We start from the raw sequence: 70,697 nt of genomic DNA, 5'->3' as shown, positions 1-70,697 counted from the left end.
GGCCGCAAAGTCAGGGTCCCTCTCACATACCTAGAGCTGAGAGAAGCCTCCTCTTGAGGTGCTTGTGGTAAGGTGGTATTCCTCTGGAGTCGAAGCCTGGGACTAACCTCTCATCTCGAGTTGATTTTTGGTCCACGGAGCTCTTTCGTGTTGCTACAGTGACCTCAGGATCCCTCTAGCCTTGAAACAGTGTTCTTGGGGTTTCTCTGGAGTGCCATCAAGGAAATCAAGGCTCCTTTCATGTTTGATGTGCAACACGGAATTGCTCTGCACGCAGTGCAGGGGAATCGGGCCTCATCTCGCGGCGAGGGGGAAGTCTCATGGTTTTTCTCGAGTTGCGGCGGGAACCTGGGGTATATTCTCGAGTTACGACGGGGATGGCCCTTCCACCCACGTGTTTGTTCAGAGACGTCAGGACTCCGGCCTAGTTGCGAGGGACAACTCGGGATTCTCCTCGAGGCTTGGCAGGGCAATTTGGATGCCTCTCCAGCTGAGGTGGGAGACCAAGGGTCCCTTTCCACGTGCCACAGTAATCCGGGGACTCCTATCAAGTTTCACGAGGAGTCAGGCATCGTCTCCTTTGGAGGCACTGATCTCCGCGTACCTCTGGAGTTTTCAAAGGATGTGAGGCCTCCGGTCGCGATGATGTGGGGAACTAGGTCTTTTTCTGTGGTCTCCACAGGGGATTCAGACATCCTTTCGTCTTGGGAGATGCAAGACGAGCCTGCATTCAAGTCACTGCAGGGATATCCGGCCTTATTTCGAGTCAGGGCATCGCGGTGTCCATTCCACTTGAGGCCGCAAACTCAGGGTCCCTCTCACATACCTAGAGCTGAGAGAAGCCTCCTCTTGAGGTGCTTGTGGTAAGGTGGTATTCCTCTGGAGTCGAAGCCAGGGGCTAACCTCTAATCTCGAGTTGATTTCTTGTCCATGGAGCTCTTTCGTGTTGCTACAGTGACCTCAGGATCCCTCTAGCCTTAAAACAGTGTTCTTGAGGTTTCTCTGGAGTGCCATCAAGGAAATCAAGGCTCCTTTCATGTGTGATGTGCAACACGGAATTGCTCTGCACGCAGTGCAGTGGAATCGGGCCTCATCTCGCGGCGAGGGGGAAGTCTCATGGTTTTTCTCGAGTTGCGGCGGGAACCTGGGGTATATTCTCGAGTTACGACGGGGATGGCCCTTCCACCCACGTGTTTTTTCAGCGACGTCAGGACTTCTGCCTAGTTGCGAGGGACAATTCCGGATTCTCCTCGAGGCTTGGCAGGGCAATTGGGACGCCTCTCCAGCTGAAGCGGGAGACCAAGGGTCCCTTTCCACGTGCCACAGGAATCCTGGGACTCCTATCAAGTTTCACGAGGAGTCAGGCATCGTCTCCTTTGGAGGCACTGATCTCCGCGTACCTCTGGAGTTTTCAAAGGATGTGAGGCCTCCGGTCGCAATGATGTGGGGAACTAGGTCTTTCTCTGTTGTCTCCACAGGGGATTCAGACATCCTTTCGTCTTGGGAGCTGCAAGACGAGCCTGCATTCAAGTCAATGCAGGGATATCCGGCCTTATTGCGTGTCAGGGCATCGCAGTGTCCATTCCACTTGAGGCCGCAAACTCAGGGTCCCTCTCACATACCTAGAGCTGAGAGAAGCCTCCTCTTGAGGTGCTTGTGGTAAGGTGGTATTCCTCTGGAGTCGAAGTTAGGGACTAACCTCTCATCTCGAGTTGATTTTTGGTCGACGGACCTCTTTCGTGTTGCCACAGTGACCTCAGGATCCCTCTAGCCTTGAAACAGTGTTCTTGGGGTTTCTCTGGAGTGCCATCAAGGAAAGCAAGGCTCCTTTCATGTGTGATGTGCAACACGGAATTGCTCTGCACGCAGTGCAGGGGAATCAGGCCTCATCTCGCGGCGAGGGGGAAGTCTCATGGTTTATCTCGAGTTGCGGCGGGAACCTGGGGTATATTCTCGAGTTACAACGGGCATTGCCCTTCTACACACGTGTTTGTTCAGCGATGGCAGGACTCCTGCCTAGTTGTGAGGGACAACTCGGGATTCTCCTCGAGGCTTGGCAGGGCAATTGGGACGCCTCTCCAGCTGAGGCGGGAGACCAAGGGTCCCTTTCCACGTGCCACAGGAATCCTGGGACTCCTATCAAGTTTCACGAGGACTCAGGCATCGTCTCCTTTGGAGGCACTGATCTCCGCGTACCTCTGGAGTTTTCAAAGGATGTGAGGCCTCCGGTCGCGATGAGGTGGGGAACTAGGTCTTTCTCTGTGGTCTCCACATGGGATTCAGACATCCTTTCGTCTTGGGAGATGCAAGACGAGCCTGCATTCAAGTCACTGCAGGGATATCCGGACTTATTTCGTGTCAGGGCAGCGTAGTGTCCATTCCACTTGAGGCCGCAAACTCAGGGTCCCTCTCACATACCTAGAGCTGAGAGAAGCCTTCTCTTGAGGTGCTTGTGGTAAGGTGGTATTCCTCTGGAGTCGAAGCCAGGGACTAACCTCTCATCTCGAGTTGATTCTTTGTCCACGGAGCTCTTTCGTGTTGCTACAGTGACCTCAGGATCCCTCTAGCCTTGAAACACTGTTTTTGGGGTTTCTCTGGAGTGCCATCAAGGAAATCAAGGCTCCTTTCATGTGGGATGTGCAACACGGAATTGCTCTGCACGCAGTGCAGGGGAATCGGGCCTCATCTCGCGGCGAGGGAGAAGTCTCATGGTTTTTCTCGAGTTGCGGCGGGAACCTGGGGTATATTCTCGAGTTACCACGGGGATGGCCCTGCCACACACGTGTTTGTTCAGCGACGTCAGGACTCCTGCCTAGTTTCGAGGGACAGCTCGGGATTCTCCTCGAGGCTTGGCAGGGCAATTGGGACGCCTCTCCAGCTGAGGCGGGAGACCAAGGGTCCCTTTCCACGTGCCACAGGAATCCTGGGACTCCTATCAAGTTTCACGAGGAGTCAGGCATCGTCTCCTTTGGAGGCACTGATCTCCGCGTACCTCTGGAGTTTTCAAAGGATATGAGGCTTCCGGTCGCAATGAGGTGGGGAACTAGGTCTTTCTCTGTGGTCTCCACAGGGGATTCAGACATCCTTTCGTCTTGGGAGATGCAAGATGAGCCTGCATTCAAGTCACTGCAGGGATATCCGGCCTTATTTTGCGTCAGGGCATCGCAGTGTCCATTCCACTTGAGGCCGCAAAGTCAGGGTCCCTCTCACATACCTAGAGCTGAGAGAAGCCTCCTCTTGAGGTGCTTGTGGTAAGGTGGTATTCCTCTGGAGTCGAAGCCAGGGACTAACCTCTCATCTCGAGTTGATTTTTGGTCCACGGAGCTCTTTCATGTTGCTACAGTGACCTCAGGATCCCTCTAGCCTTGAAACAGTTTTCTTGGGGTTTCTCTGGAGTGCCATCAAGGAAATCAAGGCTCCTTTCATGTGTGATGTGCAACACGCAATTGCTCTGCATGCAGGGCAGGGGAATCAGGCCTCATCTCGCGGCGAGGGGGAAGTCTCATGGTTTTTCTCGAGTTGCGGCGGGAACCTGGGGTGTATTCTCGAGTTACGATGGGGATGGCCCTTCTACACACGTTTTTGTTCAGCGACGGCAGGACTCCTGCCTAGTTGCGAGGGACAACTCGGGATTCTCCTCGAGGCTTGGCAGGGCAATTGGGACGCCTCTCCAGCTGAGGCGGGAGACCAAGGGTCCCTTTCCACGTGCCACAGGAATCCTGGGACTCCTATCAAGTTTCCCGAGGAGTCAGGCATCCTCTCCTTTGGAGGCACTGATCTCCGCGTTCCTCTGGAGTTTTCAAAGGATGTGAGGCCTCCCGTCGCGATGAGGTGGGGAACTAGGTCTTTCTCTGTGGTCTCCACAGGAGATTCAGACATCCTTTCGTCTTGGGAGATGCAAGACGAGCTTGCATTCAAGTCACTGCAGGGATATCCGGCCTTATTTCGAGTCAGGGCATCGCGGTGTCCAGTCCACTTGAGGCCGCAAACTCAGGGTCCCTCTCACATACCTAGAGCTGAGAGAAGCCTCCTCTTGAGGTGCTTGTGGTAAGGTGGTATTCCTCTGGAGTCGAAGCCAGGGACTACCCTCTCATCTCGAGTTGATATTTGGTCCACGGAGCTCTTTCCTGTTGCTACAGTGACCTCAGGATCCCTCTAGCCTTGAAACAGTGTTCTTGGGGTTTCTCTGGAGTGCCACCAAGGAAATCAAGGCTCCTTTCATGTGTGATGTGCAACACGGAATTGCTCTCCTCGCAGTGCAGGGGAATCGGGCCTCATCTCGTGGCGAGGGGGAAGTCTCATGGTTTTTCTCGAGTTGCGGTGGGAACCTGGGGTATATTCTCGAGTTACGACGGGGATGGCGCTTCCACCCACGTGTTTTTTCAGCGACGTCAGGACTTCTGCCTAGTTGCGAGGGACAATTCCGGATTCTCCTCGAGGCTTGGCAGGGCAATTGGGACGCCTCTCCAGCTGAAGCGGGAGACCAAGGGTCCCTTTCCACGTGCCACAGGAATCCTGGGACTCCTATCAAGTTTCACGAGGAGTCAGGCATCGTCTCCTTTGGAGGCACTGATCTCCGCGTACCTCTGGAGTTTTCAAAGGATGTGAGGCCTCCGGTCGCAATGATGTGGGGAACTAGGTCTTTCTCTGTTGTCTCCACAGGGGATTCAGACATCCTTTCGTCTTGGGAGCTGCAAGACGAGCCTGCATTCAAGTCAATGCAGGGATATCCGGCCTTATTGCGTGTCAGGGCATCGCAGTGTCCATTCCACTTGAGGCCGCAAACTCAGGGTCCCTCTGACATACCTAGAGCTGAGAGAAGCCTCCTCTTGAGGTGCTTGTGGTAAGGTGGTATTCCTCTGGAGTCGAAGTTAGGGACTAACCTCTCATCTCGAGTTGATTTTTGGTCGACGGACCTCTTTCGTGTTGCCACAGTGACCTCAGGATCCCTCTAGCCTTGAAACAGTGTTCTTGGGGTTTCTCTGGAGTGCCATCAAGGAAAGCAAGGCTCCTTTCATGTGTGATGTGCAACACGGAATTGCTCTGCACGCAGTGCAGGGGAATCAGGCCTCATCTCGCGGCGAGGGGGAAGTCTCATGGTTTATCTCGAGTTGCGGCGGGAACCTGGGGTATATTCTCGAGTTACAACGGGCATTGCCCTTCTACACACGTGTTTGTTCAGCGATGGCAGGACTCCTGCCTAGTTGTGAGGAACAATTCGGGATTCTCCTCGAGGCTTGGCAGGGCAATTGGGACGCCTCTCCAGCTGAGGCGGGAGACCAAGGGTCCCTTTCCACGTGCCACAGGAATCCTGGGACTCCTATCAAGTTTCACAAGGATTCAGGCATCGTCTCCTTTGGAGGCACTGATCTCCGCGTACCTCTGGAGTTTTCAAAGGATGTGAGGCCTCCGGTCGCGATGAGGTGGGGAACTAGGTCTTTCTCTGTGGTCTCCACATGGGATTCAGACATCCTTTCGTCTTGGGAGATGCAAGACGAGCCTGCATTCAAGTCACTGCAGGGATATCCGGACTTATTTCGTGTCAGGGCAGCGTAGTGTCCATTCCACTTGAGGCCGCAAACTCAGGGTCCCTCTCACATACCTAGAGCTGAGAGAAGCCTTCTCTTGAGGTGCTTGTGGTAAGGCGGTATTCCTCTGGAGTCGAAGCCAGGGACTAACCTCTCATCTCGAGTTGATTCTTTGTCCACGGAGCTCTTTCGTGTTGCTACAGTGACCTCAGGATCCCTCTAGCCTTGAAACACTGTTTTTGGGGTTTCTCTGGAGTGCCATCAAGGAAATCAAGGCTCCTTTCATGTGGGATGTGCAACACGGAATTGCTCTGCACGCAGTGCAGGGGAATCGGGCCTCATCTCGCGGCGAGGGGGAAGTCTCATGGTTTTCCTCGAGTTGCGGCGGGAACCTGGGGTATATTCTCGAGGTACTACGGGGATGGCCCTTCCACCCACGTGTTTGTTCAGCGACGTCAGGACTCCTGCCTAGTTGCGAGGGACAACTCGGGATTCTCCTCGAGGCTTGGCAGGGCAATTGGGACGCCTCTCCAGCTGAGGCGGGAGACCAAGGGTCCCTTTCCACGTGCCACAGCAATCCCGGGACTCCTATCAAGTTTCACGAGGAGTCAGGCATCGTCTCCTTTTGAGGCACTGATCTCCGCGTACCTCTGGAGTTTTCAAAGGATGTGAGGCCTCCGGTCGCGATGAGGTGATGAACTAGGTCTTTCTCTGTGGTCTCCACAGGGGATTCAGACATCCTTTTGTCTTGGGAGATGCAAGACGAGCCTGCATTCAAGTCACTGCAGGGATATCCGGCCTTATTTCGAGTCAGGGCATCGCGGTGTCCATTCCACTTAAGGCCGCAAACTCAGGGTCCCTCTCACATACATAGAGCTGAGAGAAGCCTCCTCTTGAGGTGCTTGTGGTAAGGTGCTATTCCTCTGGAGTCGAAGCCAGGGACTAACCTCTCATCTCGACTTGATTTTTGGTCCACGGAGCTCTTTCGTGTTGCTACAGTGACCTCAGGATCCCTCTAGCCTTGAAACAGTGTTCTTGGGGGTTCTCTGGAGTGTCATCAAGGAAATCAATTCTCCTTTCATGTGTGATGTGCAACACGGAATTGCTCTGCACGCAGTGCAGGGGAATCGGGCCTCATCTCGCGGCGAGGGGGAAGTCTCATGGTTTTCCTCGAGTTGCGGCGGGAACCTGGGGTATATTCTCGAGTTACGACGGGGATGGCCCTTCCACCCACGTGTTTGTTCAGCGACGTCAGGACTCCTGCCTAGTTGCGAGGGACAACTCGGGATTCTCCTCGAGGCTTGGCAGGGCAATTGGGACGCCTCTCCAGCTGAGGCGGGAGACCAAGTGTCCCTTTCCACGTGCCACAGGAATCCTGGGACTCCTATCAAGTTTCACGAGGAGTCAGGCATCTTCTCCTTTGGAGGCACTGATCTCCACGTACCTCTGGAGTTTTCAAAGGATGTGAGGCCTCCGGTCGCGATGAGGTGGGGAACTAGGTCTTTCTCTGTGGTCTCCACAGGGGATTCAGACATCCTTTCGTCTTGGGAGATGCAAGACGAGCCTGCATTCAAGTCACTGCAGGGATATCCGGCCTTATTTCGAGTCAGGGCATCGCGGTGTCCATTCCACTTGAGGCCGCAAACTCAGGGTCCCTCTCACATAGCTAGAGCTGAGAGAAGCCTCCTCTTGAGGTGCTTGTGGTAAGGTGGTATTCCTCTGGAGTCGAAGCCAGGGACTAACCTCTCATCTCGAGTTGATTTTTGGTCCACGGAGCTCTTTCGTGTGGCTACAGTGACGTCAGGATCCCTCTAGCCTTGAAACAGTGTTCTTGGGGTTTCTCTGGAGTGCCATCAAGGAAATCAAGGCTCCATTCATGTGTGATGTGCAACACGGAATTGCTCTGCACGAAGTGCAGGGGAATCGGGCCTCATCTCGGGGTGAGGGGGAAGTCTCATGGTTTTCCGCGAGTTGCAGCGGAAACCTGGGGTATATTCTCGAGTTACGACGGGGATGGCCCTTCCAGCCACGTGTTTGTTCAGCGACGTCAGGACTCCTGCCTAGTTGCGAGGGACAACTCGGGATTCTCCTCGAGGCTTGGCAGGGCAATTGGGACGCCTCTACAGCTGAGGCGGGAGACCAAGGGTCCCTTTCCACGTGCCACAGGAATCCTGGGACTCCTATCAAGTTTCACGAGGAGTCGGGCATCGTCTCCTTTGGAGGCACTGATCTCCGCGTACCTCTGGAGTTTTCAAAGGATGTGAGGCCTCCGGTCGCCATGAGGTGGGGAACTAGGTCTTTCTCTGTGGTCTCCACAGGGGATTCAGACATCCTTTCGTTTTGGGAGATGCAAGACGAGCCTGCATTCAAGTCACTGCAGGGATATCCGGCCTTATTTCGAGTCAGGGCACCGCGGTATCCATTCCACTTGAGGCCGCAAACTCAACAAATAGCTAGAGCTGAGAGAAGCCTCCTCTTGAGGTGCTTGTGGTAAGGTGGTATTCCTCTGGAGTCGAAGCCAGGGACTAACCTCTCATCTCGAGTTGATTTTTGGTCCACGGAGCTCTTTCGTGTTGCTACAGTGACCTCAGGATCCCTCTAGCCTTGAAACAGTGTTCTTGGGGTTTCTCTGGAGTGCCATCAAGGAAATCAAGGCTCCTTTCATGTGTGCTGTGCAACACGGAATTGCTCTGCACGCAGTGCAGGGGAATCAGGCCTCATCTCGCGGCGAGGGGGAAGTCTCATGGTGTTTCTCGACTTGCGGCGGGAACCTGGGGTATATTCTCAAGTTACGACGGGGATGGCCGTTACACACACGTGTTTGTTCAGCGACGTAAGGACTCCTGCCTAGTTGCGAGGGACAACTCGGGATTCTCCTCGAGGCTTGGCAGGGCAATTGGGACACCTCTCCATCTGAGGCGGGAGAACAAGGGTCCCTTTCCACGTGCCACAGGAATCCTGGGACTAATATCAAATTTCACGAGGAGTCAGGCATCGTCTCCTTTGAAGGCACAGATCTCCGCGTACCTCTGGAGTTTTCAAAGGATGTGAGGCCTCCGGTCGCGATGAGGTGGGGAACTAGGTCTTTCTCTGTGGTCTCCACAGGGGATTCAGACAATCTTTCATCTTGGGAGATGCAAGATGAGCCTGCATTCAAGTCACTGCAGGGATATCCGGCCTTATTTTCCGTCAGGGCATCGCGGTGTCCATTCCACTTGAGTCCGCAAAATCAGGGTCCCTCTCACATACCTAGAGCTGAGAGAAGCCTCCTCTTGAGGTGCTTGTGGTAAGGTGCTTTTCCTCTGGAGTCGAAGCCAGTGACTAACCTCTCATCTCGAGTTGATTGTTGGTCCACGGAGCTCTTTCGTGTTGCTACAGTGACCTCAGGATCCCGCTAGCCTTGAAACAGTGTTCTTGGGGTTTCTCTGGACTGCCATCAAGGAAATCAAGGCTCCTTTCATGTGTGATGTGCAACACAGTATTGCTCTGCACGCAGTGCAGGGGAATCGGGCCTCATCTCGCGGCGAGGGGGAAGTCTCATGGTTTTTCTCCAGTTGCGGCGGGAACCTGGGGTATATTCTCGAGGTACTACGGGGATGGCCCTTCCACCCACGTGTTTGTTCAGCGACGTCAGGACTCCTGCCTAGTTGCGAGGGACAACTCGGGATTCTCCTCGAGGCTTGGCAGGGCAATTGGGACGCCTCTCCAGCTGAGGCGGGAGACCAAGGGTCCCTTTCCACGTGCCACAGCAATCCCGGGACTCCTATCAAGTTTCACGAGGAGTCAGGCATCGTCTCCTTTTGAGGCACTGATCTCCGCGTACCTCTGGAGTTTTCAAAGGATGTGAGGCCTCCGGTCGCGATGAGGTGATGAACTAGGTCTTTCTCTGTGGTCTCCACAGGGGATTCAGACATCCTTTCGTCTTGGGAGATGCAAGACGAGCCTGCATTCAAGTCACTGCAGGGATATCCGGCCTTATTTCGAGTCAGGGCATCGCGGTGTCCATTCCACTTAAAGCCGCAAACTCAGGGTCCCTCTCACATACCTAGAGCTGAGAGAAGCCTCCTCTTGAGGTGCTTGTGGTAAGGTGCTGTTCCTCTGGAGTCGAAGCCAGGGACTAACCTCTCATCTCGACTTGATTTTTGGTCCACGGAGCTCTTTCGTGTTGCTACAGTGACCTCAGGATCCCTCTAGCCTTGAAACAGTGTTCTTGGGGGTTCTCTGGAGTGTCATCAAGGAAATCAATTCTCCTTTCATGTGTGATGTGCAACACGGAATTGCTCTGCACGCAGTGCAGGGGAATCGGGCCTCATCTCGCGGCGAGGGGGAAGTCTCATGGTTTTCCTCGAGTTGCGGCGGGAACCTGGGGTATATTCTCGAGTTACGACGGGGATGGCCCTTCGACCCACGTGTTTGTTCAGCGACGTCAGGACTCCTGCCTAGTTGCGAGGGACAACTCGGGATTCTCCTCGAGGCTTGGCAGGGCAATTGGGACGCCTCTCCAGCTGAGGCGGGAGACCAAGTGTCCCTTTCCACGTGCCACAGGAATCCTGGGACTCCTATCAAGTTTCACGAGGAGTCAGGCATCGTCTCCTTTGGAGGCACTGATCTCCACGTACCTCTGGAGTTTTCAAAGGATGTGAGGCCTCCGGTCGCGATGAGGTGGGGAACTAGGTCTTTCTCTGTGGTCTCCACAGGGGATTCAGACATCCTTTCGTCTTGGGAGATGCAAGATGAGCCTGCATTCAAGTCACTGCAGGGATATCCGGCCTTATTTTGCGTCAGGGCATCGCAGTGTCCATTCCACTTGAGGCCGCAAAGTCAGGGTCCCTCTCACATACCTAGAGCTGAGAGAAGCCTCCTCTTGAGGTGCTTGTGGTAAGGTGGTATTCCTCTGGAGTCGAAGCCTGGGACTAACCTCTCATCTCGAGTTGATTTTTGGTCCACGGAGCTCTTTCGTGTTGCTACAGTGACCTCAGGATCCCTCTAGCCTTGAAACAGTGTTCTTGGGGTTTCTCTGGAGTGCCATCAAGGAAATCAAGGCTCCTTTCATGTTTGATGTGCAACACGGAATTGCTCTGCACGCAGTGCAGGGGAATCGGGCCTCATCTCGCGGCGAGGGGGAAGTCTCATGGTTTTTCTCGAGTTGCGGCGGGAACCTGGGGTATATTCTCGAGTTACGACGGGGATGGCCCTTCCACCCACGTGTTTGTTCAGAGACGTCAGGACTCCGGCCTAGTTGCGAGGGACAACTCGGGATTCTCCTCGAGGCTTGGCAGGGCAATTTGGATGCCTCTCCAGCTGAGGTGGGAGACCAAGGGTCCCTTTCCACGTGCCACAGTAATCCGGGGACTCCTATCAAGTTTCACGAGGAGTCAGGCATCGTCTCCTTTGGAGGCACTGATCTCCGCGTACCTCTGGAGTTTTCAAAGGATGTGAGGCCTCCGGTCGCGATGATGTGGGGAACTAGGTCTTTTTCTGTGGTCTCCACAGGGGATTCAGACATCCTTTCGTCTTGGGAGATGCAAGACGAGCCTGCATTCAAGTCACTGCAGGGATATCCGGCCTTATTTCGAGTCAGGGCATCGCGGTGTCCATTCCACTTGAGGCCGCAAACTCAGGGTCCCTCTCACATACCTAGAGCTGAGAGAAGCCTCCTCTTGAGGTGCTTGTGGTAAGGTGGTATTCCTCTGGAGTCGAAGCCAGGGGCTAACCTCTAATCTCGAGTTGATTTCTTGTCCATGGAGCTCTTTCGTGTTGCTACAGTGACCTCAGGATCCCTCTAGCCTTAAAACAGTGTTCTTGAGGTTTCTCTGGAGTGCCATCAAGGAAAATCAAGGCTCCTTTCATGTGTGATGTGCAACACGGAATTGCTCTGCACGCAGTGCAGTGGAATCGGGCCTCATCTCGCGGCGAGGGGGAAGTCTCATGGTTTTTCTCGAGTTGCGGCGGAACCTGGGGTATATTCTCGAGTTACGACGGGGATGGCCCTTCCACCCACGTGTTTTTTCAGCGACGTCAGGACTTCTGCCTAGTTGCGAGGGACAATTCCGGATTCTCCTCGAGGCTTGGCAGGGCAATTGGGACGCCTCTCCAGCTGAAGCGGGAGACCAAGGGTCCCTTTCCACGTGCCACAGGAATCCTGGGACTCCTATCAAGTTTCACGAGGAGTCAGGCATCGTCTCCTTTGGAGGCACTGATCTCCGCGTACCTCTGGAGTTTTCAAAGGATGTGAGGCCTCCGGTCGCAATGATGTGGGGAACTAGGTCTTTCTCTGTTGTCTCCACAGGGGATTCAGACATCCTTTCGTCTTGGGAGCTGCAAGACGAGCCTGCATTCAAGTCAATGCAGGGATATCCGGCCTTATTGCGTGTCAGGGCATCGCAGTGTCCATTCCACTTGAGGCCGCAAACTCAGGGTCCCTCTCACATACCTAGAGCTGAGAGAAGCCTCCTCTTGAGGTGCTTTTGGTAAGGTGGTATTCCTCTGGAGTCGAAGTTAGGGACTAACCTCTCATCTCGAGTTGATTTTTGGTCGACGGACCTCTTTCGTGTTGCCACAGTGACCTCAGGATCCCTCTAGCCTTGAAACAGTGTTCTTGGGGTTTCTCTGGAGTGCCATCAAGGAAAGCAAGGCTCCTTTCATGTGTGATGTGCAACACGGAATTGCTCTGCACGCAGTGCAGGGGAATCAGGCCTCATCTCGCGGCGAGGGGGGAGTCTCATGGTTTATCTCGAGTTGCGGCGGGAACCTGGGGTATATTCTCGAGTTACAACGGGCATTGCCCTTCTACACACGTGTTTGTTCAGCGATGGCAGGACTCCTGCCTAGTTGTGAGGGACAACTCGGGATTCTCCTCGAGGCTTGGCAGGGCAATTGGGACGCCTCTCCAGCTGAGGCGGGAGACCAAGGGTCCCTTTCCACGTGCCACAGGAATCCTGGGACTCCTATCAAGTTTCACGAGGACTCAGGCATCGTCTCCTTTGGAGGCACTGATCTCCGCGTACCTCTGGAGTTTTCAAAGGATGTGAGGCCTCCGGTCGCGATGAGGTGGGGAACTAGGTCTTTCTCTGTGGTCTCCACATGGGATTCAGACATCCTTTCGTCTTGGGAGATGCAAGACGAGCCTGCATTCAAGTCACTGCAGGGATATCCGGACTTATTTCGTGTCAGGGCAGCGTAGTGTCCATTCCACTTGAGGCCGCAAACTCAGGGTCCCTCTCACATACCTAGAGCTGAGAGAAGCCTTCTCTTGAGGTGCTTGTGGTAAGGTGGTATTCCTCTGGAGTCGAAGCCAGGGACTAACCTCTCATCTCGAGTTGATTCTTTGTCCACGGAGCTCTTTCGTGTTGCTACAGTGACCTCAGGATCCCTCTAGCCTTGAAACACTGTTTTTGGGGTTTCTCTGGAGTGCCATCAAGGAAATCAAGGCTCCTTTCATGTGGGATGTGCAACACGGAATTGCTCTGCACGCAGTGCAGGGGAATCGGGCCTCATCTCGCGGCGAGGGAGAAGTCTCATGGTTTTTCTCGAGTTGCGGCGGGAACCTGGGGTATATTCTCGAGTTACCACGGGGATGGCCCTGCCACACACGTGTTTGTTCAGCGACGTCAGGACTCCTGCCTAGTTTCGAGGGACAGCTCGGGATTCTCCTCGAGGCTTGGCAGGGCAATTGGGCCGCCTCTCCAGCTGAGGCGGGAGACCAAGGGTCCCTTTCCACGTGCCACAGGAATCCTGGGACTCCTATCAAGTTTCACGAGGAGTCAGGCATCGTCTCCTTTGGAGGCACTGATCTCCGCGTACCTCTGGAGTTTTCAAAGGATATGAGGCTTCCGGTCGCAATGAGGTGGGGAACTAGGTCTTTCTCTGTGGTCTCCACAGGGGATTCAGACATCCTTTCGTCTTGGGAGATGCAAGATGAGCCTGCATTCAAGTCACTGCAGGGATATCCGGCCTTATTTTGCGTCAGGGCATCGCAGTGTCCATTCCACTTGAGGCCGCAAAGTCAGGGTCCCTCTCACATACCTAGAGCTGAGAGAAGCCTCCTCTTGAGGTGCTTGTGGTAAGGTGCTATTCCTCTGGAGTCGAAGCCAGGGACTAACCTCTCATCTCGAGTTGATTTTTGGTCCACGGAGCTCTTTCATGTTGCTACAGTGACCTCAGGATCCCTCTAGCCTTGAAACAGTTTTCTTGGGGTTTCTCTGGAGTGCCATCAAGGAAATCAAGGCTCCTTTCATGTGTGATGTGCAACACGCAATTGCTCTGCATGCAGGGCAGGGGAATCAGGCCTCATCTCGCGGCGAGGGGGAAGTCTCATGGTTTTTCTCGAGTTGCGGCGGGAACCTGGGGTGTATTCTCGAGTTACGATGGGGATGGCCCTTCTACACACGTTTTTGTTCAGCGACGGCAGGACTCCTGCCTAGTTGCGAGGGACAACTCGGGATTCTCCTCGAGGCTTGGCAGGGCAATTGGGACGCCTCTCCAGCTGAGGCGGGAGACCAAGGGTCCCTTTCCACGTGCCACAGGAATCCTGGGACTCCTATCAAGTTTCCCGAGGAGTCAGGCATCCTCTCCTTTGGAGGCACTGATCTCCGCGTTCCTCTGGAGTTTTCAAAGGATGTGAGGCCTCCCGTCGCGATGAGGTGGGGAACTAGGTCTTTCTCTGTGGTCTCCACAGGAGATTCAGACATCCTTTCGTCTTGGGAGATGCAAGACGAGCTTGCATTCAAGTCACTGCAGGGATATCCGGCCTTATTTCGAGTCAGGGCATCGCGGTGTCCAGTCCACTTGAGGCCGCAAACTCAGGGTCCCTCTCACATACCTAGAGCTGAGAGAAGCCTCCTCTTGAGGTGCTTGTGGTAAGGTGGTATTCCTCTGGAGTCGAAGCCAGGGACTACCCTCTCATCTCGAGTTGATATTTGGTCCACGGAGCTCTTTCCTGTTGCTACAGTGACCTCAGGATCCCTCTAGCCTTGAAACAGTGTTCTTGGGGTTTCTCTGGAGTGCCACCAAGGAAATCAAGGCTCCTTTCATGTGTGATGTGCAACACGGAATTGCTCTCCTCGCAGTGCAGGGGAATCGGGCCTCATCTCGTGGCGAGGGGGAAGTCTCATGGTTTTTCTCGAGTTGCGGTGGGAACCTGGGGTATATTCTCGAGTTACGACGGGGATGGCGCTTCCACCCACGTGTTTTTTCAGCGACGTCAGGACTTCTGCCTAGTTGCGAGGGACAATTCCGGATTCTCCTCGAGGCTTGGCAGGGCAATTGGGACGCCTCTCCAGCTGAAGCGGGAGACCAAGGGTCCCTTTCCACGTGCCACAGGAATCCTGGGACTCCTATCAAGTTTCACGAGGAGTCAGGCATCGTCTCCTTTGGAGGCACTGATCTCCGCGTACCTCTGGAGTTTTCAAAGGATGTGAGGCCTCCGGTCGCAATGATGTGGGGAACTAGGTCTTTCTCTGTGGTCTCCACAGGGGATTCAGACATCCTTTCGTCTTGGGAGCTGCAAGACGAGCCTGCATTCAAGTCAATGCAGGGATATCCGGCCTTATTGCGTGTCAGGGCATCGCAGTGTCCATTCCACTTGAGGCCGCAAACTCAGGGTCCCTCTGACATACCTAGAGCTGAGAGAAGCCTCCTCTTGAGGTGCTTGTGGTAAGGTGGTATTCCTCTGGAGTCGAAGTTAGGGACTAACCTCTCATCTCGAGTTGATTTTTGGTCGACGGACCTCTTTCGTGTTGCCACAGTGACCTCAGGATCCCTCTAGCCTTGAAACAGTGTTCTTGGGGTTTCTCTGGAGTGCCATCAAGGAAAGCAAGGCTCCTTTCATGTGTGATGTGCAACACGGAATTGCTCTGCACGCAGTGCAGGGGAATCAGGCCTCATCTCGCGGCGAGGGGGAAGTCTCATGGTTTATCTCGAGTTGCGGCGGGAACCTGGGGTATATTCTCGAGTTACAACGGGCATTGCCCTTCTACACACGTGTTTGTTCAGCGATGGCAGGACTCCTGCCTAGTTGTGAGGGACAACTCGGGATTCTCCTCGAGGCTTGGCAGGGCAATTGGGACGCCTCTCCAGCTGAGGCGGGAGACCAAGGGTCCCTTTCCACGTGCCACAGGAATCCTGGGACTCCTATCAAGTTTCACAAGGATTCAGGCATCGTCTCCTTTGGAGGCACTGATCTCCGCGTACCTCTGGAGTTTTCAAAGGATGTGAGGCCTCCGGTCGCGATGAGGTGGGGAACTAGGTCTTTCTCTGTGGTCTCCACATGGGATTCAGACATCCTTTCGTCTTGGGAGATGCAAGACGAGCCTGCATTCAAGTCACTGCAGGGATATCCGGACTTATTTCGTGTCAGGGCAGCGTAGTGTCCATTCCACTTGAGGCCGCAAACTCAGGGTCCCTCTCACATACCTAGAGCTGAGAGAAGCCTTCTCTTGAGGTGCTTGTGGTAAGGCGGTATTCCTCTGGAGTCGAAGCCAGGGACTAACCTCTCATCTCGAGTTGATTCTTTGTCCACGGAGCTCTTTCGTGTTGCTACAGTGACCTCAGGATCCCTCTAGCCTTGAAACACTGTTTTTGGGGTTTCTCTGGAGTGCCATCAAGGAAATCAAGGCTCCTTTCATGTGGGATGTGCAACACGGAATTGCTCTGCACGCAGTGCAGGGGAATCGGGCCTCATCTCGCGGCGAGGGGGAAGTCTCATGGTTTTTCTCGAGTTGCGGCGGGAACCTGGGGTATATTCTCGAGTTACCACGGGGATGGCCCTGCCACACACGTGTTTGTTCAGCGACGTCAGGACTCCTGCCTAGTTTCGAGGGACAGCTCGGGATTCTCCTCAAGGCTTGGCAGGGCAATTGGGACGCCTCTCCAGCTGAGGCGGGAGACCAAGGGTCCCTTTCCACGTGCCACAGGAATCCTGGGACTCCTATCAAGTTTCACGAGGAGTCAGGCATCGTCTCCTTTGGAGGCACTGATCTCCGCGTACCTCTGGAGTTTTCAAATAATATGAGGCTTCCGGTCGCAATGAGGTGGGGAACTAGGTCTTTCTCTGTGGTCTCCACAGGAGATTCAGACATCCTTTCGTCTTGGGAGATGCAAGACGAGCCTGCATTCAAGTCACTGCAGGGATATCCGGCCTTATTTCGGGTCAGGGCATCGCGGTGTCCATTCCACTTGAGGCCGCAAAATCAGGGTCCCTCTCACATACCTAGTGCTGAGAGAACCCTCCTCTTGAGGTGCTTGTGGTAAGGTGGTATTCCTCTGGAGTCGAAGCCAGGGACTAACCTCTCATCTCGAGTTGATTTTTGGTCCATGGAGCTCTTTCGTGTTGCTACAGTGACCTCAGGATCCCTCTAGCCTTGAAACAGTGTTCTTGGGGTTTCTCTGGAGTGCCATCAAGAAAATCAAGGCTCCTTTCATGTGTGATGTGCGACACGGAATTGCTCTGCACGCAGTACAGGGGAATCGGGCCTCATCTCGCGGCGAGGGGGAAGTCTCATGGTTTATCTCGAGTTGCGGCGGGAACCTGGGGTATATTCTCGAGTTACGACTGGGATGGCCTTTCCAGCCACGTGTTTTTTCAGCGACGTCAGGACTTCTGCCTAGTTGCGACGGACAACTCCGGATTCTCCTCGAGGCTTGGCAGGGCAATTGGGACGCCTCTCCAGCTGAGGCGGGAGACCAAGTGTCCCTTTCCACGTACCACAGGAATCCTGGGACTCCTATCAAGTTTCACGAGGAGTCAGGCATCGTCTCCTTTGGAGGCACTGATCTCCGCGTACCTCTGGAGTTTTCAAAGGATGTGAGGCCTCCGGTCGCAATGAGGTGGGGAACTATGTCTTTCTCTGTGGTCTCCACAGGGGATTCAGACATCCTTTCGTCTTGGGAGCTGCAAGACGAGCCTGCATTCAAGTCACTGCAGGGATATCCGGCTTTATTGCGCGTCAGGGCATCGCAGTGTCCATTCCACTTGACGCCGCAAACTCAGGGTCCCTCTCACATACCTAGAGCTGAGAGAAGCCTCCTCTTGAGGTGCTTGTGGTAAGGTGGTATTCCTCTGGAGTCGAAGCCAGGGACTACCCTCTCATCTCGAGTTGATTTTTGGTCCACGGAGCTCTTTCCTGTTGCTACAGTGACCTCAGGATCCCTCTAGCCTTGAAACAGTGTTCTTGGGGTTTGTCTGGAGTGCCACCAAGGAAATCAAGGCTCCTTTCATGTGTGATGTGCAACACGGAATTGCTCTCCTCGCAGTGCAGGGGAATCGGGCCTCATCTCGCGGCGAGGGGGAAGTCTCATGGTTTTTCTCGAGTTGCGGTGGGAACCTGGGGTATATTCTCGAGTTACGACGGGGATGGCCCTTCCACCCACGTGTTTGTTCAGCGACGGCAGGACTCCTGCCTAGTTGCGAGGGACAACTCGGGATTCTCCTCGAGGCTTGGCAGGGCAATTGGGACGCCTCTCCAGCTGAGGCGGGAGACCAAGGGTCCCGTTCCACCTGCCACAGGAATCCTGGGACTCCTATCAAGTTTCACGAGTAGTCAGGCATCGTCTCCTTTGGAGGCACTGATCTCCGCGTACCTCTGGAGTTTTCAAAGGATGTGAGGCCTCCGGTCGCGATGAGGTGGGGAACTACGTCTTTCTCTGTCGCCTCCACAGGGGATTCAGACATCCTTTCGTCTTGGGAGCTGCAAGACGAGCCTGCATTCAAGTCACTGCAGGGATATCCGGCCTTATTTCGAGCCAGGGCATCTTGGTGTCCATTCCACTTGAGGCCGCAAACTCAGGGTCCCTCTCACATACCTAGAGCTGAGAGAAGCCTCCTCTTGAGGTGCTTGTGGTAAGGTGGTATTCCTCTGGAGTCGAAGCCAGGGACTAACCTCTCATCTCGAGATGATTTTTGGTCCACGTAGGTCTTTCATGTTGCTACAGTGACCTCAGGATCCCTCTAGCCTTTAAACAGTGTTCTTGGGGTTTCTCTGGAGTGCCATCAAGTAAATCAAGTCTCCTTTCATGTGTGATGTGCAACACGGAATTGCTCTGCACGCAGTGCAGGGGAATCGGGCCTCATCTCGCGGCGAGGGGGAAGTCTCATGGTTTATCTCGAGTTGCGGCGGGAACCTGGGGTATATTCTCGAGTTACGACGGTGATGGCCCTTCCAGCCACCTGTTTTTTCAGCGACGTCAGGACTTCTGCCTAGTTGCGAGGGACAACTCCGGATTCTCCTCGAGGCTTGGCAGGGCAATTGGGACGCCTCTCCAGCTGAGGCGGGAGACCAAGGGTCCCTTTCCACGTGCCACAGGAATCCTGGGACTCCTATCAAGTTTCACGAGGAGTCAGGCATCGTCTCCTTTGGAGGCACTGATCTCCGCGTACCTCTGGAGTTTTCAAAGGATGTGAGGCCTCCGGTCGCAATGAGGTGGGGAACTAGTTCTTTCTCTGTGATCTCCACAGGGGATTCAGACATCCTTTCGTCTTGGGAGCTGCAAGACGAGCCTGCATTCAAGTCACTGCAGGGATATCCGGCTTTATTGCGCGTCAGGGCATCGCAGTGTCCATTCCACTTGACGCCGCAAACTCAGTGTCCCTCTCACATACCTAGAGCTGAGAGAAGCCTCCTCTTGAGGTGCTTGTGGTAAGGTGGTATTCCTCTGGAATCGAAGTTAGGGACTAACCTCTCATCTCGAGTTGATTTTTAGTCCACGGAGCTCTTTCGTGTTGCCACAGTGACCTCAGGATCCCTCTAGCCTTGAAACAGTGTTCTTGGGGTTTCTCTGGAGTGCCATCAAGGAAAGCAAGGCTCCTTTCATGTGTGATGTGCAACACGGAATTGCTCTGCACGCAGTGCAGGGGAATCAGGCCTCATCTCGTGACGAGGGGGAAGTCTCATGGTTTATCTCGAGTTACGGCGGGAACCTGGGGTATATTCTCGAGTTACAACGGGGATTGCCCTTCTACACACGTGTTTGTTCAGCGATGGCAGGACTCCTGCCTGGTTGTGAGGGACAACTCGGGATTCTCCTCGAGGCTTGGCAGGGCAATTGGGACGCCTCTACAGCTGAGGCGGGAGACCAAGGGTCCCTTTCCACGTGCCACAGTAATCCTGGGACTCCTATCAAGTTTCACGAGGAGTCAAGCATCGTCTCCTTTGGAGGCACTGATCTCCGCGTACCTCTGGAGTTTTCAAAGGATGTGAGGCCTCCGGTCGCGATGAGGTGGGGAACTACGTCTTTCTCTGTGGTCTACACAGGGGATTCAGACATCCTTCCGTCTTGGGAGATGCAAGACGAGCCTGCATTCAAGTCACTGCAGGGATATCCGGCCTTATTTCGAGTCAGGGCATCGCGGTGAACATTCCACTTGAGGCCGCAAACTCAGGGTCCCTCTCACATACCTAGAGCTGAGAGAAGCCTCCTCTTGAGGTGCTTGTGGTAAGGTGGTATTCCTCTGGAGTCGAAGCCAGGGACTAACCTCTCATCTCGAGTTGATTTGTGGTCCACGGAGTTCTTTCGTGTTGCTACAGTGACCTCAGGATCCCTCTAGCCTTGAAGCAGTGTTCTTGGGGTTTCTCTGGAGTGCCACCAAGGAAATCAAGGCTCCTTTCATGGGTAATGTGCAACACGGAATTGCTCTGCATGCAGTGCAGGGGAATCGGGCCTCATCTCACGGCGAGTGGGAAGTCTCATGGTTTTTCTCGAGTTGCTGCGGGAACCTGGGGTATATTCTCGAGTTACAACGGGGATTGCCCTTCTACACACGTGTTTGTTCAGCGATGGCAGGACTCCTGCCTGGTTGTGAGGGACAACTCGGGATTCTCCTCGAGGCTTGGCAGGGCAATTGGGACGCCTCTACAGCTGAGGCGGGAGACCAAGGGTCCCTTTCCACGTGCCACAGGAATCCTGGGACTCCTATCAAGTTTCACGAGGAGTCAAGCATCGTCTCCTTTGGAGGCACTGATCTCCGCGTACCTCTGGAGTTTTCAAAGGATGTGAGGCCTCCGGTCGCGATGAGGTGGGGAACTACGTCTTTCTCTGTGGTCTACACAGGGGATTCAGACATCCTTCCGTCTTGGGAGATGCAAGACGAGCCTGCATTCAAGTCACTGCAGGGATATCCGGCCTTATTTCGAGTCAGGGCATCGCGGTGAACATTCCACTTGAGGCCGCAAACTCAGGGTCCCTCTCACATACCTAGAGCTGAGAGAAGCCTCCTCTTGAGGTGCTTGTGGTAAGGTGGTATTCCTCTGGAGTCGAAGCCAGTGACTAACCTCTCATCTCGAGTTGATTTGTGGTCCACGGAGTTCTTTCGTGTTGCTACAGTGACCTCAGGATCCCTCTAGCCTTGAAGCAGTGTTCTTGGGGTTTCTCTGGAGTGCCACCAAGGAAATCAAGGCTCCTTTCATGGGTAATGTGCAACACGGAATTGCTCTGCATGCAGTGCAGGGGAATCGGGCCTCATCTCACGGCGAGTGGGAAGTCTCATGGTTTTTCTCGAGTTGCTGCGGGAACCTGGGGTATATTCTCGAGTTACGACGGGGATAGCCCTTCCACACACGTGTTTGTTCAGCGACGTCAGGACTCCTGCCTAGTTGCGAGAGACAACTCGGGATTCTCCTCGAGGCTTGGCAGGGCAATTGGGACGCCTCTCCAGCTGAGGCGGGAGACCAAGTGTCCCTTTCCACGTGCCACAGGAATCCTGGGACTCCTATCAAGTTTCCCGAGGAGTCAGGCATCCTCTCCTTTGGAGGCACTGATCTCCGTGTTCCTCTGGAGTTTTCAAAGGATGTGAGGCCTCCCGTCGCGATGAGGTGGGGAACTAGGTCTTTCTCTGTGGTCTCCACAGGGGATTCAGACATCCTTTCGTCTTGGGAGATGCAAGACGAGCTTGCATTCAAGTCACTGCAGGGATATCCGGCCTTATTTCGAGTCAGGGCATCGCGGTGTCCATTCCACTTGAGGCCGCAAACTCAGGGTCCCTCTCACATACCTAGAGCTGAGAGAAGCCTCCTCTTGAGGTGCTTGTGGTAAGGTGGTATTCCTCTGGAGTCGAAGCCAGGGACTAACCTCTCATCTCGAGTTGATTTTTGGTCCACGGAGCTCTTTCGTGTTGCTACAGTGACCTCAGGATCCCTCTAGCCTTGAAACAGTGTTCTTGGGGTTTCTCTGGAGTGCCATCAAGGAAATCAAGGCTCCTTTCATGTGTGATGTGCAACACGGAATTGCTCTGCACGCAGTGCAGGGGAATCAGGCCTCATCTCGGGGCGAGGGGGAAGTCTCATGGTGTTTCTCGACTTGCGGCGGGAACCTGGGGTATATTCTCAAGTTACGACGGGGATGGCCGTTACACACACGTGTTTGTTCAGCGACGTAAGGACTCCTGCCTAGTTGCGAGGGACAACTCGGGATTCTCCTCGAGGCTTGGCAGGGCAATTGGGTCGCCTCTCCAGCTGAGGCGGGAGAACAAGGGTCCCTTTCCACGTGCCACAGGAATCCTGGGACTAATATCAAATTTCACGAGGAGTCAGGCATCGTCTCCTTTGAAGGCACAGATCTCCGCGTACCTCTGGAGTTTTCAAAGGATGTGAGGCCTCCGGTCGCGATGAGGTGGGGAACTAGGTCTTTCTCTGTGGTCTCCACAGGGGATTCAGACAATCTTTCATCTTGGGAGATGCAAGATGAGCCTGCATTCAAGTCACTGCAGGGATATCTGGCCTTATTTTCCGTCAGGGCATCGCGGTGTCCATTCCACTTGAGTCCGCAAAATCAGGGTCCCTCTCACATACCTAGAGCTGAGAGAAGCCTCCTCTTGAGGTGCTTGTGGTAAGGTGCTTTTCCTCTGGAGTCGAAGCCAGTGACTAACCTCTCATCTCGAGTTGATTGTTGGTCCACGAAGCTCTTTCGTGTTGCTACAGTGACCTCAGGATCCCGCTAGCCTTGAAACAGTGTTCTTGGGGTTTCTCTGGACTGCCATCAAGGAAATCAAGGCTCCTTTCATGTGTGATGTGCAACACAGTATTGCTCTGCACGCAGTGCAGGGGAATCGGGCCTCATCTCGCGGCGAGGGGGAAGTCTCATGGTTTTTCTCGAGTTGCGGCGGGAACCTGGGGTATATTCTCGAGGTACTACGGGGATGGCCCTTCCACCCACGTGTTTGTTCAGCGACGTCAGGACTCCTGCCTAGTTGCGAGGGACAACTCGGGATTCTCCTCGAGGCTTCGCAGGGCAATTGGGACGCCTCTCCAGCTGAGGCGGGAGACCAAGGGTCCCTTTCCACGTGCCAAAGCAATCCTGGGACTCCTATCAAGTTTCACGAGGAGTCAGGCATCGTCTCCTTTGGAGGCACTGATCTCCGCGTACCTCTGGAGTTTTCAAATAATATGAGGCTTCCGGTCGCAATGAGGTGGGGAACTAGGTCTTTCTCTGTGGTCTCCACAGGAGATTCAGACATCCTTTCGTCTTGGGAGATGCAAGACGAGCCTGCATTCAAGTCCCTGCAGGGATATCCGGCCTTATTTCGCGTCAGGGCATCGCGGTGTCCATTCCACTTGAGGCCGCAAAATCAGGGTCCCTCTCACATACCTAGTGCTGAGAGAAGCCTCCTCTTGAGGTGCTTGTGGTAAGGTGGTATTCCTCTGGAGTCGAAGCCAGGGACTAACCTCTCATCTCGAGTTGATTTTTGGTCCATGGAGCTCTTTCGTGTTGCTACAGTGACCTCAGGATCCCTCTAGCCTTGAAACAGTGTTCTTGGGGTTTCTCTGGAGTGCCATCAAGAAAATCAAGGCTCCTTTCATGTGTGATGTGCGACACGGAATTGCTCTGCACGCAGTACAGGGGAATCGGGCCTCATCTCGCGGCGAGGGGGAAGTCTCATGGTTTTTCTTGAGTTGCGGCGGGAACCTGGGGTATATTCTCGAGTTACGACGGGGATGGCCTTTCCAGCCACGTGTTTTTTCAGCGACGTCAGGACTTCTGCCTAGTTGCGAGGGACAACTCCGGATTCTCCTCGAGGCTTGGCAGGGCAATTGGGACGCCTCTCCAGCTGAGGCGGGAGACCAAGGGTCCCTTTCCACGTACCACAGGAATCCTGGGACTCCTATCAAGTTTCACGAGGAGTCAGGCATCGTCTCCTTTGGAGGCACTGATCTCCGCGTACCTCTGGAGTTTTCAAAGGATGTGAGGCCTCCGGTCGCAATGAGGTGGGGAACTATGTCTTTCTCTGTGGTCTCCACAGGGGATTCAGACATCCTTTCGTCTTGGGAGCTGCAAGACGAGCCTGCATTCAAGTCAATGCAGGGATATCCGGCCTTATTTCGAGTCAGGGCATCGTCGTGTCCATTCGACTTGAGGCTGCAAACTCAGGGTCCCTCTCACATACCTAGAGCTGAGAGAAGCCTCCTCTTGAGGTGCTTGTGGTAAGGTGGTATTCCTCTGGAGTCGAAGCCAGGGACTAACCCCTCATCTCGAGTTGATTTTTGGTCCACGGAGCTCTTTCATGTTGCTACAGTGACCTCAGGATCCCTCTAGCCTTGAAACAGTGTTCTTGGGGTTTCTCTGGAGTGCCATCAAGGAAATCAAGGCTCCTTTCATGTGTGATGTGCAACACACAATTGCTCTGCACGCAGTGCAGGGGAATCGGGCCTCATCTCGCGGCGAGGGGGAAGTCTCATGGTTTTTCTCGAGTTGCGGCGGGAACCTGGGGTATATTCTCGAGTTACGATGGGGATGGCCCTTCCACCCACGTGTTTGTTCAGCGACGGCAGGACTCCTGCCTAGTTGCGAGGGACAACTCGGGATTCTCCTCGAGGCTTGGCAGGGCAATTGGGACGCCTCTCCAGCTGAGGCGGGAGACCAAGGGTCCCGTTCCACCTGCCACAGGAGTCCTGGGACTCCTATCAAGTTTCACGAGGAGTCAGGCATCGTCTCCTTTGGAGGCACTGATCTCCACGTACCTCTGGAGTTTTCAAAGGATGTGAGGCCTCCCGTCGCAATGAGGTGGGGAACTAGGTCTTTCTCTGTGGTCTCCAAAGGGGATTCAGACATCCTTTCGTCTTGGGAGCTGCAAGACGAGCCTGCATTCAAGTCACTGCAGGGATATCCGGCTTTATTGCGCGTCAGGGCATCGCAGTGTCCATTCCACTTGACGCCGCAAACTCAGGGTCCCTCTCACATACCTAGAGCTGAGAGAAGCCTCCTCTTGAGGTGCTTGTGGTAAGGTGGTATTCCTCTGGAGTCGAAGTTAGGGACTAACCTCTCATCTCGAGTTGATTTTTAGTCCACGGAGCTCTTTCGTGTTGCCACAGTGACCTCAGGATCCCTCTAGCCTTGAAGCAGTGTTCTTGGGGTTTCTCTGGAGTGCCATCAAGGAAATCAAGGCTCGTTTCATGTGTGATGTGCAACACGGAATTTCTCTGCCCGCAGTGTAGGGGAATCGGGCCTCATCTCGCGGCGAGGGGGAAGTTTCATGGTTTATCTCGAGTTGCGGCGGGAACCTGGGCTATATTATCGAGTTACGATGGGAATGGCCCATCCACACACGTGTTTGTTCAGTGACGTCAGGACTCCTGCCTAGTTGCGAGGGACAACTCGGGATTCTCCTCGAGGCTTGGCAGGGCAATTGGGACGCCTCTCCAGCTGAGGCGGGAGACCAAGTGTCCCTTTCCACGTGCCACAGGAATTCTGGGACTCCTATCAACTTTCACGAGGAGTCAGGCATCGTCTCCTTTGGAGGCACTGATCTCCGCGTTCCTCTGGAGTTTTCAAAGGATGTGAGGCCTCCCGTCGCGATGAGGTGGGGAACTAGGTCTTTCTCTGTGGTCTCCGCAGGGGATTCAGACATCCTTTCGTCTTGGGAGATGCAAGACGAGCTTGCATTCAAGTCACTGCAGGGATATCCGGCCTCATTTCGAGTCAGGGCATCGCGGTGTGCATTCCACTTGAGGCCGCAAACTCAGCGTCCCTCTCACATACCTAGAGCTGAGAGAAGCCTCCTCTTGAGGTGCTTGTGGTAAGGTGGTATTCCTCTGGAGTCGAAGCCAGGGACTACCCTCTCATCTCGAGTTGATTTTTGGTCCACGGAGCTCTTTCCTGTTGCTACAGTGACCTCAGGATCCCTCTAGCCTTGAAACAGTGTTCTTGGGGTTTGTCTGGAGTGCCACCAAGGAAATCAAGGCTCCTTTCATGTGTGATGTGCAACACGGAATTGCTCTCCTCGCAGTGCAGGGGAATCGGGCCTCATCTCGCGGCGAGGGGGAAGTCTCATGGTTTTTCTCGAGTTGCGGTGGGAACCTGGGGTATATTCTCGAGTTACGACGGGGATGGCCCTTCCACCCACGTGTTTGTTCAGCGACGGCAGGACTCCTGCCTAGTTGCTAGGGACAACTCGGGATTCTCCTCGAGGCTTGGCAGGGCAATTGGGACGCCTCTCCAGCTGAGGCGGGAGACCAAGGGTCCCGTTCCACCTGCCGCAGGAATCCTGGGACTCCTATCAAGTTTCACGAGTAGTCAGGCATCGTCTCCTTTGGAGGCACTGATCTCCGCGTACCTCTGGAGTTTTCAAAGGATGTGAGGCCTCCGGTCGCGATGAGGTGGGGAACTACGTCTTTCTCTGTCGCCTCCACAGGGGATTCAGACATCCTTTTGTCTTGGGAGCTGCAAGACGAGCCTGCATTCAAGTCACTGCAGGGATATCCGGCCTTATTTCGAGCCAGGGCATCTTGGTGTCCATTCCACTTGAGGCCGCAAACTCAGGGTCCCTCTCACATACCTAGAGCTGAGAGAAGCCTCTTCTTGAGGTGCTTGTGGTAAGGTGGTATTCCTCTGGAGTCGAAGCCAGGGACTAACCTCTCATCTCGAGATGATTTTTGGTCCACGTAGGTCTTTCGTGTTGCTACAGTGACCTCAGGATCCCTCTAGCCTTTAAACAGTGTTCTTGGGGTTTCTCTGGAGTGCCATCAAGGAAATCAAGTCTCCTTTCATGTGTGATGTGCAACACGGAATTGCTCTGCACGCAGTGCAGGGGAATCGGGCCTCATCTCGCGGCGAGGGGGAAGTGTCATGGTTTATCTCGAGTTGCGGCGGGAACCTGGGGTATATTCTCGAGTTACGACGGTGATGGCCCTTCCAGCCACCTGTTTTTTCAGCGACGTCAGGACTTCTGCCTAGTTGCGAGGGACAACTCCGGATTCTCCTCGAGGCTTCGCAGGGCAATTGGGACGCCTCTCCAGCTGAGGCGGGAGACCAAGGGTCCCTTTCCACGTGCCACAGGAATCCTGGGACTCCTATCAAGTTTCACGAGGAGTCAGGCATCGTCTCCTTTGGAGGCACTGATCTCCACGTACCTCTGGAGTTTTCAAAGGATGTGAGGCCTCCGGTCGCAATGAGGTGGGGAACTAGGTCTTTCTCTGTGATCTCCACAGGGGATTCAGACATCCTTTCGTCTTGGGAGCTGCAAGACGAGCCTGCATTCAAGTCACTGCAGGGATATCCGGATTTATTGCGCGTTAGGGCATCGCAGTGTCCATTCCACTTGACGCCGCAAACTCAGGGTCCCTCTCACATACCTAGAGCTGAGAGAAGCCTCCTCTTGAGGTGCTTGTGGTAAGGTGGTATTCCTCTGGAATCGAAGTTAGGGACTAACCTCTCATCTCGAGTTGATTTTTAGTCCACGGAGCTCTTTCGTGTTGCCACAGTGACCTCAGGATCCCTCTAGCCTTGAAACAGTGTTCTTGGGGTTTCTCTGGAGTGCCATCAAGGAAAGCAAGGCTCCTTTCATGTGTGATGTGCAACACGGAATTGCTCTGCATGCAGTGCAGGGGAATCAGGCCTCATCTCGTGACGAGGGGAAGTCTCATGGTTTATCTCGAGTTGCGGCGGGAACCTTGGGTATATTCTCGAGTTACAACGGGGATTGCCCTTCTACACACGTGTTTGTTCAGCGATGGCAGGACTCCTGCCTGGTTGTGAGGGACAACTCGGGATTCTCCTCGAGGCTTGGCAGGGCAATTGGGACGCCTCTACAGCTGAGGCGGGAGACCAAGGGTCCCTTTCCACGTGCCACAGGAATCCTGGGACTCCTATCAAGTTTCACGAGGAGTCAAGCATCGTCTCCTTTGGAGGCACTGATCTCCGCGTACCTCTGGAGTTTTCAAAGGATGTGAGGCCTCCGGTCGCGATGAGGTGGGGAACTACGTATTTCTCTGTGGTCTACACAGGGGATTCAGACATCCTTCCGTCTTGGGAGATGCAAGACGAGCCTGCATTCAAGTCACTGCAGGGATATCCGGCCTTATTTCGAGTCAGGGCATCGCGGTGAACATTCCACTTGAGGCCGCAAACTCAGGGTCCCTCTCACATACCTAGAGCTGAGAGAAGCCTCCTCTTGAGGTGCTTGTGGTAAGGTGGTATTCCTCTGGAGTCGAAGCCAGGGACTAACCTCTCATCTCGAGTTGATTTGTGGTCCACGGAGTTCTTTCGTGTTGCTACAGTGACCTCAGGATCCCTCTAGCCTTGAAGCAGTGTTCTTGGGGTTTCTCTGGAGTGCCACCAAGGAAATCAAGGCTCCTTTCATGGGTAATGTGCAACACGGAATTGCTCTGCATGCAGTGCAGGGGAATCGGGCCTCATCTCACGGCGAGTGGGAAGTCTCATGGTTTTTCTCGAGTTGCTGCGGGAACCTGGGGTATATTCTCGAGTTACGACGGGGATAGCCCTTCCACACACGTGTTTGTTCAGCGACGTCAGGACTCCTGCCTAGTTGCGAGAGACAACTCGGGATTCTCCTCGAGGCTTGGCAGGGCAATTGGGACGCCTCTCCAGCTGAGGCGGGAGACCAAGTGTCCCTTTCCACGTGCCACAGGAATCCTGGGACTCCTATCAAGTTTCCCGAGGAGTCAGGCATCCTCTCCTTTGGAGGCACTGATCTCCGTGTTCCTCTGGAGTTTTCAAAGGATGTGAGGCCTCCCGTCGCGATGAGGTGGGGAACTAGGTCTTTCTCTGTGGTCTCCACAGGGGATTCAGACATCATTTCGTCTTGGGAGATGCAAGACGAGCCTGCATTCAAGTCCCTGCAGGGATATCCGGCCTTATTTCGAGTCAGGGCATCGCGGTGTCCATTCCACTTGAGGCCGCAAACTCAGGGTCCCTCTCACATACCTAGAGCTGAGAGAAGCCTCCTCTTGAGGTGCTTGTGGTAAGGTGGTATTCCTCTGGAGTCGAAGCCAGGGACTAACCTCTCATCTCGAGTTGATTTTTGGTCCACGGAGCTCTTTCGTGTTGCTACAGTGACCTCAGGATCCCTCTAGCCTTGAAACAGTGTTCTTGGGGTTTCTCTGGAGTGCCATCAAGGAAATCAAGGCTCCTTTCATGTGTGATGTGCAACACGGAATTGCTCTGCACGCAGTGCAGGGGAATCAGGCCTCATCTCGCGGCGAGGGGGAAGTCTCATGGTGTTTCTCGACTTGCGGCGGGAACCTGGGGTATATTCTCAAGTTACGACGGGGATGGCCGTTACACACACGTGTTTGTTCAGCGACGTAAGGACTCCTGCCTAGTTGCGAGGGACAACTCGGGATTCTCCTCGAGGCTTGGCAGGGCAATTGGGACGCCTCTCCAGCTGAGGCGGGAGAACAAGGGTCCCTTTCCACGTGCCACAGGAATCCTGGGACTAATATCAAATTTCACGAGGAGTCAGGCATCGTCTCCTTTGAAGGCACAGATCTCCGCGTACCTCTGGAGTTTTCAAAGGATGTGAGGCCTCCGGTCGCGATGAGGTGGGGAACTACGTCTTTCTCTGTGGTCTCCACAGGGGATTCAGACAATCTTTCATCTTGGGAGATGCAAGATGAGCCTGCATTCAAGTCACTGCAGGGATATCCGGCCTTATTTTCCGTCAGGGCATCGCGGTGTCCATTCCACTTGAGTCCGCAAAATCAGGGTCCCTCTCACATACCTAGAGCTGAGAGAAGCCTCCTCTTGAGGTGCTTGTGGTAAGGTGCTTTTCCTCTGGAGTCGAAGCCAGTGACTAACCTCTCATCTCGAGTTGATTGTTGGTCCACGGAGCTCTTTCGTGTTGCTACAGTGACCTCAGGATCCCGCTAGCCTTGAAACAGTGTTCTTGGGGTTTCTCTGGACTGCCATCAAGGAAATCAAGGCTCCTTTCATGTGTGATGTGCAACACAGTATTGCTCTGCACGCAGTGCAGGGGAATCGGGCCTCATCTCGCGGCGAGGGGGAAGTCTCATGGTTTTTCTCCAGTTGCGGCGGGAACCTGGGGTATATTCTCGAGGTACTACGGGGATGGCCCTTCCACCCACGTGTTTGTTCAGCGACGTCAGGACTCCTGCCTAGTTGCGAGGGACAACTCGGGATTCTCCTCGAGGCTTGGTAGGGCAATTGGGACGCCTCTCCAGCTGAGGCGGGAGACCAAGGGTCCCTTTCCACGTGCCACAGCAATCCCGGGACTCCTATCAAGTTTCACGAGGAGTCAGGCATCGTCTCCTTTTGAGGCACTGATCTCCGCGTACCTCTGGAGTTTTCAAAGGATGTGAGGCCTCCGGTCGCGATGAGGTGATGAACTAGGTCTTTCTCTGTGGTCTCCACAGGGGATTCAGACATCCTTTCGTCTTGGGAGATGCAAGACGAGCCTGCATTCAAGTCACTGCAGGGATATCCGGCCTTATTTCGAGTCAGGGCATCGCGGTGTCCATTCCACTTAAGGCCGCAAACTCAGGGTCCCTCTCACATACCTAGAGCTGAGAGAAGCCTCCTCTTGAGGTGCTTGTGGTAAGGTGGTATTCCTCTGGAGTCGAAGCCAGGGACTAACCTCTCATCTCGAGTTGATTTTTGGTCCACGGAGCTCTTTCGTGCTGCTACAGTGACCTCAGGATCCCTCTAGCCTTGAAACAGTGTTCTTGGGGGTTCTCTGGAGTGTCATCAAGGAAATCAATTCTCCTTTCATGTGTGATGTGCCACAAGGAATTGCTCTGCACGCAGTGCTGGGGAATCGGACCTCATCTCGCGGCGAGGGGGAAGTCTCATGGTTTTTCTCGAGTTGCGGCGGGAACCTGGGGTATATTCTCGAGTTACGACTGGGATGGCCCTTCCAGCCACGTGTTTGTTCAGCGACGTCAGGACTCCTGCCTAGTTGCGAGGGACAACTCGGGATTCTCCTCGAGGCTTGGCAGGGCAATTGGGACACCTCTCCAGCTGAGGCGGGAGACCAAGGGTCCCTTTCCACGTGCCACAGGAATCCTGGGACTCCTATCAAGTTTCACGAGGAGTCAGGCATCGTCTCCGTTGGAGGCACTGATCTCCGCGTACCTCTGGAATTTTCAAAGGATGTGAGGCCTACGGTCGCGATGAGGTGGGGAACTAGGTCTTTCTCTGTGGTCTCCACAGGGGATTCAGACATCCTTTCATCGTGGGAGATGCAAGACGTGCCTGCATTCAATTCACTGCAGGGATATCCGGCCTTATTTCGAGTCAGGGCATCGCAGTGTCCATTCCACTTGAGTGCTCAAAATCAGAGTCCCTCTCACATACCTAGAGCTGAGAGAAGCCTCCTCTTGAGGTGCTTGTGGTAAGGTGGTATTCCTCTGGAGTCGAAGCCAGGGACTAACCTCTCATCTCGAGTTGATTTTTGGTCCACGGAGCTATTTCGTGCTGCTACAGTAACCTCAGGATCCCTCTAGCCTTGAAACAGTGTTCTTGGGGTTTCTCTGGAATGCCATCAAGGAAATCAAGGCTCCTTCCATGTTTGATGTGCAACACGGAATTGCTCTGCATGCAGTGCAGGAGAATCGAGCCTCATCTCGCGGCGAGGGGGAAGTATCATGGTTTTTCTCGAGTTGCGGCGGGACCCTGCGGTATATTCTCGAGTTATGACGGGGATGGCCCTTCCAGCCACGTGTTTGTTCAGCGACGTCAGGACTCCTGCCTAGTTGCGAGGGACAACTCGGGATTCTCCTCGAGGCTTGGCAGGGCAATTGGGACGCCTCTCCAGCTGAGGCGGGAGACCAAGGGTCCGTTTCCACGTGCCTCAGGAATCCTGGGACTCCTATCAAGTTTCACGAGGAGTCAGGCATCGTCTCCTTTGGAGGCACTGATCTCCGCGTACCTCTGGAGTTTTCAAAGGATGTGAGGCCTCCGGTCGCGATGAGGTGGGGAACTAGATCTTTCTCTGAGGTCTCCACAGGGGTTCAGACATCCTTTCGTCTTTGGAGATGCAAGACGAGCCTGCATTCAAGTCACTGCAGGGATATCCGGCCTTATTTCTAGTCAGGGCATCGCGGTGTCCATTCCACTTGAGGCCGCAAACTCAGGGTCCCTCTCACATAGCTAGAGCTGAGAGAAGCCTCCTCTTGAGGTGCTTGTGGTAAGGTGGTATTCCTCTGGAGTCGAAGCCAGGGACTAACCTCTCATCTCGAGTTGATTTTTGGTCCACGGAGCTCTTTCGTGTGGCTACAGTGACGTCAGGATCCCTCTAGCCTTTAAACAGTGTTCTTGGGGTTTCTCTGGAGTGCCATCAAGGAAATCAAGGCTCCATTCATGTGTGATGTGCAACACGGAATTGCTCTGCACGAAGTGCAGGGGAATCGGGCCTCATCTCGGGGTGAGGGGGAAGTCTCATGGGTTTCCGCGAGTTGCAGCGGAAACCTGGGGTATATTCTCGAGTTACGACGGGGATGGCCCTTCCAGCCACGTGTTTGTTCAGCGAAGTCAGGACTCCTGCCTAGTTGCGAGGGACAACTCGGGATTCTCCTCGAGGCTTGGCAGGGCAATTGGGACGCCTCTCCAGCTGAGGCGGGAGACCAAGGGTCCGTTTCCACGTGCCACAGGAATCCTGGGACTCCTATCAAGTTTCACGAGGAGTCGGGCATCGTCTCCTTTGGAGGCACTGATCTCCGCGTACCTCTGGAGTTTTCAAAGGATGTGAGGCCTCCGGTCGCCATGAGGTGGGGAACTAGGTCTTTCTCTGTGGTCTCCACAGGGGATTCAGACATCCTTTCGTTTTGGGAGATGCAAGACGAGCCTGCATTCAAGTCACTGCAGGGATATCCGGCCTTATTTCGAGTCAGGGCACCGCGGTATCCATTCCACTTGAGGCCGCAAACTCAGCAAATAGCTAGAGCTGAGAGAAGCCTCCTCTTGAGGTGCTTGTGGTAAGGTGGTATTCCTCTGGAGTCGAAGCCAGGGACTAACCTCTCATCTCGAGTTGATTTTTGGTCCAAGGAGCTCTTTCCTGTGGCTACAGTGACCTCAGGATCCCTCTAGCCTTGAAACAGTGTTCTTGGGGTTTCTCTGGAGTGCCATCAAGGAAATCAAGGCTCCTTTCATGGGTAATGTGCAACACGGAATTGCTCTGCATGCAGTGCAGGGGAATCGGGCCTCATCTCACGGCGAGTGGGAAGTCTCATGGTTTTTCTCGAGTTGCTGCGGGAACCTGGGGTATATTCTCGAGTTACGACGGGGATAGCCCTTCCACACACGTGTTTGTTCAGCGACGTCAGGACTCCTGCCTAGTTGCGAGAGACAACTCGGGATTCTCCTCGAGGCTTGGCAGGGCAATTGGGACGCCTCTCCAGCTGAGGCGGGAGACCAAGGGTCCCTTTCCACGTGCCACAGCAATCCCGGGACTCCTATCAAGTTTCCCGAGGAGTCAGGCATCCTCTCCTTTGGAGGCACTGATCTCCGTGTTCCTCTGGAGTTTTCAAAGGATGTGAGGCCTCCCGTCGCGATGAGGTGGGGAACTAGGTCTTTCTCTGTGGTCTCCACAGGGGATTCAGACATCCTTTCGTCTTGGGAGATGCAAGACGAGCTTGCATTCAAGTCACTGCAGGGATATCCGGCCTTATTTCGAGTCAGGGCATCGCGGTGTCCATTCCACTTGAGGCCGCAAACTCAGGGTCCCTCTCACATACCTAGAGCTGAGAGAAGCCTCCTCTTGAGGTGCTTGTGGTAAGGTGGTATTCCTCTGGAGTCGAAGCCAGGGACTAACCTCTCATCTCGAGTTGATTTTTGGTCCACGGAGCTCTTTCGTGTTGCTACAGTGACCTCAGGATCCCTCTAGCCTTGAAACAGTGTTCTTGGGGTTTCTCTGGAGTGCCATCAAGGAAATCAAGGCTCCTTTCATGTGTGATGTGCAACACGGAATTGCTCTGCACGCAGTGCAGGGGAATCAGGCCTCATCTCGCGGCGAGGGGGAAGTCTCATGGTGTTTCTCGACTTGCGGCGGGAACCTGGGGTATATTCTCAAGTTACGACGGGGATGGCCGTTACACACACGTGTTTGTTCAGCGACGTAAGGACTCCTGCCTAGTTGCGAGGGACAACTCGGGATTCTCCTCGAGGCTTGGCAGGGCAATTGGGACGCCTCTCCAGCTGAGGCGGGAGAACAAGGGTCCCTTTCCACGTGCCACAGGAATCCTGGGACTAATATCAAATTTCACGAGGAGTCAGGCATCGTCTCCTTTGAAGGCACAGATCTCCGCGTACCTCTGGAGTTTTCAAAGGATGTGAGGCCTCCGGTCGCGATGAGGTGGGGAACTAGGTCTTTCTCTGTGGTCTCCACAGGGGATTCAGACAATCTTTCATCTTGGGAGATGCAAGATGAGCCTGCATTCAAGTCACTGCAGGGATATCCGGCCTTATTTTCCGTCAGGGCATCGCGGTGTCCATTCCACTTGAGTCCGCAAAATCAGGGTCCCTCTCACATACCTAGAACTGAGAGAAGCCTCCTCTTGAGGTGCTTGTGGTAAGGTGCTTTTCCTCTGGAGTCGAAGCCAGTGACTAACCTCTCATCTCGAGTTGATTGTTGGTCCACGGAGCTCTTTCGTGTTGCTACAGTGACCTCAGGATCCCGCTAGCCTTGAAACAGTGTTCTTGGGGTTTCTCTGGACTGCCATCAAGGAAATCAAGGCTCCTTTCATGTGTGATGTGCAACACAGTATTGCTCTGCACGCAGTGCAGGGGAATCGGGCCTCATCTCGCGGCGAGGGGGAAGTCTCATGGTTTTTCTCCAGTTGCGGCGGGAACCTGGGGTATATTCTCGAGGTACTACGGGGATGGCCCTTCCACCCACGTGTTTGTTCAGCGACGTCAGGACTCCTGCCTAGTTGCGAGGGACAACTCGGGATTCTCCTCGAGGCTTGGGAGGGCAATTGGGACGCCTCTCCAGCTGAGGCGGGAGACCAAGGGTCCCTTTCCACGTGCCACAGCAATCCCGGGACTCCTATCAAGTTTCACGAGGAGTCAGGCATCGTCTCCTTTTGAGGCACTGATCTCCGCGTACCTCTGGAGTTTTCAAAGGATGTGAGGCCTCCGGTCGCGATGAGGTGATGAACTAGGTCTTTCTCTGTGGTCTCCAGAGGGGATTCAGACATCCTTTCGTCTTGGGAGATGCAAGACGAGCCTGCATTCAAGTCACTGCAGGGATATCCGGCCTTATTTCGAGTCAGGGCATCGCGGTGTCCATTCCACTTAAGGCCGCAAACTCAGGGTCCCTCTCACATACCTAGAGCTGAGAGAAGCCTCCTCTTGAGGTGCTTGTGGTAAGGTGGTATTCCTCTGGAGTCGAAGCCAGGGACTAACCTCTCATCTCGAGTTGATTTTTGGTCCACGGAGCTCTTTCGTGCTGCTACAGTGACCTCAGGATCCCTCTAGCCTTGAAACAGTGTTCTTGGGGGTTCTCTGGAGTGTCATCAAGGAAATCAATTCTCCTTTCATGTGTGATGTGCCACAAGGAATTGCTCTGCACGCAGTGCTGGGGAATCGGACCTCATCTCGCGGCGAGGGGGAAGTCTCATGGTTTTTCTCGAGTTGCGGCGGGAACCTGGGGTATATTCTCGAGTTACGACTGGGATGGCCCTTCCAGCCACGTGTTTGTTCAGCGACGTCAGGACTCCTGCCTAGTTGCGAGGGACAACTCGGGATTCTCCTCGAGGCTTGGCAGGGCAATTGGGACACCTCTCCAGCTGAGGCGGGAGACCAAGGGTCCCTTTCCACGTGCCACAGGAATCCTGGGACTCCTATCAAGTTTCACGAGGAGTCAGGCATCATCTCCGTTGGAGGCACTGATCTCCGCGTACCTCTGGAATTTTCAAAGGATGTGAGGCCTACGGTCGCGATGAGGTGGGGAACTAGGTCTTTCTCTGTGGTCTCCACAGGGGATTCAGACATCCTTTCATCGTGGGAGATGCAAGACGTGCCTGCATTCAATTCACTGCAGGGATATCCGGCCTTATTTCGAGTCAGGGCATCGCAGTGTCCATTCCACTTGAGTCCTCAAAATCAGAGTACCTCTCACATACCTAGAGCTGAGAGAAGCCTCCTCTTGAGGTGCTTGTGGTAAGGTGGTATTCCTCTGGAGTCGAAGCCAGGGACTAACCTCTCATCTCGAGTTGATTTTTGGTCCACGGAGCTATTTCATGTTGCTACAGTAACCTCAGGATCCCTCTAGCCTTGAAACAGTGTTCTTGGGGTTTCTCTGGAATGCCATCAAGGAAATCAAGGCTCCTTCCATGTTTGATGTGCAACACGGAATTGCTCTGCATGCAGTGCAGGAGAATCGAGCCTCATCTCGCAGCGAGGGGGAAGTATCATGGTTTTTCTCGAGTTGCGGCGGGACCCTGCGGTATATTCTCGAGTTATGACGGGGATGGCCCTTCCAGCCACGTGTTTGTTCAGCGACGTCAGGACTCCTGCCTAGTTGCGAGGGACAACTCGGGATTCTCCTCGAGGCTTGGCAGGGCAATTGGGACGCCTCTCCAGCTGAGGCGGGAGACCAAGGGTCCGTTTCCACGTGCCACAGGAATCCTGGGACTCCTATCAAGTTTCACGAGGAGTCAGGCATCGTCTCCTTTGGAGGCACTGATCTCCGCGTACCTCTGGAGTTTTCAAAGGATGTGAGGCCTCCGGTCGCGATGAGGTGGGGAACTAGATCTTTCTCTGAGGTCTCCACAGGGGTTCAGACATCCTTTCGTCTTTGGAGATGCAAGACGAGCCTGCATTCAAGTCACTGCAGGGATATCCGTCCTTATTTCTAGTCAGGGCATCGCGGTGTCCATTCCACTTGAGGCCGCAAACTCAGGGTCCCTCTCACATAGCTAGAGCTGAGAGAAGCCTCCTCTTGAGGTGCTTGTGGTAAGGTGGTATTCCTCTGGAGTCGAAGCCAGGGACTAACCTCTCATCTCGAGTTGATTTTTGGTCCACGGAGCTCTTTCGTGTGGCTACAGTGACGTCAGGATCCCTCTAGCATTGAAACAGTGTTCTTGGGGTTTCTCTGGAGTGCCATCAAGGAAATCAAGGCTCCATTCATGTGTGATGTGCAACACGGAATTGCTCTGCACGAAGTGCAGGGGAATCGGGCCTCATCTCGCGGCGAGGGGGAAGTCTCATGGTTTTCCGCGAGTTGCAGCGGAAACCTGGGGTATATTCTCGAGTTACAACGGGGATGGCCCTTCCAGCCACGTGTTTGTTCAGCGACGTCAGGACTCCTGCCTAGTTGCGAGGGACAACTCGGGATTCTCCTCGAGGCTTGGCAGGGCAATTGGGACGCCTCTCCAGCTGAGGCGGGAGACCAAGGGTCCCTTTCCACGTGCCACAGGAATCCTGGGACTCCTATCAAGTTTCACGAGGAGTCGGGCATCGTCTCCTTTGGAGGCACTGATCTCCGCGTACCTCTGGAGTTTTCAAAGGATGTGAGGCCTCCGGTCGCCATGAGGTGGGGAACTAGGTCTTTCTCTGTGGTCTCCACAGGGGATTCAGACATCCTTTCGTTTTGGGAGATGCAAGACGAGCCTGCATTCAAGTCACTGCAGGGATATCCGGCCTTATTTCGAGTCAGGGCACCGCGGTATCCATTCCACTTGAGGCCGCAAACTCAGCAAATAGCTAGAGCTGAGAGAAGCCTCCTCTTGAGGTGCTTGTGGTAAGGTGGTATTCCTCTGGAGTCGAAGCCAGGGACTAACCTCTCATCTCGAGTTGATTTTTGGTCCACGGAGCTCTTTTGTGTTGCTACAGTGACCTCAGGATCCCTCTAGCCTTGAAACAGTGTTCTTGGGGTTTCTCTGGAGTGCCATCAAGGAAATCAAGGCTCCTTTCATGTGTGATGTGCAACACGGAATTGCTCTGCACGCAGTGCAGGGGAATCAGGCCTCATCTCGCGGCGAGGGGGAAGTCTCATGGTGTTTCTCGACTTGCGGCGGGAACCTGGGGTATATTCTCAAGTTACGACGGGGATGGCCGTTACACACACGTGTTTGTTCAGCGACGTAAGGACTCCTGCCTAGTTGCGAGGGACAACTCGGGATTCTCCTCGAGGCTTGGCAGGGCAATTGGGTCGCCTCTCCATCTGAGGCGGGAGAACAAGGGTCCCTTTCCACGTGCCACAGGAATCCTGGGACTCCTATCAAATTTCACGAGGAGTCAGGCATCGTCTCCTTTGAAAGCACAGATCTCCGCGTACCTCTGGAGTTTTCAAAGGATGTGAGGCCTCCGATCGCGATGAGGTGGGGAACTAGGTCTTTCTCTGTGGTCTCCACAGGGGATTCAGACAATCTTTCATCTTGGGAGATGCAAGATGAGCCTGCATTCAAGTCACTGCAGGGATATCCGGCCTTATTTCCCGTCAGGGCATCGCGGTGTCCATTCCACTTGAGTCCGCAAAATCAGGGTCCCTCTCACATACCTAGAGCTGAGAGAAGCCTCCTCTTGAGGTGCTTGTGGTAAGGTGGTATTCCTCTGGAGTCGAAGCCAGGGACTAACCTCTCATCTCGAGTTGATTGTTGGTCCACGGAGCTCTTTCGTGTTGCTACAGTGACCTCAGGATCCCGCTAGCCTTGAAACAGTGTTCTTGGGGTTTCTCTGGACTGCCATCAAGGAAATCAAGGCTCCTTTCATGTGTGATGTGCAACACAGTATTGCTCTGCATGCAGTGCAGGGGAATCGGGCCTCATCTCGCGGCGAGGGGGAAGTCTCATGGTTTTTCTCCAGTTGCGGCGGGAACCTGGGGTATATTCTCGAGGTACGACGGGGATGGCCCTTCCACCCACGTGTTTGTTCAGCGACGTCAGGACTCCTGCCTAGTTGCGAGGGACAACTCGGGATTCTCCTCGAGGCTTGGCAGGGCAATTGGGACGCCTCTCCAGCTGAGGCGGGAGACCAAGGGTCCCTTTCCACGTGCCACAGCAATCCCGGGACGCCTATCAAGTTTAACGAGGAGTCAGGCATCGTCTCCTTTGGAGGCACTGATCTCCGCGTACCTCTGGAGTTTTCAAAGGATGTGAGGCCTCCGGTCGCGATGAGCTGATGAACTAGGTCTTTCTCTGTGGTCTCCACAGGGGATTCAGACATCCTTTCGTCTTGGGAGATGGAAGACGAGCCTGCATTCAAGTCACTGCAGGGATATCCGGCCTTATTTCGAGTCAGGGCATCGCGGTGTCCATTCCACTTAAGGCCGCAAACTCAGGGTCCCTCTCACATACCTAGAGCTGAGAGAAGCCTCCTCTTGAGGTGCTTTTGGTAAGGTGGTATTCCTCTGGAGTCGAAGCCAGGGACTAACCTCTCATCTCGAGTTGATTTTTGGTCCACGGAGCTCTTTCGTGCTGCTACAGTGACCTCAGGATCCCTCTAGCCTTGAAACAGTGTTCTTGGGGGTTCTCTGGAGTGTCATCAAGGAAATCAATTCTTCTTTCATGTGTGATGTGCCACAAGGAATTGCTCTGCACGCAGTGCGGGGGAATCGGACCTCATCTCGCGGCGAGGGGGAAGTCTCATGGTTTTTCTCGAGTTGCGGCGGGAACCTGGGGTATATTCTCGAGTTACGACTGGGATGGCCCTTCCAGCCACGTGTTTGTTCAGCGACGTCAGGACTCCTGCCTAGTTGCGAGGGACATCTCGGGATTCTCCTCGAGGCTTGGCAGGGCAATTGGGACGCCTCTCCAGCTGAGGCGGGAGACCAAGGGTCCCTTTCCACGTGCCACAGGAATCCTGGGACTCCTATCAAGTTTCACGAGGAGTCAGGCATCATCTCCGTTGGAGGCACTGATCTCCGCGTACCTCTGGAATTTTCAAAGGATGTGAGGCCTACGGTCGCGATGAGGTGGGGAACTAGGTCTTTCTCTGTGGTCTCCACAGGGGATTCAGACATCCTTTCATCGTGGGAGATGCAAGACGTGCCTGCATTCAATTCACTGCAGGGATATCCGGCCTTATTTCGAGTCAGGGCATCGCAGTGTCCATTCCACTTGAGTCCGCAAAATCAGGGTCCCTCTCACATAGCTAGAGCTGAGAGAAGCCTCCTCTTGAGGTGCTTGTGGTAAGGTGGTATTCCTCTGGAGTCGAAGCCAGGGACTAACCTCTCATCTCGAGTTGATTTTTGGTCCACGGACCTCTTTCGTGTTGCTACAGTAACCTCAGGATCCCTCTAGCCTTGAAACAGTGTTCTTGGGGTTTCTCTGGAATGCCATCAAGGAAATCAAGGCTCCTTCCATGTTTGATGTGCAATACGGAATTGCTCTGCATGCAGTGCAGGAGAATCGAGCCTCATCTCGCGGCGAGGGGGAAGTCTCATGGTTTTTCTCGAGTTGCGGCGGGACCCTGCGGTATATTCTCGAGTTATGACGGGGATGGCCCTTCCAGCCACGTGTTTGTTCAGCGACGTCAGGACTCCTGCCTAGTTGCGAGAGACAACTCGGGATTCTCCTCGAGGCTTGGCAGGGCAATTGGGACGCCTCTCCAGCTGAGGCGGGAGACCAAGGGTCCCTTTCCACGTGCCACAGCAATCCCGGGACTCCTATCAAGTTTCCCGAGGAGTCAGGCATCCTCTCCTTTGGAGGCACTGATCTCCGTGTTCCTCTGGAGTTTTCAAAGGATGTGAGGCCTCCCGTCGCGATGAGGTGGGGAACTAGGTCTTTCTCTGTGGTCTCCACAGGGGATTCAGACATCCTTTCGTCTTGGGAGATGCAAGACGAGCCTGCATTAAAGTCACTGCAGGGATATCCGGCCTTATTTCGAGTCAGGGCATCGCGGTGTCCATTCCACTTGAGGCCGCAAACTCAGGGTCCCTCTCACATACCTAGAGCTGAGAGAAGCCTCCTCTTGAGGTGCTTGTGGTAAGGTGGTATTCCTCTGGAGTCGAAGCCAGGGACTAACCTCTCATCTCGAGTTGATTTTTGGTCCACGGAGCTCTTTCGTGTTGCTACAGTGACCTCAGGATCCCTCTAGCCTTGAAACAGTGTTCTTGGGGTTTCTCTGGAGTGCCATCAAGGAAATCAAGGCTCCTTTCATGTGTGATGTGCAACACGGAATTGCTCTGCACGCAGTGCAGGGGAATCAGGCCTCATCTCGCGGCGAGGGGGAAGTCTCATGGTGTTTCTCGACTTGCGGCGGGAACCTGGGGTATATTCTCAAGTTATGACGGGGATGGCCGTTACACACACGTGTTTGTTCAGCGACGTAAGGACTCCTGCCTAGTTGCGAGGGACAACTCGGGATTCTCCTCGAGGCTTGGCAGGGCAATTGGGACGCCTCTCCAGCTGAGGTGGGAGAACAAGGGTCCCTTTCCACGTGCCACAGGAATCCTGGGACTAATATCAAATTTCACGAGGAGTCAGGCATCGTCTCCTTTGAAGGCACAGATCTCCGCGTACCTCTGGAGTTTTCAAAGGATGTGAGGCCTCCGGTCGCGATGAGGTGGGGAACTAGGTCTTTCTCTGTGGTCTCCACAGGGGATTCAGACAATCTTTCATCTTGGGAGATGCAAGATGAGCCTGCATTCAAGTCACTGCAGGGATATCCGGCCTTATTTTCCGTCAGGGCATCGCGGTGTCCATTCCACTTGAGTCCGCAAAATCAGGGTCCCTCTCACATACCTAGAGCTGAGAGAAGCCTCCTCTTGAGGTGCTTGTGGTAAGGTGCTTTTCCTCTGGAGTCGAAGCCAGTGACTAACCTCTCATCTCGAGTTGATTGTTGGTCCACGGAGCTCTTTCGTGTTGCTACAGTGACCTCAGGATCCCGCTAGCCTTGAAACAGTGTTCTTGGGGTTTCTCTGGACTGCCATCAAGGAAATCAAGGCTCCTTTCATGTGTGATGTGCAACACAGTATTGCTCTGCACGCAGTGCAGGGGAATCGGGCCTCATCTCGCGGCGAGGGGGAAGTCTCATGGTTTTTCTCCAGTTGCGGCGGGAACCTGGGGTATATTCTCGAGGTACTACGGGGATGGCCCTTCCACCCACGTGTTTGTTCAGCGACGTCAGGACTCCTGCCTAGTTGCGAGGGACAACTCGGGATTCTCCTCGAGGCTTGGCAGGGCAATTGGGACGCCTCTCCAGCTGAGGCGGGAGACCAAGGGTCCCTTTCCACGTGCCACAGCAATCCCGGGACTCCTATCAAGTTTCACGAGGAGTCAGGCATCGTCTCCTTTTGAGGCACTGATCTCCGCGTACCTCTGGAGTTTTCAAAGGATGTGAGGCCTCCGGTCGCGATGAGGTGATGAACTAGGTCTTTCTCTGTGGTCTCCACAGGGGATTCAGACATCCTTTCGTCTTGGGAGATGCAAGACGAGCCTGCATTCAAGTCACTGCAGGGATATCCGGCCTTATTTCGAGTCAGGGCATCGCGGTGTCCATTCCACTTAAGGCCGCAAACTCAGGGTCCCTCTCACATACCTAGAGCTGAGAGAAGCCTCCTCTTGAGGTGCTTGTGGTAAGGTGGTATTCCTCTGGAGTCGAAGCCAGGGACTAACCTCTCATCTCGAGTTGATTTTTGGTCCACGGAGCTCTTTCGTGCTGCTACAGTGACCTCAGGATCCCTCTAGCCTTGAAACAGTGTTCTTGGGGGTTCTCTGGAGTGTCATCAAGGAAATCAATTCTCCTTTCATGTGTGATGTGCCACAAGGAATTGCTCTGCACGCAGTGCTGGGGAAGCGGACCTCATCTCGCGGCGAGGGGGAAGTCTCATGGTTTTTCTCGAGTTGCGGCGGGAACCTGGGGTATATTCTCGAGTTACGACTGGGATGGCCCTTCCAGCCACGTGTTTGTTCAGCGACGTCAGGACTCCTGCCTAGTTGCGAGGGACAACTCGGGATTCTCCTCGAGGCTTGGCAGGGCAATTGGGACACCTCTCCAGCTGAGGCGGGAGACCAAGGGTCCCTTTCCACGTGCCACAGGAATCCTGGGACTCCTATCAAGTTTCACGAGGAGTCAGGCATCATCTCCGTTGGAGGCACTGATCTCCGCGTACCTCTGGAATTTTCAAAGGATGTGAGGCCTACGGTCGCGATGAGGTGGGGAACTAGGTCTTTCTCTGTGGTCTCCAGAGGGGATTCAGACATCCTTTCATCGTGGGAGATGCAAGACGTGCCTGCATTCAATTCACTGCAGGGATATCCGGCCTTATTTCGAGTCAGGGCATCGCAGTGTCCATTCCACTTGAGTCCTCAAAATCAGAGTCCCTCTCACATACCTAGAGCTGAGAGAAGCCTCCTCTTGAGGTGCTTGTGGTAAGGTGGTATTCCTCTGGAGTCGAAGCCAGGGACTAACCTCTCATCTCGAGTTGATTTTTGGTCCACGGAGCTATTTCGTGTTGCTACAGTAACCTCAGGATCCCTCTAGCCTTGAAACAGTGTTCTTGGGGTTTCTCTGGAATGCCATCAAGGAAATCAAGGCTCCTTCCATGTTTGATGTGCAACACGGAATTGCTCTGCATGCAGTGCAGGAGAATCGAGCCTCATCTCGCGGCGAGGGGGAAGTATCATGGTTTTTCTCGAGTTGCGGCGGGACCCTGCGGTATATTCTCGAGTTATGACGGGGATGGCCCTTCCAGCCACGTGTTTGTTCAGCGACGTCAGGACTCCTGCCTAGTTGCGAGGGACAACTCGGGATTCTCCTCGAGGCTTGGCAGGGCAATTGGGACGCCTCTCCAGCTGAGGCGGGAGACCAAGGGTCCGTTTCCACGTGCCACAGGAATCCTGGGACTCCTATCAAGTTTCACGAGGAGTCAGGCATCGTCTCCTTTGGAGGCACTGATCTCCGCGTACCTCTGGAATTTTCAAAGGATGTGAGGCCTCCGGTCGCGATGAGGTGGGGAACTAGATCTTTCTCTGAGGTCTCCACAGGGGTTCAGACATCCTTTCGTCTTTGGAGATGCAAGACGAGCCTGCATTCAAGTCACTGCAGGGATATCCGGCCTTATTTCTAGTCAGGGCATCGCGGTGTCCATTCCACTTGAGGCCGCAAACTCAGGGTCCCTCTCACATAGCTAGAGCTGAGAGAAGCCTCCTCTTGAGGTGCTTGTGGTAAGGTGGTATTCCTCTGGAGTCGAAGCCAGGGACTAACCTCTCATCTCGAGTTGATTTTTGGTCCACGGAGCTCTTTCGTGTGGCTACAGTGACGTCAGGATCCCTCTAGCCTTGAAACAGTGTTCTTGGGGTTTCTCTGGAGTGCCATCAAGGAAATCAAGGCTCCATTCATGTGTGATGTGCAACACGGAATTGCTCTGCACGAAGTGCAGGGGAATCGGGCCTCATCTCGGGGTGAGGGGGAAGTCTCATGGGTTTCCGCGAGTTGCAGCGGAAACCTGGGGTATATTCTCGAGTTACGACGGGGATGGCCCTTCCAGCCACGTGTTTGTTCAGCGACGTCAGGACTCCTGCCTAGTTGCGAGGGACAACTCGGGATTCTCCTCGAGGCTTGGCAGGGCAATTGGGACGCCTCTCCAGCTGAGGCGGGAGACCAAGGGTCCGTTTCCACGTGCCACAGGAATCCTGGGACTCCTATCAAGTTTCACGAGGAGTCGGGCATCGTCTCCTTTGGAGGCACTGATCTCCGCGTACCTCTGGAGTTTTCAAAGGATGTGAGGCCTCCGGTCGCCATGAGGTGGGGAACTAGGTCTTTCTCTGTGGTCTCCACAGGGGATTCAGACATCCTTTCGTTTTGGGAGATGCAAGACGAGCCTGCATTCAAGTCACTGCAGGGATATCCGGCCTTATTTCGAGTCAGGGCACCGCGGTATCCATTCCACTTGAGGCCGCAAACTCAGCAAATAGCTAGAGCTGAGAGAAGCCTCCTCTTGAGGTGCTTGTGGTAAGGTGGTATTCCTCTGGAGTCGAAGCCAGGGACTAACCTCTCATCTCGAGTTGATTTTTGGTCCACGGAGCTCTTTCGTGTGGCTACAGTGACCTCAGGATCCCTCTAGCCTTGAAACAGTGTTCTTGGGGTTTCTCTGGAGTGCCATCAAGGAAATCAAGGCTCCTTTCATGGGTAATGTGCAACACGGAATTGCTCTGCATGCAGTGCAGGGGAATCGGGCCTCATCTCACGGCGAGTGGGAAGTCTCATGGTTTTTCTCGAGTTGCTGCGGGAACCTGGGGTATATTCTCGAGTTACGACGGGGATAGCCCTTCCACACACGTGTTTGTTCAGCGACGTCAGGACTCCTGCCTAGTTGCGAGAGACAACTCGGGATTCTCCTCGAGGCTTGGCAGGGCAATTGGGACGCCTCTCCAGCTGAGGCGGGAGACCAAGGGTCCCTTTCCACGTGCCACAGCAATCCCGGGACTCCTATCAAGTTTCCCGAGGAGTCAGGCATCCTCTCCTTTGGAGGCACTGATCTCCGTGTTCCTCTGGAGTTTTCAAAGGATGTGAGGCCTCCCGTCGCGATGAGGTGGGGAACTAGGTCTTTCTCTGTGGTCTCCACAGGGGATTCAGACATCCTTTCGTCTTGGGAGATGCAAGACGAGCTTGCATTCAAGTCACTGCAGGGATATCCGGCCTTATTTCGAGTCAGGGCATCGCGGTGTCCATTCCACTTGAGGCCGCAAACTCAGGGTCCCTCTCACATACCTAGAGCTGAGAGAAGCCTCCTCTTGAGGTGCTTGTGGTAAGGTGGTATTCCTCTGGAGTCGAAGCCAGGGACTAACCTCTCATCTCGAGTTGATTTTTGGTCCACGGAGCTCTTTCGTGTTGCTACAGTGACCTCAGGATCCCTCTAGCCTTGAAACAGTGTTCTTGGGGTTTCTCTGGAGTGCCATCAAGGAAATCAAGGCTCCTTTCATGTGTGATGTGCAACACGGAATTGCTCTGCACGCAGTGCAGGGGAATCAGGCCTCATCTCGCGGCGAGGGGGAAGTCTCATGGTGTTTCTCGACTTGCGGCGGGAACCTGGGGTATATTCTCAAGTTACGACGGGGATGGCCGTTACACACACGTGTTTGTTCAGCGACGTAAGGACTCCTGCCTAGTTGCGAGGGACAACTCGGGATTCTCCTCGAGGCTTGGCAGGGCAATTGGGACGCCTCTCCAGCTGAGGCGGGAGAACAAGGGTCCCTTTCCACGTGCCACAGGAATCCTGGGACTAATATCAAATTTCACGAGGAGTCAGGCATCGTCTCCTTTGAAGGCACAGATCTCCGCGTACCTCTGGAGTTTTCAAAGGATGTGAGGCCTCCGGTCGCGATGAGGTGGGGAACTAGGTCTTTCTCTGTGGTCTCCACAGGGGATTCAGACAATCTTTCATCTTGGGAGATGCAAGATGAGCCTGCATTCAAGTCACTGCAGGGATATCCGGCCTTATTTTCCGTCAGGGCATCGCGGTGTCCATTCCACTTGAGTCCGCAAAATCAGGGTCCCTCTCACATACCTAGAGCTGAGAGAAGCCTCCTCTTGAGGTGCTTGTGGTAAGGTGCTTTTCCTCTGGAGTCGAAGCCAGTGACTAACCTCTCATCTCGAGTTGATTGTTGGTCCACGGAGCTCTTTCGTGTTGCTACAGTGACCTCAGGATCCCGCTAGCCTTGAAACAGTGTTCTTGGGGTTTCTCTGGACTGCCATCAAAGAAATCAAGGCTCCTTTCATGTGTGATGTGCAACACAGTATTGCTCTGCACGCAGTGCAGGGGAATCGGGCCTCATCTCGCGGCGAGGGGGAAGTCTCATGGTTTTTCTCCAGTTGCGGCGGGAACCTGGGGTATATTCTCGAGGTACTACGGGGATGGCCCTTCCACCCACGTGTTTGTTCAGCGACGTCAGGACTCCTGCCTAGTTGCGAGGGACAACTCGGGATTCTCCTCGAGGCTTGGCAGGGCAATTGGGACGCCTCTCCAGCTGAGGCGGGAGACCAAGGGTCCCTTTCCACGTGCCACAGCAATCCCGGGACTCCTATCAAGTTTCACGAGGAGTCAGGCATCGTCTCCTTTTGAGGCACTGATCTCCGCGTACCTCTGGAGTTTTCAAAGGATGTGAGGCCTCCGGTCGCGATGAGGTGATGAACTAGGTCTTTCTCTGTGGTCTCCACAGGGGATTCAGACATCCTTTCGTCTTGGGAGATGCAAGACGAGCCTGCATTCAAGTCACTGCAGGGATATCCGGCCTTATTTCGAGTCAGGGCATCGCGGTGTCCATTCCACTTAAGGCCGCAAACTCAGGGTCCCTCTCACATACCTAGAGCTGAGAGAAGCCTCCTCTTGAGGTGCTTGTGGTAAGGTGGTATTCCTCTGGAGTCGAAGCCAGGGACTAACCTCTCATCTCGAGTTGATTTTTGGTCCACGGAGCTCTTTCGTGCTGCTACAGTGACCTCAGGATCCCTCTAGCCTTGAAACAGTGTTCTTGGGGGTTCTCTGGAGTGTCATCAAGGAAATCAATTCTCCTTTCATGTGTGATGTGCCACAAGGAATTGCTCTGCACGCAGTGCTGGGGAATCGGACCTCATCTCGCGGCGAGGGGGAAGTCTCATGGTTTTTCTCGAGTTGCGGCGGGAACCTGGGGTATATTCTCGAGTTACGACTGGGATGGCCCTTCCAGCCACGTGTTTCTTCAGCGACGTCAGGACTCCTGCCTAGTTGCGAGGGACAACTCGGGATTCTCCTCGAGGCTTGGCAGGGCAATTGGGACACCTCTCCAGCTGAGGCGGGAGACCAAGGGTCCCTTTCCACGTGCCACAGGAATCCTGGGACTCCTATCAAGTTTCACGAGGAGTCAGGCATCATCTCTGTTGGAGGCACTGATCTCCGCGTACCTCTGGAATTTTCAAAGGATGTGAGGCCTACGGTCGCGATGAGGTGGGGAACTAGGTCTTTCTCTGTGGTCTCCACAGGGGATTCAGACATCCTTTCATCGTGGGAGATGCAAGACGTGCCTGCATTCAATTCACTGCAGGGATATCCGGCCTTATTTCGAGTCAGGGCATCGCAGTGTCCATTCCACTTGAGTCCTCAAAATCAGAGTCCCTCTCACATACCTAGAGCTGAGAGAAGCCTCCTCTTGAGGTGCTTGTGGTAAGGTGGTATTCCTCTGGAGTCGAAGCCAGGGACTAACCTCTCATCTCGAGTTGATTTTTGGTCCACGGAGCTATTTCGTGTTGCTACAGTAACCTCAGGATCCCTCTAGCCTTGAAACAGTGTTCTTGGGGTTTCTCTGGAATGCCATCAAGGAAATCAAGGCTCCTTCCATGTTTGATGTGCAACACGGAATTGCTCTGCATGCAGTGCAGGAGAATCGAGCCTCATCTCGCGGCGAGGGGGAAGTATCATGGTTTTTCTCGAGTTGCGGCGGGACCCTGCGGTATATTCTCGAGTTATGACGGGGATGGCCCTTCCAGCCACGTGTTTGTTCAGCGACGTCAGGACTCCTGCCTAGTTGCGAGGGACAACTCGGGATTCTCCTCGAGGCTTGGCAGGGCAATTGGGACGCCTCTCCAGCTGAGGCGGGAGACCAAGGGTCCGTTTCCACGTGCCACAGGAATCCTGGGACTCCTATCAAGTTTCACGAGGAGTCAGGCATCGTCTCCTTTGGAGGCACTGATCTCCGCGTACCTCTGGAGTTTTCAAAGGATGTGAGGCCTCCGGTCGCGATGAGGTGGGGAACTAGATCTTTCTCTGAGGTCTCCACAGGGGTTCAGACATCCTTTCGTCTTTGGAGATGCAAGACGAGCCTGCATTCAAGTCACTGCAGGGATATCCGGCCTTATTTCTAGTCAGGGCATCGCGGTGTCCATTCCACTTGAGGCCGCAAACTCAGGGTCCCTCTCACATAGCTAGAGCTGAGAGAAGCCTCCTCTTGAGGTGCTTGTGGTAAGGTGGTATTCCTCTGGAGTCGAAGCCAGGGACTAACCTCTCATCTCGAGTTGATTTTTGGTCCACGGAGCTCTTTCGTGTGGCTACAGTGACGTCAGGATCCCTCTAGCCTTGAAACAGTGTTCTTGGGGTTTCTCTGGAGTGCCATCAAGGAAATCAAGGCTCCATTCATGTGTGATGTGCAACACGGAATTGCTCTGCACGAAGTGCAGGGGAATCGGGCCTCATCTCGGGGTGAGGGGGAAGTCTCATGGTTTTCCGCGAGTTGCAGCCGAAACCTGGGGTATATTCTCGAGTTACGACGGGGATGGCCCTTCCAGCCACGTGTTTGTTCAGCGACGTCAGGACTCCTGCCTAGTTGCGAGGGACAACTCGGGATTCTCCTCGAGGCTTGGCAGGGCAATTGGGACGCCTCTCCAGCTGAGGCGGGAGACAAAGGGTCCCTTTCCACGTGCCACAGGAATCCTGGGACTCCTATCAAGTTTCACGAGGAGTCGGGCATCGTCTCCTTTGGAGGCACTGATCTCCGCGTACCTCTGGAGTTTTCAAAGGATGTGAGGCCTCCGGTCGCCATGAGGTGGGGAACTAGGTCTTTCTCTGTGGTCTCCACAGGGGATTCAGACATCCTTTCGTTTTGGGAGATGCAAGACGAGCCTGCATTCAAGTCACTGCAGGGATATCCGGCCTTATTTCGAGTCAGGGCACCGCGGTATCCATTCCACTTGAGGCCGCAAACTCAGCAAATAGCTAGAGCTGAGAGAAGCCTCCTCTTGAGGTGCTTGTGGTAAGGTGGTATTCCTCTGGAGTCGAAGCCAGGGACTAACCTCTCATCTCGAGTTGATTTTTGGTCCACGGAGCTCTTTCGTGTTGCTACAGTGACCTCAGGATCCCTCTAGCCTTGAAACAGTGTTCTTGGGGTTTCTCTGGAGTGCCATCAAGGAAATCAAGGCTCCTTTCATGTGTGATGTGCAACACGGAATTGCTCTGCACGCAGTGCAGGGGAATCAGGCCTCATCTCGCGGCGAGGGGGAAGTCTCATGGTGTTTCTCGACTTGCGGCGGGAACCTGGGGTATATTCTCAAGTTACGACGGGGATGGCCGTTACACACACGTGTTTGTTCAGCGACGTAAGGACTCCTGCCTAGTTGCGAGGGACAACTCGGGATTCTCCTCGAGGCTTGGCAGGGCAATTGGGTCGCCTCTCCATCTGAGGCGGGAGAACAAGGGTCCCTTTCCACGTGCCACAGGAATCCTGGGACTCCTATCAAATTTCACGAGGAGTCAGGCATCGTCTCCTTTGAAAGCACAGATCTCCGCGTACCTCTGGAGTTTTCAAAGGATGTGAGGCCTCCGATCGCGATGAGGTGGGGAACTAGGTCTTTCTCTGTGGTCTCCACAGGGATTCAGACAATCTTTCATCTTGGGAGATGCAAGATGAGCCTGCATTCAAGTCACTGCAGGGATATCCGGCCTTATTTCCCGTCAGGGCATCGCGGTGTCCATTCCACTTGAGGCCGCAAACTCAGGGTCCCTCTCACATACCTAGAGCTGAGAGAAGCCTCCTCTTGAGGTGCTTGTGGTAAGGTGCTTTTCCTCTGGAGTCGAAGCCAGGGACTAACCTCTCATCTCGAGTTGATTGTTGGCCCACGGAGCTCTTTCGTGTTGCTACAGTGACCTCAGGATCCCGCTAGCCTTGAAACAGTGTTCTTGGGGTTTCTCTGGACTGCCATCAAGGAAATCAAGTCTCCTTTCATGTGTGATGTGCAACACAGTATTGCTCTGCATGCAGTGCAGGGGAATCGGGCCTCATCTCGCGGCGAGGGGGAAGTCTCATGGTTTTTCTCCAGTTGCGGCGGGAACCTGGGGTATATTCTCGAGGTACGACGGGGATGGCCCTTCCACCCACGTGTTTGTTCAGCGACGTCAGGACTCCTGCCTAGTTGCGAGGGACAACTCGGGATTCTCCTCGAGGCTTGGCAGGGCAATTGGGACGCCTCTCCAGCTGAGGCGGGAGACCAAGGGTCCCTTTCCACGTGCCACAGCAATCCCGGGACTCCTATCAAGTTTCATGAGGAGTCAGGCATCGTCTCCGTTGGAGGCACTGATCTCCGCGTACCTCTGGAGTTTTCAAAGGATGTGAGGCCTCCGGTCGCGATGAGGTGATGAACTAGGTCTTTCTCTGTGGTCTCCACAGGGGATTCAGACATCCTTTCGTCTTGGGAGATGGAAGACGAGCCTGCATTCAAGTCACTGCAGGGATATCCGGCCTTATTTCGAGTCAGGGCATCGCGGTGTCCATTCCACTTAAGGCCGCAAACTCAGGGTCCCTCTCACATACCTAGAGCTGAGAGAAGCCTCCTCTTGAGGTGCTTTTGGTAAGGTGGTATTCCTCTGGAGTCGAAGCCAGGGACTAACCTCTCATCTCGAGTTGATTTTTGGTCCACGGAGCTCTTTCGTGCTGCTACAGTGACCTCAGGATCCCTCTAGCCTTGAAACAGTGTTCTTGGGGGTTCTCTGGAGTGTCATCAAGGAAATCAATTCCTCTTTCATGTGTGATGTGCCACAAGGAATTGCTCTGCACGCAGTGCGGGGGAATCGGACCTCATCTCGCGGCGAGGGGGAAGTCTCATGGTTTTTCTCGAGTTGCGGCGGGAACCTGGGGTATATTCTCGAGTTACGACTGGGATGGCCCTTCCAGCCACGTGTTTGTTCAGCGACGTCAGGACTCCTGCCTAGTTGCGAGGGACAACTCGGGATTCTCCTCGAGGCTTGGCAGGGCAATTGGGACGCCTCTCCAGCTGAGGCGGGAGACCAAGGGTCCCTTTCCACATGCCACAGGAATCCTGGGACTCCTATCAAGTTTCACGAGGAGTCAGGCATCATCTCCGTTGGAGGCACTGATCTCCGCGTACCTCTGGAATTTTCAAAGGATGTGAGGCCTCCGGTCGCGATGAGGTGGGGAACTAGGTCTTTCTCTGTGGTCTCCACAGGGGATTCAGACATCCTTTCATCGTGGGAGATGCAAGACGTGCCTGCATTCAATTCACTGCAGGGATATCCGGCCTTATTTCGAGTCAGGGCATCGCAGTGTCCATTCCACTTGAGTCCGCAAAATCAGGGTCCCTCTCACATAGCTAGAGCTGAGAGAAGCCTCCTCTTGAGGTGCTTGTGGTAAGGTGGTATTCCTCTGGAGTCGAAGCCAGGGACTAACCTCTCATCTCGAGTTGATTTTTGGTCCACGGACCTCTTTCGTGTTGCTACAGTAACCTCAGGATCCCTCTAGCCTTGAAACAGTGTTCTTGGGGTTTCTCTGGAATGCCATCAAGGAAATCAAGGCTCCTTCCATGTTTGATGTGCAATACGGAATTGCTCTGCATGCAGTGCAGGAGAATCGAGCCTCATCTCGCGGCGAGGGGGAAGTCTCATGGTTTTTCTCGAGTTGCGGCGGGACCCTGCAGTATATTCTCGAGTTATGACGGGGATGGCCCTTCCAGCCACGTGTTTGTTCAGCGACGTCAGGACTCCTGCCTAGTTGCGAGGGACAACTCGGGATTCTCCTCGAGGCTTGGCAGGGCAATTGGGACGCCTCTCCAGCTGAGGCGGGAGACCAAGGGTCCCTTTCCACGTGCCACAGCAATCCTGGGACTCCTATCAAGTTTCACGAGGAGTCAGGCATCGTCTCCTTTGGAGGCACTGATCTCCGCGTACCTCTGGAGTTTTCAAAGGATGTGAGGCCTCCGGTCGCGATGAGGTGGGGAACTAGATCTTTCTCTGAGGTCTCCACAGGGGATTCAGAAATCCTTTCGTCTTTGGAGATGCAAGACGAGCCTGCATTCAAGTCACTGCAGGGATATCCGGCCTTATTTCGAGTCAGGGCATCGCGGTGTCCATTCCACTTGAGGCCGCAAACTCAGGGTCCCTCTCACATACCTAGAGCTGAGAGAAGCCTCCTCTTGAGGTGCTTGTGTTAAGGTGGTATTCCTCTGGAGTCGAAGCCAGGGACTAACCTCTCATCTCGAGTTGATTTTTGGTCCACGGAGCTCATTCGTGTGGCAACAGTGACCTCAGGATCCCTCTAGCCTTGAAACAGTGTTCTTGGGGTTTCTCTGGAGTGCCATCAACGAAATCAAGGCTCCTTTCATGTGTGATGTGCAACACTGAATTGCTCTGCACGCAGTGCAGGGGAATCGGGCCTCATCTCGCGGCGAGGGGGAAGTCTCATGGTTTTCCTCGAGTTGCGGCGGGAACCTGGGGTATATTCTCGAGTTACGACGGGGATGGCCCTTCCACCCACGTGTTTGTTCAGCGACGTCAGGACTCCTGCCTAGTTGCGAGGGACAACTCGGGATTCTCCTCGAGGCTTGGCAGGGCAATTGGGACGCCTCTCCAGCTGAGGCGGGAGACCAAGTGTCCCTTTCCACGTGCCACAGGAATCCTGGGACTCCTATCAAGTTTCACGAGGAGTCAGGCATCGTCTCCTTTTGAGGCACTGATCTCCGCGTACCTCTGGAGTTTTCAAAGGATGTGAGGCCTCCGGTCGCGATGAGGTGGGGAACTAGGTCTTTCTCTGTGGTCTCCACAGGGGATTCAGACATCCTTTCGTCTTGGGAGGTGCAAGATGAGCCTGCATTCAAGTCACTGCAGGGATATCCGGCCTTATTTTGCGTCAGGGCATCGCAGTGTCCATTCCACTTGAGGCCGCAAAGTCAGGGTCCCTCTCACATACCTAGAGCTGAGAGAAGCCTCCTCTTGAGGTGCTTGTGGTAAGGTGGTATTCCTCTGGAGTCGAAGCCAGGGACTAACCTCTCATCTCGAGTTGATTTTTGGTCCACGGAGCTCTTTTGTGTTGCTACAGTGACCTCAGGATCCCTCTAGCCTTGAAACAGTTTTCTTGGGGTTTCTCTGGAGTGCCATCAAGGAAATCAAGGCTCCTTTCATGTGTCATGTGCAACACGCAATTGCTCTGCATGCAGGGCAGGGGAATCAGGCCTCATCTCGCGGCGAGGGGGAAGTCTCATGGTTTTTCTCGAGTTGCGGCGGGAACCTGGGGTGTATTCTCGAGTTACGATGGGGATGGCCCTTCTACACACGTTTTTGTTCAGCGACGGCAGGACTCCTGCCTAGTTGCGAGGGACAACTCGGGATTCTCCTCGAGGCTTGGCAGGGCAATTGGGACGCCTCTCCAGCTGAGGCGGGAGACCAAGGGTCCCTTTCCACGTGCCACAGGAATCCTGGGACTCCTATCAAGTTTCCCGAGGAGTCAGGCATCCTCTCCTTTGGAGGCACTGATCTCCGCGTTCCTCTGGAGTTTTCAAAGGATGTGAGGCCTCCCGTCGCGATGAGGTGGGGAACTAGGTCTTTCTCTGTGGTCTCCACAGGAGATTCAGACATCCTTTCGTCTTGGGAGATGCAAGACGAGCTTGCATTCAAGTCACTGCAGGGATATCCGGCCTTATTTCGAGTCAGGGCATCGCGGTGTCCAGTCCACTTGAGGCCGCAAACTCAGGGTCCCTCTCACATACCTAGAGCTGAGAGAAGCCTCCTCTTGAGGTGCTTGTGGTAAGGTGGTATTCCTCTGGAGTCGAAGCCAGGGACTACCCTCTCATCTCGAGTTTATATTTGGTCCACGGAGCTCTTTCGTGTTGCTACAGTGACCTCAGGATCCCTCTAGCCTTGAAACAGTGTTCTTGGGGTTTCTCTGGAGTGCCACCAAGGAAATCAAGGCTCCTTTCATGTGTGATGTGCAACACGGAATTGCTCTCCTCGCAGTGCAGGGGAATCGGGCCTCATCTCGCGGCGAGGGGGAAGTCTCATGGTTTTTCTCGAGTTGCGGCGGGAACCTGGGGTATATTCTCGAGTTACGACGGGGATGGCCCTTCCACCCACGTGTTTTTTCAGCGACGTCAGGACTTCTGCCTAGTTGCGAGGGACAATTCCGGATTCTCCTCGAGGCTTGGCAGGGCAATTGGGACGCCTCTCCAGCTGAAGCGGGAGACCAAGTGTCCCTTTCCACGTGCCACAGGAATCCTGGGACTCCTATCAAGTTTCACGAGGAGTCAGGCATCGTCTCCTTTGGAGGCACTGATCTCCTTGTACCTCTGGAGTTTTTAAAGGATGTGAGGCCTCCGGTCGCAATGATGTGGGGAACTAGGTCTTTCTCTGTGGTCTCCACAGGGGATTCAGACATCCTTTCGTCTTGGGAGCTGCAAGACGAGCCTGCATTCAAGTCAATGCAGGGATATCCGGCCTTATTGCGTGTCAGGGCATCGCAGTGTCCATTCCACTTGAGGCCGCAAACTCAGGGTCCCTCTCACATACCTAGAGCTGAGAGAAGCCTCCTCTTGAGGTGCTTGTGGTAAGGTGGTATTCCTCTGGAGTCGAAGTTAGGGACTAACCTCTCATCTCGAGTTGATTTTTGGTCGACGGACCTCTTTCGTGTTGCCACAGTGACCTCAGGATCCCTCTAGCCTTGAAACAGTGTTCTTGGGGTTTCTCTGGAGTGCCATCAAGGAAAGCAAGGCTCCTTTCATGTGTGATGTGCAACACGGAATTGCTCTGCACGCAGTGCAGGGGAATCAGGCCTCATCTCGCGGCGAGGGGGAAGTCTCATGGTTTATCTCGAGTTGCGGCGGGAACCTGGGGTATATTCTCGAGTTACGACGGGGATGGCCCTTCCACACACGTGTTTGTTCAGCGACGGCAGGACTCCTGCCTAGTTGTGAGGGACAACTCGGGATTCTCCTGGAGGCTTGGCAGGGCAATTGGGACGCCTCTCCATCTGAGGCGGGAGACCAAGTGTCCCTTTCCACGTGCCACAGGAATCCTGGGACTCCTATCAAGTTTCACGAGGACTCAGGCATCGTCTCCTTTGGAGGCACTGATCTCCGCGTACCTCTGGAGTTTTCAAAGGATGTGAGGCCTCCGGTCGCGATGAGGTGGGGAACTAGGTCTTTCTCTGTGGTCTCCACATGGGATTCAGACATCCTTTCGTCTTGGGAGATGCAAGACGAGCCTGCATTCAAGTCACTGCAGGGATATCCGGACTTATTTCGTGTCAGGGCAGCGTAGTGTCCATTCCACTTGAGGCCGCAAACTCAGGGTCCCTCTCACATACCTAGAGCTGAGAGAACCCTTCTCTTGAGGTGCTTGTGGTAAGGTGGTATTCCTCTGGAGTCGAAGCCAGGGACTAACCTCTCATCTCGAGTTGATTCTTTGTCCACGGAGCTCTTTCGTGTTGCTACAGTGACCTCAGGATCCCTCTAGCCTTGAAACACTGTTTTTGGGGTTTCTCTGGAGTGCCATCAAGGAAATCAAGGCTCCTTTCATGTGGGATGTGCAACACGGAATTGCTCTGCACGCAGTGCAGGGGAATCGGGCCTCATCTCGCGGCGAGGGGGAAGTCTCATGGTTTTTCTCGAGTTGCGGCGGGAACCTGGGGTATATTCTCGAGTTACCACGGGGATGGCCCTGCCACACACGTGTTTGTTCAGCGACGTCAGGACTCCTGCCTAGTTTCGAGGGACAGCTCGGGATTCTCCTCGAGGCTTGGCAGGGCAATTGGGACGCCTCTCCAGCTGAGGCGGGAGACCAAGGGTCCCTTTCCACGTACCACAGGAATCCTGGGACTCCTATCAAGTTTCACGAGGAGTCAGGCCTCGTCTCCTTTGGAGGCACTGATCTCCGCGTACCTCTGGAGTTTTCAAAGGATATGAGGCTTCCGGTCGCAATAAGGTGGGGAACTAGGTCTTTCTCTGTGGTCTCCACAGGGGATTCAGACATCCTTTCGTCTTGGGAGATGCAAGACGAGCCTGCATTCAAGTCACTGCAGGGATATCCGGCCTTATTTCGAGTCAGAGCATCGCGGTGTCCAGTCCACTTGAGGCCGCAAACTCAGGGTCCCTCTCACATAGCTAGAGCTGAGAGAAGCCTCCTCTTGAGGTGCTTGTGGTAAGGTGGTATTCCTCTGGAGTCGAAGCCAGGGGCTAACCTCTAATCTCGAGTTGATTTCTTGTCCATGGAGCTCTTTCGTGTTGCTACAGTGACCTCAGGATCCCTCTAGCCTTAAAACAGTGTTCTTGAGGTTTCTCTGGAGTGCCACCAAGGAAATCAAGGCTCCTTTCATGTGTGATGTGCAACACGGAATTGCTCTGCACGCAGTGCAGTGGAATCGGGCCTCATCTCGCGGCGAGGGGGAAGTCTCATGGTTTTTCTCGAGTTGCGGCGGAACCTGGGGTATATTCTCGAATTATGACGGGGATGGCCCTTCCACACACGTGTTTGTTCAGCGACGTCAGGACTCCTGCCTATTTGCGAGGGACAACTCGGGATTCTCCTCGAGGCTTGGCAGGGCAATTGGGACGCCTCTCCAGCTGAGGCGGGAGACCAAGGGTCCCTTTCCATGTGCCACAGGAATCCTGGGACTCCTATCAAGTTTCACGAGGAGTCAGGCATCGTCTCCTTTGGAGGCACTGATCTCCGCGTACCTCTGCAGTTTTCAAAGGATGTGAGGCCTCCATTCGCAATGAGGTGGGGAACTAGATCTTTCTCTGAGGTCTCCACAGGGGATTCAGACATCCTTTCACCTTGGGAGATGCAAGACGAGCCTGCATTCAAGTCACTGTAGGGATATCCGGTCTTATTTCGAGTCAGGGCATCGCGGTGTCCATTCCACTTGAGGCCGCAAACTCAGGGTCCCTCTCACATAGCTAGAGCTGAGAGAAGCCTCCTCTTGAGGTGCTTGTGGTAAGGTGGTATTCCTCTGGAGTCGAAGCCAGGGACTAACCTCTCATCTCGAGTTGATTTTTGGTCCACGGAGCTCTTTCGTGTGGCTACAGTGACGTCAGGATCCCTCCAGCCTTGAAACAGTGTTCTTGGGGTTTCTCTGGAGTGCCATCAAGGAAATCAAGGCTCCATTCATGTGTGATGTGCAACACGGAATTGCTCTGCACGAAGTGCAGGGGAATCGGGCCTCATCTCGGGGTGAGGGGGAAGTCTCATGGTTTTCCGCGAGTTGCAACGGAAACCTGGGGTATATTCTCGAGTTACGACGGGGATGGCCCTTCCAGCCACGTGTTTGTTCAGCGACGTCAGGACTCCTGCCTAGTTGCGAGGGACAACTCGGGATTCTCCTCGAGGCTTGGCAGGGCAATTGGGACGCCTCTCCAGCTGAGGCGGGAGACCAAGGGTCCCTTTCCACGTGCCACAGGAATCCTGTGACTCCTATCAAGTTTCACGAGGAGTCGGGCATCGTCTCCTTTGGAGGCACTGATCTCCGCGTACCTCTGGAGTTTTCAAAGGATGTGAGGCCTCCGGTCGCCATGAGGTGGGGAACTAGGTCTTTCTCTGTGGTCTCCACAGGGGATTCAGACATCCTTTCGTTTTGGGAGATGCAAGACGAGCCTGCATTCAAGTCACTGCAGGGATATCCGGCCTTATTTCGAGTCAGGGCACCGCGGTATCCATTCCACTTGAGGCCGCAAACTCAGCAAATAGCTAGAGCTGAGAGAAGCCTCCTCTTGAGGTGCTTGTGGTAAGGTGGTATTCCTCTGGAGTCGAAGCCAGGGACTAACCTCTCATCTCGAGTTGATTTTTGGTCCACGGAGCTCTTTCGTGTTGCTACAGTGACCTCAGGATCCCTCTAGCCTTGAAACAGTGTTCTTGGGGTTTCTCTGGAGTGCCATCAAGGAAATCAAGGCTCCTTTCATGTGTGATGTGCAACACGGAATTGCTCTGCACGCAGTGCAGGGGAATCAGGCCTCATCTCGCGGCGAGGGGGAAGTCTCATGGTGTTTCTCGACTTGCGGCGGGAACCTGGGGTATATTCTCAAGTTACGACGGGGATGGCCGTTACACACACGTGTTTGTTCAGCGACGTAAGGACTCCTGCCTAGTTGCGAGGGACAACTCGGGATTCTCCTCGAGGCTTGGCAGGGCAATTGGGACGCCTCTCCATCTGAGGCGGGAGAACAAGTGTCCCTTTCCACGTGCCACAGGAATCCTGGGACTAATATCAAATTTCACGAGGAGTCAGGCATCGTCTCCTTTGAAGGCACAGATCTCCGCGTACCTCTGGAGTTTTCAAAGGATGTGAGGCCTCCGGTCGCGATGAGGTGGGGAACTAGGTCTTTCTCTGTGGTCTCCACAGGGGATTCAGACAATCTTTCATCTTGGGAGATGCAAGATGAGCCTGCATTCAAGTCACTGCAGGGATATCCGGCCTTATTTTCCGTCAGGGCATCGCGGTGTCCATTCCACTTGAGTCCGCAAAATCAGGGTCCCTCTCACATACCTAGAGCTGAGAGAAGCCTCCTCTTGAGGTGCTTGTGGTAAGGTGCTTTTCCTCTGGAGTCGAAGCCAGTGACTAACCTCTCATCTCGAGTTGATTGTTGGTCCACGGAGCTCTTTCGTGTTGCTACAGTGACCTCAGGATCCCGCTAGCCTTGAAACAGTGTTCTTGGGGTTTCTCTGGACTGCCATCAAGGAAATCAAGGCTCCTTTCATGTGTGATGTGCAACACAGTATTGCTCTGCACGCAGTGCAGGGGAATCGGGCCTCATCTCGCGGCGAGGGGGAAGTCTCATGGTTTTTCTCCAGTTGCGGCGGGAACCTGGGGTATATTCTCGAGGTACGACGGGGATGGCCCTTCCACCCACGTGTTTGTTCAGCGACGTCAGGACTCCTGCCTAGTTGCGAGGGACAACTCGGGATTCTCCTCGAGGCTTGGCAGGGCAATTGGGACGCCTCTCCAGCTGAGGCAGGAGACCAAGGGTCCCTTTCCACGTGCCACAGCAATCCCGGGACTCCTATCAAGTTTCACGAGGAGTCAGGCATCGTCTCCTTTTGAGGCACTGATCTCCGCGTACCTCTGGAGTTTTCAAAGGATGTGAGGCCTCCGGTCGCGATGAGGTGATGAACTAGGTCTTTCTCTGTGGTCTCCACAGGGGATTCAGACATCCTTTCGTCTTGGGAGATGCAAGACGAGCCTGCATTCAAGTCACTGCAGGGATATCCGGCCTTATTTCGAGTCAGGGCATCGCGGTGTCCATTCCACTTAAGGCCGCAAACTCAGGGTCCCTCTCACATACCTAGAGCTGAGAGAAGCCTCCTCTTGAGGTGCTTGTGGTAAGGTGGTATTCCTCTGGAGTCGAAGCCAGGGACTAACCTCTCAACTCGAGTTGATTTTTGGTCCACGGAGCTCTTTCTTGCTGCTACAGTGACCTCAGGATCCCTCTAGCCTTGAAACAGTGTTCTTGGGGGTTCTCTGGAGTGTCATCAAAGAAATCAAGGCTCCTTTCATGTGTCATGTGCAACACGCAATTGCTCTGCATGCAGGGCAGGGGAATCAGGCCTCATCTCGCGGCGAGGGGGAAGTCTCATGGTTTTTCTCGAGTTGCGGCGGGAACCTGGGGTGTATTCTCGAGTTACGATGGGGATGGCCCTTCTACACACGTTTTTGTTCAGCGACGGCAGGACTCCTGCCTAGTTGCGAGGGACAACTCGGGATTCTCCTCGAGGCTTGGCAGGGCAATTGGGACGCCTCTCCAGCTGAGGCGGGAGACCAAGGGTCCCTTTCCACGTGCCACAGGAATCCTGGGACTCCTATCAAGTTTCACGAGGAGTCAGGCATCCTCTCCTTTGGAGGCACTGATCTCCGCGTTCCTCTGGAGTTTTCAAAGGATGTGAGGCCTCCCGTCGCGATGAGGTGGGGAACTAGGTCTTTCTCTGTGGTCTCCACCGGAGATTCAGACATCCTTTCGTCTTGGGAGATGCAAGACGAGCCTGCATTCAAGTCACTGCAGGGATATCCGGCCTTATTTCGAGTCAGGGCATCGCGGTGTCCAGTCCACTTGAGGCCGCAAACTCAGGGTCCCTCTCACATACCTAGAGCTGAGAGAAGCCTCCTCTTGAGGTGCTTGTGGTAAGGTGGTATTCCTCTGGAGTCGAAGCCAGGGACTACCCTCTCATCTCGAGTTGATATTTGGTCCACGGAGCTCTTTCGTGTTGCTACAGTGACCTCAGGATCCCTCTAGCCTTGAAACAGTGTTCTTGGGGTTTCTCTGGAGTGCCACCAAGGAAATCAAGGCTCCTTTCATGTGTGATGTGCAACACGGAATTGCTCTCCTCGCAGTGCAGGGGAATCGGGCCTCATCTCGCGGCGAGGGGGAAGTCTCATGGTTTTTCTCGAGTTGCGGCGGGAACCTGGGGTATATTCTCGAGTTACGACGGGGATGGCCCTTCCACCCACGTGTTTTTTCAGCGACGTCAGGACTTCTGCCTAGTTGCGAGGGACAATTCCGGATTCTCCTCGAGGCTTGGCAGGGCAATTGGGACGCCTCTCCAGCTGAAGCGGGAGACCAAGGGTCCCTTTCCACGTGCCACAGGAATCCTGGGACTCCTATCAAGTTTCACGAGGAGTCAGGCATCGTCTCCTTTGGAGTCACTGATCTCCGCGTACCTCTGGAATTTTTAAAGGATGTGAGGCCTCCGGTCGCAATGATGTGGGGAACTAGGTCTTTCTCTGTGGTCTCCACAGGGGATTCAGACATCCTTTCGTCTTGGGAGCTGCAAGACGAGCCTGCATTCAAGTCAATGCAGGGATATCCGGCCTTATTGCGTGTCAGGGCATCGCAGTGTCCATTCCACTTGAGGCCGCAAACTCAGGGTCCCTCTCACATACCTAGAGCTGAGAGAAGCCTCCTCTTGAGGTGCTTGTGGTAAGGTGGTATTCCTCTGGAGTCGAAGTTAGGGACTAACCTCTCATCTCGAGTTGATTTTTGTTCGACGGACCTCTTTCGTGTTGCCACAGTGACCTCAGGATCCCTCTAGCCTTGAAACAGTGTTCTTGGGGTTTCTCTGGAGTGACATCAAGGAAAGCAAGGCTCCTTTCATGTGTGATGTGCAACACGGAATTGCTCTGCACGCAGTGCAGGGGAATCAGGCCTCATCTCGCGGCGAGGGGGAAGTCTCATGGTTTATCTCGAGTTGCGGCGGGAACCTGGGGTATATTCTCGAGTTACAACGGGCATTGCCCTTCTACACACGTGTTTGTTCAGCGATGGCAGGACTCCTGCCTAGTTGTGAGGGACAACTCGGGATTCTCCTCGAGGCTTGGCAGGGCAATTGGGACGCCTCTCCAGCTGAGGCGGGAGACCAAGGGTCCCTTTCCACGTGCCACAGGAATCCTGGGACTCCTATCAAGTTTCACGAGGACTCAGGCATCGTCTCCTTTGGAGGCACTGATCTCCGCGTTCCTCTGGAGTTTTCAAAGGATGTGAGGCCTCCGGTCGCGATGAGGTGGGGAACTAGGTCTTTCTCTGTGGTCTCCACATGGGATTCAGACATCCTTTCGTCTTGGGAGATGCAAGACGAGCCTGCATTCAAGTCACTGCAGGGATATCCGGCCTTATTTCGTGTCAGGGCAGCGTAGTGTCCATTCCACTTGAGGCCGCAAACTCAGGGTCCCTCTCACATACCTAGAGCTGAGAGAAGCCTTCTCTTGAGGTGCTTGTGGTAAGGTGGTATTCCTCTGGAGTCGAAGCCAGGGACTAACCTCTCATCTCGAGTTGATTCTTTGTCCACGGAGCTCTTTCGTGTTGCTACAGTGACCTCAGGATCCCTCTAGCCTTGAAACACTGTTTTTGGGGTTTCTCTGGAGTGCCATCAAGGAAATCAAGGCTCCTTTCATGTGGGATGTGCAACACGGAATTGCTCTGCACGCAGTGCAGGGGAATCGGGCCTCATCTCGCGGCGAGGGGGAAGTCTCATGGTTTTTCTCGAGTTGCGGCGGGAACCTGGGGTATATTCTCGAGTTACCACGGGGATGGCCCTGCCACACACGTGTTTGTTCAGCGACGTCAGGACTCCTGCCTAGTTTCGAGGGACAGCTCGGGATTCTCCTCGAGGCTTGGCAGGGCAATTGGGACGCCTCTCCAGCTGAGGCGGGAGACCAAGGGTCCCTTTCCACGTGCCACAGGAATCCTGGGACTCCTATCAAGTTTCACGAGGAGTCAGGCATCGTCTCCTTTGGAGGCACTGATCTCCGCGTACCTCTGGAGTTTTCAAAGGATATGAGGCTTCCGGTCGCAATAAGGTGGGGAACTAGGTCTTTCTCTGTGGTCTCCACAGGAGATTCAGACATCCTTTCGTCTTGGGAGATGCAAGACGAGCCTGCATTCAAGTCACTGCAGGGATATCCGGCCTTATTTCGCGTCAGGGCATCGCGGTGTCCATTCCACTTGAGGCCGCAAAATCAGGGTCCCTCTCACATACCTAGAGCTGAGAGAAGCCTCCTCTTGAGGTGCTTGTGGTAAGGTGGTATTCCTCTGGAGTCGAAGCCAGGGACTAACCTCTCATCTCGAGTTGATTTTTGGTCCATGGAGCTCTTTCGTGTTGCTACAGTGACTTCAGGATCCCTCTAGCCTTGAAACAGTGTTCTTGGGGTTTCTCTGGAGTGCCATCAAGAAAATCAAGGCTCCTTTCATGTGTGATGTGCGACACTGAATTGCTCTGCACGCAGTGCAGGGGAATCGGCCTCATCTCACGGCGAGGGGGAATTCTCATGGTTTTTCTCGAGTTGCGGCGGGAACCTGGGGTATATTCTCGAGTTACCACGGGGATGGCCCTGCCACACACGTGTTTGTTCAGCGACGTCAGGACTCCTGCCTAGTTGCGAGGGACAACTCGGGATTCTCCTCGAGGCTTGGCAGGGCAATTGGGACGCCTCTACAGCTGAGGCGGGAGACCAAGGGTCCCTTTCCACGTGCCACAGGAATCCTGGGACTCCTATCAAGTTTCACGAGGAGTCAGGCATCGTCTCCTTTGGAGGCACTGATCTCCGCGTACCTCTGGAGTTTTCAAAGGATGTGAGGCCTCCGGTCGCGATGAGGTGGGGAACAAGGTCTTTCTCTGTGGTCTCCACAGGGGATTCAGACATCCTTTCGTCTTGGGAGATGCAAGACGAGCCTGCATTCAAGTCACTGCAGGGATATCCGGCCTTATTTCGAGTCAGGGCATCGCGGTGTCCATTCCACTTGAGGCCGCAAACTCAGGGTCCCTCTCACATACCTAGAGCTCAGAGAAGCCTCCTCTTGAGGTGCTTGTGGTAAGGTGGTATTCCTCTGGAGTCGAAGCCAGGGACTAACCCCTCATCTCGAGTTGATTTTTAGTCCACGGAGCTCTTTCGTGTTGCTACAGTGACCTCAGGATTCCTCTAGCCTTGAAACAGTGTTCTTGGGGTTTCTCTGGAGTGCCATCAAGGAAATCAAGGCTCCTTTCATGTGTGATGTGCAACACGGAATTGCTCTGCACGCAGGCAGGGGAATCGGGCCTCATCTCGCGGCGAGGGGGAAGTCTCATGGTTTATCTCGAGTTGCGGCGGGAACCTGGGGTATATTCTCGAGTTACGACGGGGATGGCCTTTCCAGCCACGTGTTTTTTCAGCGACGTCAGGACTTCTGCCTAGTTGCGAGGGACAACTCCGGATTCTCCTCGAGGCTTGGCAGGGCAATTGGGACGCCTCTCCAGCTGAGGCGGGAGACCAAGGGTCCCTTTCCACGTACCACAGGAATCCTGGGACTCCTATCAAGTTTCACGAGGAGTCAGGCATCGTCTCCTTTGGAGGCACTGATCTCCGCGTACCTCTGGAGTTTTCAAAGGATGTGAGGCCTCCGGTCGCAATGAGGTGGGGAACTATGTCTTTCTCTGTGGTCTCCACAGGGGATTCAGACATCCTTTCGTCTTGGGAGATGCAAGACGAGCCTGCATTCAAGTCAATGCAGGGATATCCGGCCTTATTGCGCGTCAGGGCATTGCGGTGTCCATTCCACTTGAGGCCGCAAACTCAGGGTCCCTCTCACATACCTAGAGCTGAGAGAAGCCTCCTCTTGAGGTGCTTGTGGTAAGGTGGTATTCCTCTGGAGTCGAAGTTAGGGACTAACCTCTCATCTCGAGTTGATTTTTGGTCCACGGAGCTCTTTCGTGTTGCTACAGTGACCTCAGGATCCCTCTAGCCTTGAAACAGTGTTCTTGGGGCTTCTCTGGAGTACCACCAAGGAAATCAAGGCTTCTTTCAGGTGTGATGTGCAACACGGAATTGCTCTGCATGCAGTGCAGGGGAATCGGGCCTCATCTCACGGCGAGGGGGAAGTCTCATGGTTTTTCTCGCGTTGCGGCGGGAACCTGGGGTATATTCTCGAGTTACGACGCGGATGGCCCTTTCCACCCACGTGTTTGTTCAGCGACGTCAGGATTCCTGCCTAGTTGCGAGGGACAGCTCGGGATTCTCCTCGAGGCTTGGCAGGGCAATTGGGACGCCTCTCCAGCTGAGGCGGGAGCCAAGGGTCCCTCTCCATGTGCCACAGGAATCATGGGACTCCTATCAAGTTTCACGAGGAGTCAGGCATCGTCTGCTTTGGAGGCACTGATCTCCGCATAGCTCTGGAGTTTTCAAAGGATGTGAGGCCTCCGGTCGTGATGAGGTGGGGAACTAGATCTTTCTCTGAGGTCTCCACAGGGGATTCAGACATCCTTTCGTCTTGGGAGATGCAAGACGAGCCTGCATTCAAGTCACTGCAGGAATATCCGGCCTTTATTTCGAGTCAGGGCATCGCGGTGTCCATTCCCCTTGAGGCCGCAAACTCAGGGTCCCTCTCACATACCTAGAGCTGAGAGAAGCCTTCTCTTGAGGTGCTTGTGGTAAGGTGGTATTCCTCTGGAGTCGAAGCCAGGGACTAACCTCTCATCTCGAGTTGATTTTTGGTCCACGGAGCTCTTTCGTGTTGCTACAGTGACCTCAGGATCCCTCTAGCCTTGAAACAGTGTTCTTGGGGTTTCTCTGGAGTGCCATCAAGGAAATCAAGGCTCCTTTCATGTTTGATGTGCAACACGGAATTGCTCTGCACGCAGTGCAGGGGAATCGGGCCTCATCTCGCGGCGAGGGGGAAGTCTCATGGTTTTTCTCGAGTTGCGGCGGGAACCTGGGGTATATTTTCGAGTTACGACGGGGATGGCCCTTCCACCCTCGTGTTTGTTCAGAGACGTCAGGACTCCGGCCTAGTTGCGAGGGACAACTCGGGATTCTCCTCGAGGCTTGGCAGGGCAATTTGGATGCCTCTCCAGCTGAGGTGGGAGACCAAGGGTCCCTTTCCACGTGCCACAGTAATACGGGGACTCCTATCAAGTTTCACGAGGAGTCAGGCATCGTCTCCTTTGGAGGCACTGATTTCCGCGTACCTCTGGAGTTTTCAAAGGATGTGAGGCCTCCGGTCGCGATGATGTGGGGAACTAGGTCTTTTTCTGTGGTCTCCACAGGGGATTCAGACATCCTTTCGTCTTGGGAGATGCAAGACGAGCCTGCATTCAAGTCACTGCAGGGATATCCGGCCTTATTTCGAGTCAGGGCATCGCGGTGTCCATTCCACTTGAGGCCGCAAACTCAGGGTCCCTCTCACATACCTAGAGCTGAGAGAAGCCTCCTCTTGAGGTGCTTGTGGTAAGGTGGTATTCCTCTGGAGTCAAAGCCAGGGGCTAACCTCTAATCTCGAGTTGATTTCTTGTCCATGGAGCTCTTTCGTGTTGCTACAGTGACCTCAGGATCCCTCTAGCCTTAAAACAGTGTTCTTGAGGTTTCTCTGGAGTGCCATCAAGGAAATCAAGGCTCCTTTCATGTGTGATGTGCAACACGGAATTGCTCTGCACGCAGTGCAGTGGAATCGGGCCTCATCTCGCGGCGAGGGGGAAGTCTCATGGTTTTTCTCGAGTTGCGGCGGAACCTGGGGTATATTCTCGAATTATGACGGGGATGGCCCTTCCACACACGTGTTTGTTCAGCGACGTCAGGACTCCTGCCTATTTGCGAGGGACAACTCGCGATTCTCCTCGAGGCTTGGCAGGGCAATTGGGACGCCTCTCCAGCTGAGGCGGGAGACCAAGGGTCCCTTTCCATGTGCCACAGGAATCCTGGGACTCCTATCAAGTTTCACGAGGAGTCAGGCATCGTCTCCTTTGGAGGCACTGATCTCCGCGTACCTCTGCAGTTTTCAAAGGATGTGAGGCCTCCATTCGCGATGAGGTGGGGAACTAGATCTTTCTCTGAGGTCTCCACAGGGGATTCAGACATCCTTTCGTCTTGGGAGATGCAAGACGAGCCTGCATTCAAGTCACTGCAGGGATATCCGGTCTTATTTCGAGTCAGGGCATCGCGGTGTCCATTCCACTTGAGGCCGCAAACTCAGGGTCCCTCTCACATAGCTAGAGCTGAGAGAAGCCTCCTCTTGAGGTGCTTGTGGTAAGGTGGTATTCCTCTGGAGTCGAAGCCAGGGACTAACCTCTCATCTCGAGTTGATTTTTGGTCCACGGAGCTCTTTCGTGTGGCTACAGTGACGTCAGGATCCCTCTAGCCTTGAAACAGTGTTCTTGGGGTTTCTCTGGAGTGCCATCAAGGAAATCAAGGCTCCATTCATGTGTGATGTGCAACACGGAATTGCTCTGCACGAAGTGCACGGGAATCGGGCCTCATCTCGGGGTGAGGGGGAAGTCTCATGGTTTTCCGCGAGTTGCAGCGGAAACCTGGGCTATATTCTCGAGTTACGACGGGGATGGCCCTTCCAGCCACGTGTTTGTTCAGCGACGTCAGGACTCCTGCCTAGTTGCGAGGGACAACTCGGGATTCTCCTCGAGGCTTGGCAGGGCAATTGGGACGCCTCTACAGCTGAGGCGGGAGACCAAGGGTCCCTTTCCACGTGCCACAGGAATCCTGGGACTCCTATCAAGTTTCACGAGGAGTCGGGCATCGTCTCCTTTGGAGGCACTGATCTCCGCGTACCTCTGGAGTTTTCAAAGGATGTGAGGCCTCCGGTCGCCATGAGGTGGGGAACTAGGTCTTTCTCTGTGGTCTCCACAGGGGATTCAGACATCCTTTCGTTTTGGGAGATGCAAGACGAGCCTGCATTCAAGTCACTGCAGGGATATCCGGCCTTATTTCGAGTCAGGGCACCAAGGTATCCATTCCACTTGAGGCCGCAAACTCAGCAAATAGCTAGAGCTGAGAGAAGCCTCCTCTTGAGGTGCTTGTGGTAAGGTGGTATTCCTCTGGAGTCGAAGCCAGGGACTAACCTCTCATCTCGAGTTGATTTTTGGTCCACGGAGCTCTTTCGTGTTGCTACAGTGACCTCAGGATCCCTCTAGCCTTGAAACAGTGTTCTTGGGGTTTCTCTGGAGTGCCATCAAGGAAATCAAGGCTCCTTTCATCTGTGATGTGCAACACGGAATTGCTCTGCACGCAGTGCAGGGGAATCAGGCCTCATCTCGCGGCGAGGGGGAAGTCTCATGGTGTTTCTCGACTTGCGGCGGGAACCTGGGGTATATTCTCAAGTTACGACGGGGATGGCCGTTACACACACGTGTTTGTTCAGCGACGTAAGGACTCCTGCCTAGTTGCGAGGGACAACTCGGGATTCTCCTCGAGGCTTGGCAGGGCAATTGGGACGCCTCTCCATCTGAGGCGGGAGAACAAGGGTCCCTTTCCACGTGCCACAGGAATCCTGGGACTCCTATCAAGTTTCCCGAGGAGTCAGGCATCCTCTCCTTTGGAGGCACTGATCTCCGCGTTCCTCTGGAGTTTTCAAAGGATGTGAGGCCTCCCGTCGCGATGAGGTGGGGAACTAGGTCTTTCTCTGTGGTCTCCACAGGAGATTCAGACATCCTTTCGTCTTGGGAGATGCAAGACGAGCTTGCATTCAAGTCACTGCAGGGATATCCGGCCTTATTTCGAGTCAGGGCATCGCGGTGTCCAGTCCACTTGAGGCCGCAAACTCAGGGTCCCTCTCACATACCTAGAGCTGAGAGAAGCCTCCTCTTGAGGTGCTTGTGGTAAGGTGGTATTCCTCTGGAGTCGAAGCCAGGGACTACCCTCTCATCTCGAGTTGATATTTGGTCCACGGAGCTCTTTCCTGTTGCTACAGTGACCTCAGGATCCCTCTAGCCTTGAAACAGTGTTCTTGGGGTTTCTCTGGAGTGCCACCAAGGAAATCAAGGCTCCTTTCATGTGTGATGTGCAACACGGAATTGCTCTCCTCGCAGTGCAGGGGAATCGGGCCTCATCTCGTGGCGAGGGGGAAGTCTCATGGTTTTTCTCGAGTTGCGGTGGGAACCTGGGGTATATTCTCGAGTTACGACGGGGATGGCCCTTCCACCCACGTGTTTTTTCAGCGACGTCAGGACTTCTGCCTAGTTGCGAGGGACAATTCCGGATTCTCCTCGAGGCTTGGCAGGGCAATTGGGACGCCTCTCCAGCTGAAGCGGGAGACCAAGGGTCCCTTTCCACGTGCCACAGGAATCCTGGGACTCCTATCAAGTTTCACGAGGAGTCAGGAATCGTCTCCTTTGGAGGCACTGATCTCCGCGTACCTCTGGAGTTTTCAAAGGATGTGAGGCCTCCGGTCGCGATGAGGTGGGGAACTAGGTCTTTCTCTGTGGTCTCCACAGGGGATTCAGACAACCTTTTGTCTTGGGAGATGCAAGACGAGCCTGCATTCAAGTCACTGCAGGGATATCCGGCCTTATTTCGAGTCAGGGCATCGTGGTGTCCATTCGACTTGAGGCTGCAAACTCAGGGTCCCTCTCACATACCTAGAGCTGAGAGAAGCCTCCTCTTGAGGTGCTTGTGGTAAGGTGGTATTCCTCTGGAGTCGAAGCCAGGGACTAACCCCTCATCTCGAGTTGATTTTTGGTCCACGGAGCTCTTTCATGTTGCTACAGTGACCTCAGGATCCCTCTAGCCTTGAAACAGTGTTCTTGGGGTTTCTCTGGAGTGCCATCAAGGAAATCAAGGCTCCTTTCATGTGTGATGTGCAACACACAATTGCTCTGCACGCAGTGCAGGGGAATCGGGCCTCATCTCGCGGCGAGGGGGAAGTCTCATGGTTTTTCTCGAGTTGCGGCGGGAACCTGGGGTATATTCTCGAGTTACGACGGGGATGGCCCTTCCACCCACGTGTTTGTTCAGCGACGTCAGGACTCCTGCCTAGTTGCGAGGGACAACTCGGGATTCTCCTCGAGGCTTGGCAGGGCAATTGGGACGCCTCTCCAGCTGAGGCGGGAGACCAAGGGTCCCGTTCCACCTGCCACAGGAGTCCTGGGACTCCTATCAAGTTTCACGAGCAGTCAGGCATCGTCTCCTTTGGAGGCACTGATCTCCACGTACCTCTGGAGTTTTCAAAGGATGTGAGGCCTCCCGTCGCAATGAGGTGGGGAACTAGGTCTTTCTCTGTGGTCTCCACAGGGGATTCAGACATCCTTTCGTCTTGGGAGCTGCAAGACGAGCCTGCATTCAAGTCACTGCAGGGATATCCGGCTTTATTGCGCGTCAGGGCATCGCAGTGTCCATTCCACTTGACGCCGCAAACTCAGGGTCCCTCTCACATACCTAGAGCTGAGAGAAGCCTCCTCTTGAGGTGCTTGTGGTAAGGTGGTATTCCTCTGGAGTCGAAGCCAGGGACTAACCTCTCATCTCGAGTTGATTTTTGGTCCACGGAGCTCTTTCGTGTTGCTACAGTGACCTCAGGATCCCTCTAGCCTTGAAACAGTGTTCTTGGGGTTTCTCTGGAGTGCCATCAAGGAAATCAAGGCTCCTTTCATGTGTGATGTGCAACACGGAATTGCTCTGCACGCAGTGCAGGGGAATCAGGCCTCATCTCGCGGCGAGGGGGAAGTCTCATGGTGTTTCTCGACTTGCGGCGGGAACCTGGGGTATATTCTCAAGTTACGACGGGGATGGCCGTTACACACACGTGTTTGTTCAGCGACGTAAGGACTCCTGCCTAGTTGCGAGGGACAACTCGGGATTCTCCTCGAGGCTTGGCAGGGCAATTGGGACGCCTCTCCATCTGAGGCGGGAGAACAAGGGTCCCTTTCCACGTGCCACAGGAATCCTGGGACTAATATCAAATTTCACGAGGAGTCAGGCATCGTCTCCTTTGAAGGCACAGATCTCCGCGTACCTCTGGAGTTTTCAAAGGATGTGAGGCCTCCGGTCGCGATGAGGTGGGGAACTAGGTCTTTCTCTGTGGTCTCCACAGGGGATTCAGACAATCTTTCATCTTGGGAGATGCAAGATG

The sequence above is a fragment of the Cervus elaphus genome, chromosome 19, assembly GCF_910594005.1.
Source record: "Cervus elaphus chromosome 19, mCerEla1.1, whole genome shotgun sequence".
Taxonomy (NCBI): domain Eukaryota; kingdom Metazoa; phylum Chordata; class Mammalia; order Artiodactyla; family Cervidae; genus Cervus; species Cervus elaphus.
The sequence above is the reverse complement of the archived record's forward strand: the minus strand, read 5'-3'. Positions refer to the sequence as shown.